At 45.5% G+C, this 72,089-nt stretch overlaps 1 long non-coding RNA gene across 1 annotated transcript; it reads right to left on the bottom strand.

Annotated features, from left to right (window-relative positions):
* Window positions 1-26,032: 26,032 nt before the first annotated feature.
* LOC138249133 (uncharacterized) lies at window positions 26,033-51,432 on the bottom strand. The gene is made up of 3 exons (XR_011194739.1): window positions 51,414-51,432; window positions 44,811-44,900; window positions 26,033-26,088 (listed from the first exon to the last, which is right to left on the bottom strand). It is a non-coding gene; the product is annotated as an uncharacterized lncRNA (long non-coding RNA).
* Window positions 51,433-72,089: the final 20,657 nt, after the last annotated feature.

Below are 72,089 nucleotides of genomic sequence, written 5' to 3'. Positions count from 1 at the left end.
TCTCTCCAACTCCTCCTATGTGAAGGCTGGGGCCCTTTCCCCAGTCACACGCGCCAAGGTAGGTTCTAGACACAGGTCACAGCAGCACATGCAGTGTAGGTCCTCTCCTATGGAAGGTCATGAAACAAGTGAGGAATCAGAGAGAAAATGGCGGTCACGTCCGTGGCAGTGCATACGGTCATCGTCGGAGTAGATCGCCATTGGCCAGTGTACCACATAGGACCCAATATTAGCCAATGAGGAATTGCACTGCGGTTCCGGACTGCCTCCCGCCACAGCGCGTAACATCAGCAGCATTACCACACTTCCACCTGTTCCTCCACACAGGACAGGCGCTTGCCATTTCAGGGGGGGGGCAGGCCTATGGAATAATGCTGCATCACAGGAGAAGTAGGCACATACTGGACAGATCACACTAACCCATTTCATGTAATCAGATTGCAAACTACTGTTGTGGCTCCATTGTTCAGTTTGTGACAGGCGCCTCATCTCTTTTGTCCCCAAGATTCCTACTGCTAAGGATGAAAAGGAGATGGAGACATACCCCCGTGTACAGACCCCTGGTGGACTTGGCTACACTGGAGGACAGGCACATAATACTCACCTATAGACTGGACAGGGCCACAATCACAGAGCTGTGTGCACAATTGTAGCCTGACCTGATATCTGCTATCCGCCACCACACTGGGGCCCCCCCTGTTGTGTAAGTTCTATCAGTGCTCAATTTTCTGGCAACTGTTTCTTTCCGAGTGACAGTAGGCTTGGCAGCAGGAATGTCACAGCCAATGTTCTCAATAGTGCTGACAAGAGTATTGTCTGCCCTGATAAAACACATGTGCAGCTACATTGCATTCCCCCAGGTGGAGGATTTGGCCACTGTGAAGGCCGAGTGTTATGCAATGGGACAAATCCCCAATAAAATTTGGGCGATAGACGGAACACATAATGCATTTGTCCCCCCGCCAGAATGAACAGGTTTTCAGGAATCGTAAGAGTTTCACCTCTGTCAATATGCTGATGGTGTGCTTAGCGGACCAGTACATCTCCCACATCAATGCTAAGTACCCTGGGTCGGTGCATGATGCCTTTGTCCTGAGGAATAGCAGCATCCCAAATGTGATGGCCCAACTACAGAGGCACAGGGTGTGGCTGATAGGTGAGCCCTGGTTCCCACTAAGTATATGTTGGGTTATGGGTATGATGTGAGCCATATAGGATAGTGTGTGGCTAAATGTTGTACCTCAATATTTGAAGGTGACTCTGGTTACCCAAACCTATCATGGCTGCTGACCCCTGTGAGGAATGCCAGGACAAAGGCACAAGAACGTTATAATGAGGCACATGGGCTAACCATAAGGATTATTGAGAGAACCTGTGGCCTCCTGAAGGCCAGGTTCCGGTGCCTCCATCTAACCCGTGGATCCCTGTGCTACTCACCCAAGAAGGTATGCCAGATAGTAGTGGCATGCTGCATGTTGCACAACCTGGCCCTCAGACACCATGTCACTTTTCTGCAGGAGGAGAAGACTGGAGTTGCCCCTGTGGCAGCAGTTGACCCCATGGACAGTGAGGATGAGGAGGCAGAGCATGAGGATAAGGACAACAGAACAACTGTAATCCGTCCGTACTTCCAATGACACACAGATGAGACAGTGTAACTTTACATTTCAATTACTTTGGTTATATTCTGTTTGGCATTGGCATGCTGGTATTTCCCAGTTCTATGCCCACTTACTGTTCCCTTTGGCTATTCATTTTGCAGATGTTGATGATTTGACACATACTCCTGGTGTGATCACAACAGACAGCTACAGGTCATTAATTCTATGCTCATTCTATGTACAGTTCTTTTGCACTGGTTGTACCTGTTTCAATCAATACATATTTGAAATATATGACATACTCGAAATCGATTTTTATCAAAGGGTGTTTATTGAAGTGCTAACATATAGAAGGTGCATTTTCCAAGGGGACATAGGAAGGGGAGCAATGGCAGTTCAAGGTGGACAGGGTGACTGTGTGGGACACAAAGGGAACAATCAGGAGAGTCTCATTTCATGGCGGGTCTTGGAAAGTGTCTCTGGCTTCTGTCTGGATTGCAAGGAACATTTGCGGGGTGGTTCACCTTTTGCAGGGGGAGGGTTGCTGGTGGCCTGTGAGTCCTGTGGCGGGGCCTCCTGGCCACTAGCAGTAGCGGAAGTGGAAGGCTGTTCCGATGACTGGCTAGGGGCAGGGTCCCACTGGTGTGAGACTGCCTCCCTCATAATGTCGGCCATGTCTGCCAGCACCCCTGCTATGGAGAACAGGGTGTTGTTGATGGCCTTCAAGTCCTCCCTGATCCCCAGGTACTGTCCCTCCTGCAGCCGCCTGTTCCCCTGCACCTTGTCCAGGATCTGGCCCATCGTGGCCTGGGAATGTTGATAGGCTCTCAGGATCTCGGAGAGTGCCTCTTGGAGAGTCGATTCCCTGGGCCTGTCCTCCCCCTGGTGCAAGCAGTCCTCCCAGTGTCTCTGGTGGCCTGTGCCTCTGTCCCCTGAACCATGTGCCCACTGACCCCAGGTCCCTGATTGTCTTGGGTCCAAGGTGTAGCCTGGGGTCCCTGTACAGGTGGGCACACTGCTGATTGATGTGTCCTGGGGACAGAGGTTTGGGGACGCTGGGTGGGTGCTGTGGTGTTGTTTCCTGATGGGGGAGGCTGTGTGGTGGTTAGTGACTGAGTTTGGGTAACTGGCTGTCCAGTGGTCCCTGATGGGCCAGGTAGATCGTCCAGATCCAGAGGTCCAGAGTTACTGTCATCACTGTGGGCCTCTTCTGTTGGGGGACTGGATAGTGCTGGCACCTCTTCTCCGGTAACATTAGCTGGGGTACCTGTGGGGATGTAAATGATGTGTTATGGTTAATGTGTATGACATATTGTACATCCTTGGCTTCCTCACTATGGTAGGTGTTGCCATGCTAGCTTTTACTTGTGTATATTGGTTTATGGTAGGATTGTTAGTTCTCTCTGCTATGCATGCTTTAGTGAAGAGTGTACATGCAGGGCTGTGAGGGTTGTCCATGCATTGGTACAGCATGCAAGGCTTGGCATTGGGATTACTGAGATGTGATGGTGGAGTGTGTGGGATGGAGTGGAGAGATGGGAGTGACGGTGGGCTGTGTGATGGCATGAAGGTATGAGTGTGGTAATTGTTGAAAGTTGACTTACCAGATTCCAGTCCTCCTGCGACTCCGGCCAGGCCCTCAGGATGCAGTACTGCCAGAAGACTTGCTCTTACCCATGCTATGAGTTGTGGGGGGGGGTGGGCGTCCACCGCCAATCCTCTGGATAGCGAGCTGGTGTCTTTTTGATGCTATTTAACGTACCGTCCGCTGTAGGTCATTCCACCTCTTCCTGATGTTGTCCCTTGTTCTTGGGTGCTGTCCCACGGCGTTGACCCTGTCCACGATTCCCAGCCATAGCTCCATCTTCCTTGCAATGGATATCTGCTGCACTTGTGCTCCAAATAGTTGTGGCTCTACCCTGACACTTTCCTCCACCATGACCCTTAACTCCTCCTCTTTGAAACGGGGTGCCTTTGTGGTGGCATGGGTGTTATGTGAGGTGCGTTGGTGAGGGTGTGCTGGGTAATGTGTTAGGGTGTGTGATGTGGAGTGCGTGAGGGGTGTATGGGTGTGAGTGGTGTGTGGCTCTAGTTGTCTAAGTGGTCTTGGTGTGAGTCTTGTTCCAATGAATTGTAATCATAAAGGGTTGTGAGTAATGTGGGTGTGTGTTTTATAGTGGTGTGGGTGTGTGGGTGTGGTGTGTATATGGGTGTCAGGTGTGTGTTGTTTGAATTGTCCAATGTGGTGTTGTTTTGTCTGTGGGTGTCCATTGTGAGCACAGCGGTATGTACCGCCAATGGTTTACCGCCGTTGAATGTCCTCTGTGGTGATTCGTGGGTCATAATGTGGTGGACGTTGTTCTGTTGGCGTAACGGTGTGGGTTTTGAGACCTTTGGTCTGGCAGATTTGTGTCTGTGACTGAATTCTGTCGGATTGGTGTGTGTGTGTCATAATATGGTGAATGGATATCCATCGTAGTGATGGTAAGTTGGCGGCCGTCAGCGTGGCGGTAAGTGGGATTTACCGCCTGTGTCATAATGAGGGCCATAATCTGAACAGGAATCATACAAGGTCTAACCAAAAGCTTCTGTTCCTCTAATTTGACAATTTTTTGTTCCGAACACACTTTTTAAATCAATTGAATTAACCCAATGTTCATAACCTTCTATGGCCAATCTGGAAACAAAATAATCAGAATATATGAATTTTGGATCAGTCAATAATACATGCAAATCTTCCATCACTAGCAATTTGAAATAATATGACTCAGCATTCTTGACATTGTGTCCAGAAAAATATGCAAACTTTTCAGTATACGTTTTTGAACTGCCTATTGGCAGAGTCGGACAGTGTTCCCATTGTGCATATTTAAAAACACTTTTTAGGGTCCTAGCTCTGTGAATGAAATTATGTTCATAATGATTATAACAAAACGTATCTCCATAATTTCCTTTAAATGGGTACACATCATAATTTTCAAAAACTATATAATACTGTAGATAAGACATCACGGTATCAACTGTTTTTACATCCCAATCATCAGAAATCACTCCGGGTGTAATTACATCAGTCAATGAAAGTTTGAACACATAAGGAATTTGAATGATCTCTGTAGGACCATATATGTTGAATAAGACTTTAGCCCATGCAATCCCATCAGGAATTGGCAAAGCTGTAATGTTCACTAAGGACAAGTCTCTGTGAAGAAAAGTGTTGTTTTAAGACTTCATCCACCAGTTCAACTGTAGAGCGATCAGGAAGGTAATGACCATGTATAAGAAGAAAGAAAACAATGACAAACCCGATCAAAAGAAGAAAGATAACCACAGTCAGAGATAACCATAGGTAGTTCCATGGACAAGTGAGATATTTAATTTTTAGCCACTGCATTAGCTAACGTGCTCTTGACACAGTTGAGGCAGATGGGTCCAAAGAAAAGTCATCAGGATCGACAAAATAATCATCATCTGTACAAACAAATGCTGTAGGTGTATTTGGAAGTGAAGAAACTGCTGAAGATTCCCTCTGTGGTATGTAGTATGTTACAACATCCGTTGTGGAATTTGAAGAAGGTTGCTCCATATTAGCAGAAATCAATGAAGTAGTAGTCATCAGTGGAACCAATGAAAGCTTATTTTCCACCCTCCCCAAGCTCGGAGAGCTATCAATATTGTTGATGATGACTTTTAGGGAAAGATCCTCGTTGGTAATGGGAGGGATTTGGGTACTACCTTAGAGTCCCCTAGGTCTGCTGTGCAGGATCAGCCACATGGTGTAGTTTGACATTGTCGATTTAAACAAAGCAATTCTCTTTCGAACCAGGCAGCAGTGGTAGAGTGACAGTTCTGGTACTGTGTATTCCCAGTACTGTGAACAGTGCTTGATAAGAAGGAATGAACTCTTTTTTCACAACCATCTTTTCATGTACTAGTTCCCTTAGCTTGGGAATCCAGCCGGTAGATGTTCCTGGTACATCTCTAATTCCAGAGGAGGAAGCACTGGCAGATGTGTTGTCATCGCAGAATTGTTGTAACTCCTGCAAGACAGTGACATGTTCACTTATGTCAAAAGGTGTATCCGCTGCCTCCATGCCAGGACCATCAAGACCTGGAACATACATTCAAGTTCCAAACAGGCACTCTTATGATGTACACCCCCCAGGGACCTTCTAGGCAGATTATTAAGTACTCTTTGAACTCCAAACAGGTGTGTAAGCCAACTATGCTCCGTGCCTAATACTCTAGCTGTTAAGGATTGCTTTAGATCGCGGTTTCATTGCTCTACTGCACCATTACCCTCAGGATGAAATGAAGACGAGTAAGGCAGTTGGACCCCTAACTAAACCATGGTATCCCTTTAAGCCTTTAAGGCAAAAGCAGGGTCCCGGTCAGAATGGAAAGCCTCAACAGCATATGTACTGACGAAGACTTGCAAATCTTTAATAACAGTTCAAGTGTCAGCCGAGCATTGTAGCCAGAGCCATTGAAATCTTGAGCATGAGTGTACAGCGACTAAGATGTATTTGTATGCACTGTCTGGTGTCAGGGGGCCATAGTGGTCCAAGTACACACATTGTAAAGGTTTGTTGGAAATTAAGAGGGGTGTCTGTAGTGGGCGCTTAACATTGGAGCCTTTTGTTTATTGGCAGATGTCACAACAAAGGACATACTGCTTACCCTGTTTGCAAAGACCTGGCCACCAATAACATGATTGTAATATTAAAATCGAAGCGGCCACACCAGCATGTGCAGATGCAACTCCCTAATGCGCTGGTTTTACTAACTCTGGTCTCAGGTCTCTGTTGGGAATCACTTGGACCCCCACGTCTGGAACTTTTACTTCTGCATCAAACATGCCTCCCATCCGGTAGGATTATCTAGTGGGATAGGCTTTGGGCATAGATGTGCCCTCAGCCGTAACTCCTATAGCTGCTAATGTTTCATCATCCACTCTTGTTTTAGAGCGTGTTACTGCTGCGACTGAAGCTATTGCCACCTCTGACTTTGCTGCTTCATCAGCCAAAGTGTTGCCTTCCATGTGTATTCCAACACGTTCGTGTCCTAGTATATGTACAACATGGACATTGGGTAGTTTCTCCTGTAGATCCGCTTCCTTCCCCCTCAGAAGTCTGTGTTTTATGGTGTTACCTTTTGATCTCTGCTCCTATTTTGTCACCGGTAAAGCAGATATTCATCAAAGGACTGGACACAGTAGTATGAATCACAGACAAATAGAGTCATCTGTTCTGTATTTGTATGTTCCAATGCCATCACCAGAGCCCTAAGCTCTGTGAGTTGGTGCTGTGCAGACCCCTAAAGTCTGTGTGTATGTTTTTTCTGGATGGAACTTGCCATCCTTCATGTACCCACTCATGACTACGCAAGCCGCAGAGTATTGGTGTTTAGTGCCTATAGCAGGTTGTGCTGAACCATCGGTGTACATAGTGTTTTGTATTGTTCAATAGGTGGTGTATTTGCTGGAACTGGATATTCAAGTTCATATAGTAGGAATTCCTTGGGTCTGTAATTTGGAATCAATCACATAATCAACATCAGTGGCCGTCAGAGAGGTTGCCCATTAAATCCAACGTAGATGTAATGCTTTAGTGTTTGGGACGCTTGCTTTGGTGACAGCCTCAAGGGCTGGGACTGGGGATACGATAATAATGCGCCTCCCTTGGGCCAGAGGTCTCTCTTTAAAGACTGCCATCTGAACAGCAGTGAGAATTTTCTCAGTGGGAGCAAAGCGTTGTTCGGCTGTACAATATAGGTGTGATTTATATGCAATTGGGACAGTCTCACCCTCATTGAAATTCACATAGGTGAAGGCCATGGCACCAGCAATTGCTCTGAGGATCAAATGCTCCCTTGTGTGTAGTGTAGATGTTTTACTTTAAGCATGTCTTGTTGTAGTGCTTTGAGAAAGCATGTGTGTTCGACTGTTCAGAATTTGCTGGGAAAGTCAGGACGTATTAGGTCATATAACAGCTTAATGCAATGTGCATAGTCTGTAATGTAAGTTTTGCCAAAATTCAGAAAGCCCAACACTGATTGGAGCTTTTTTATTTTATTCGGTGGTTGTAGTTGAGCGCATTTTTCAAAAAATTGGTGTGCCAGGCTCTTGCCTTCATCTGGCAGCTTGTATCGTAGAAACAGGACACTGAGAAAGACTATTTTTGTTTTTTTAAGTTGAATTTGCAGCTGATTTAGGCAAATCCTACAACAACGCAGGCTACCCGTTTTAAATGTTGTATGAGGTTATCATCTGTGAGATAAATATCATCCACATAGGACAACGCCTCAGGGTCTATGTCGTGTAATATTGATGTCAAACAAGCTGAGAACAGTCCAGCACTGTTCCTATAGCCTTGTGGGAGTCAACAACATCTTTTCTTAGAGCCTATAGTGCTGAAAATTGTTAAGTCCCTACTTTCAGGCGCAATGTTTTGGCAGAAGAACACATTGGATATATGAAGGGTTGTTTTGTATTTTCTTCGCACAATGTTGTCATTAGTGCTGTACTATGTGCATTTTGTACAGCAGATGTTTTTGTGTGACTTTTTAAATGCCTATATTCTGAGACCATTCTATGTGACTGGTCAGGTTTAGCAACTGGAAATAATGGCTTATTCATTGATGAGTCTGAGGGTTCGATAACACCGTGAAACTCTAGTTGTGTGAGGATTTCCCTCAATGGGGCTTTTGCCTTGTATTTTATTGGATATTGAGGTTGGGTTGAGGCTGGGATTTTATTGGTATTATGTGGTAGGGAGAATCTTTGTCCCACCCTATGTGATTGTGATATAGTGCAGGTGCCTGCACCACTGCCCAATCAATGGCATATTTTTCGACTAGCTTTTTCGGAACAAGGGGCGAGAATGATTTTTCAATGATGTCTTCTCCATGTGGGAGATCACAGAAAAATACCGGTGGTCAATCTTTCTCGGCCAACAGAATAAAATAAGTAGAGACGACGCTATCCCAAAAGATGTCATATGTTATGCATTCGATGTCCCCCTCTAACTGAATAGTTACTTTATACATTCTATCTGGTGTGGGACACTCATGCCCACAGCCTCTACTTGTAAATGGTCATCAGTTGCTTTCACCTCCAGATGCTCTAGAAGAGCCCAGCGAACTATTGTGACTTCTGCTGCACTATCTAGCATTGCTTATGCCCACTTCTTGTTCTTTAGGAAAGCCCTATTCTTGAGTGGCATGTCGTATTGCACCTGCTGTCACTTTTTTCTTTTTAAATTTTGGTTTCTGTTATGGAAGTTTCTCTTCTTTTTTAATAGAAATCTCTGACGAGTGTTGTGAGTCCTTTCTCAGTTTTACATACTCGGTCTGCTGATCTGACCGCCTACCTTTCTCACTGCCTTTTTCCGGTGAGTCCTGAAAGGAACTAGATTGGCATGTATCAGTATACTGATATCTGTCAGGCATTTTTATATTATCCCTATTTCTAAGGTTATACCTATTTTGTGGGGTCTCCGAATGCAGAGATTCACCCCTTTCTTTTTTAGGTGTTTGTTGTTTTTTATCCCAGCGTTTTTTGGAACCCTCAGATGTCTGCTTGGCAGCATCCTAATTGGATCTACCTTATATTTGTGGCTTAGTTGGTCTGGCTCTCAGACTATCTCGACCTAACCTGGAGTATGTTTCAGCGATAATCTTTGGCAGCTCAGGTTCTTGATCCTGAACGTCACACCGCATGCGCACTGTCAGTGCAATTGCTTCCCCTTTAATGTTACTTAATATGATTGAAGGTACAGTGGCAAAATTACTTATTAAGTGCATCCCCAAATCTAGGGCCAGGGCAGCCCTGTATTCATCTTGAATTTGTTTGAACACCTCCAGGAAATTGGCAAGCGTTGGTGTATCCATGTGCGATTGCAAATAGCAAATACTTTGCCCCATGTATTGCAGTTTTCAATTGTGGGAACCATCCCAAAAGGCAAGCACAGTGTCAAAATTCTAGAAAGACTGCTTGTAGTGCATTTATTTTTTGAGCTAACCAAAATGGAATCTCCTCCCGTTTGGCAGATACTTTACCCATGATCGAATGTACAGTTCCAGGAATTATACCTGGCGTTGCTGCATGTACTTGAGCTGGAGTAGCTCATGCTGGGTTTGTGTTTAATTTTTGCATAACAAATTGTACTTACAATCTATATTTTGTTATGATCTCTGTATGTAAGCGGTGGACTTGAGCTACTGTCAAGCCTGCTGCATCAGGACGTGGTGTATATGTGGCCAATAAAGGCCAGGTTGGGCCAGCATTACTCAACTGACCTAACCTAACAAGTACAATTTATGTGGTAGGGTGCCATCAAGCCAATTATTGTGGTCTTGATAAGATAAAGGTATTTCTAAATATTATTAAGCTCTGTATTGTGCGGGTGGATTTACAGGTGTATAGTTATGAAATGTATTTGTGTTCCGATCTACTGCTGAAAAGGTGACCAAAGAATAACAAATTTCTGTTTTGTAGGCTGCATGGGCTCCTACAACAAATGTAACTGGACCTCCCTGGGCTGTTAGGCCACTTGCCAATAAATGTGCAGTAAGAGGGCCTCTCATATTTACTGCTGTTGCTCCCCGTTGAGAGTTTGCCATATTACTGATGTATGCGTTCAGAGATAAGGATACTAACTGGCGATCAATCCTTTTTTGGTTCAAGCTTGAACAACCTAGAGCTCAGGATAATTCCCACCTACCTAGCTGAGGAGGAAATCCTCAATACAACGGACATCTCCATATATAGTATTGAGGTGTCTCTAGCCTTTAGTGAGACAGAGATACTTAGAAAGATCTGATTTTTCGTGCCTGACCAAATGTTGGGTAGGTTTTCATTAGGGTAATGAGGCTCCTGGATTTGGGTGGTAGGATTGCCTGGGTTGTGGGTACTGAGTACAATTCCACACCAGGTGCCACCTGTTCGCCTAATCTGGGGTTTCCGGCTAACTAGCAGCGCCCCATCTCTGACCGAGATGATTGTGGCAACCGGTCTCTTCTTAAGATGGACTCCCCAGGGAATCATGGTACATCAGATCGCATCCCTTTCTCTCAGTTACCAAGATCTCACGCAGGCAAAAACAACGGAGGCAGAATATATTCAAATAAGCATTTATTAAAATATCTTTATCTTAGATAAAAGCATATGCATAGCAATAACGAGGATGATACAAACCAATAGGAGCAGGTATGTGACTAAGGGCCAGATGTAGCAAAAAAAATAATTGCGACTCGCATTTTGCGAGTTGATGCGACTCGCAAAATGCGAGTCGCAATTCGGAATGCAAGGAAAAAAAACGTGCCGAAATAGCGACTCGCACCCGGACTCGCAACGCAGTGTGGGAGTCCGCAGATTGCGAGGTCGCTTTTTGCGAGTGTGCAAAAAAGGAACTCGCAATTAGCGAGTAGATGTCGCAAATTGCGATTACCTTGAAAATTGATTACAGGTGCAGCAGAACACTCCAGAAACCACTCCAGAACACTCTGGAAACACTTCCTGGCACATGATGATGACATCACAGCCAGGAAGTTTACAAATACACCTGGGAGGAGGCAGGACCACACCCTTTTATAACTGCCGAATTTCACACAGGACAAACAGCAGCTGCCATGGAGGGAACACCAAGAAAGAGGAAGCTGAAATTCTCTGAGAGGGAGCTGGAGGTGCTGACAGAGGACTGCTGTCAGCACTATGATGACTTGTTTGGGAGAGCAGCCCTCAATGTTCCTGAAGCCACCAAGAAACAGCTGTGGCAGGACATACAGGACAAGATTAATTCCCTGGGGGTGAGCCATAGGACCATCGACGACATCAAGAAAAGGTGGTATGACCTCCGCTCCCGGACCAAGGAGAGGGTGGCTGAAAGGCTCCGGGAGATGAGAGGCACAGGAGGGGGCCCATCGTCTGTGCCACCACCCACACCCCTGGAAGAAAGGGTGGAAGAAACCTTGGAGCAGGAGGCAGTGTCTGGATTTGGGGACCTGGACACCTCAGAGCCCAGCACATCAACCGGTGAGTACCATGTGATATGCCTGTACCCCTATCAATGCCATACCCCCACCCACCATGTACACAGGGGCATGCACAACCAAGATAGCTCCATTTCAGGGTATCAAATGCCAGAATGATGCATTATGGGAAATGTAGTCAAGTAGGCAGTTCATAGGCAAATGTTTATTATGAAGTGTGCAATAGATAGTAGACACTGACAGTCTGTTCCCCATGTCCCACAGGTCTCCAGCAAGACACCACCAACACTCAAAGCAGCCAGGCCCATGAGGACACCCCAGGACCCGCCAGCACCCCCACCTGCACGGTCAGCAGCATCCCTGCAGTAGCCACGCCTGCTGCAACAATTCCACAAGAGGCTGCCCCAGCAACAGGCAGGGATGAGACAGGTGGAAGCACAGGGCAGCCACCGCTGCACAGGCGTCGCAGGTCCATACCATCAGGGCTGCAGTCTGCATCCGGGCTACTTCCTCCCAGCACCAGTGAGGCACATCTGCTTCGTGGTCAGCGCCTACAGAATAGAATTTTGGGGAGAATTTGTGGTGTGCTGCACCGCTTTGTGCGCAACAACCATGCCAGCATGCAGCACCTCAACACACGGATGGACATGATCTGCAGTAACACTGGGGACCTTGCCCTTGCCATGAGGGAACTGGCGGGAGGACTACTGGCCCAGGCCGAGGGTGGGCGGTGCAGGGATCGGCAGCTCCTGCACAGACTGGACAGGATGGCCACATCCATCGGCAGGCTCGCCATGAACACCACAGGCCTGTCGAGGAGGACAGTTGGGCTGCAAGTGGAGATGGGCCATTTCGCTGGGGATGTGGCTAGGGGCCTGGGACGTGTGACCCACATTATAGAAATGATGGAGACACGGGAAATGTCGAGGGCCACAGGGGAAACACTCCAGGACAGTGAGGAGGGCTCAACAGTGAGCAGTGTCTCTGTCACTGACAGCAGGGTGCTCAGGAGTGGCAGGCAGAGCACCACGGAAGCACAAGGGACCAGCCAGGCTGGCAGGAGGGGCAGAAGGTCTTAGAGATCACCCTGGACCATAAAATGTGGCACATGACGTTAATGTGCCACATGCCTGGTTAGCATTTTCCTGCCCATGGACAATCTTTACTTGTGAATAGTTTCATTAATGCACTAATAAATCAGTTATTTTTGTTCCACTTAACAAATGGAGTTTTTGGTTAATAGGTGAGTATGGTGGGAGTTGACACGTACCGTCCAAAATATTGTGTTGCAATGTGTTCCCGTCTCAGTCTGCCTTGATTTGCCATACTCCTATCCCCATGATGGCGATGTGGTTGTTCTTGCTCTTCATCATCAGGATCTGGGTCTGCAGGGGTGAGAGGTAGCCCACGTTGGGTGGCTATGTTGTGGAGGATGGCGCATGCGACCACAATTTTGAATGCGGTAATGGGGGTGTATTGGAGGGCACCTCCACTGCGGTGGAGGCATCTGAATCTTGCCTTCAGGAGTCCGAAGGTGCGCTCGATGAGGTTCCTGGTCCTCTTATGTGCACTGTTGTATTGCCTCTCTGAATCAATGCTGGGTGTTAAAAACTGAGTCATGATCCAAGGCCTGAGAGCATATGCACTGTCACCTGTTGGGCACAAAAGTACACTGTTAGGAAGTCCAGATTGTCGTGCACAGTGACCTGTGTGTATGTCTGCAAGTGTCTGTGGCTCTACCTAGGAGGTAACCGTCTCCGAATTCCCCACGTTCCAGGCGTTGATGTATCCCACTATGCCTAAAAATGTATGAGTCATGGGTACTGCCTGGAAACTTAGCTACAATGTCAGTGATGACATAATGGGCGTCACAAACAACCTGAATATTGAGTGAGTGGGTACACTTTCTGTTGCGGAAAAGGTGTTCTAGATTAGCAGGGGGGCATATTTGAATGTGTGTCCCATCTACACACCCTATGACATGGGGAAAGTGGGCAATGCGGTAAAAGTCCAGCTTGGTGCTGTTCATTTCTGCCTCATTCCTTGGTAAGTATATGAAGTGGGACATGTGCGTGACTAAGGCATCTAGGAAGGCCCTGAGGAACCTTGACACTGCACTTTGGGATACCCCACCTGCCACAGGAATGACCCCCTGATAGCTCCCTAAGGCCAAGAGGTGCAGTGAGCATAGCACTTGCACATGCGTAGGGATGGCGCAGCCACGCAGAGTCTGGTGTTCTAGCTGTGGTTTGAGTAAATCAATTAATTCTAGGATGGCTGCGCTGCTAAGGCGGTATTTGTCATAGATCTCATCCTCAGTTTGCTGAAAAAGAGTCTGCCTTGTTCTATATATCTTCTTCTGTCTGTGGCCCCTCCTCCTCCTCTGCTGTGCTGCGTGGACTCTCCTTCTCACTGCTATCAGGTATATCTCCGCCATCTTGTGTAACCCAGATGCCTTCTGGGTCTCCTTTTATACTTTGGTAATGGTTACCACCTGCTCTGTGTTAGTGGTAAATGGGACGTGCAAAATGGGCTTTTTGCGACTAGTCGCAATTTGCGAGTTGCAATTGCATAAGGTTTGCGACTCGCAAATTGCGACTTGGTATTTGCGGGTCGCAAAATGGGGTAGCCAAGTGGTATCCAGCAGGTGCTGGTGATGCTAGACGTGCTGGAGTAGTGCTCAGAGTTTGCATTACGAACTGAACAAGTTGTTTATACAGTGTTAATTGCCATTAAAGCATTTCTGATGTTCTTGATAAGTATTCCGAATTTTAAGATACTGGTATGCTTGGTACCGTTGAGGTACGTTTGCAATTCTGTATGTGTGGAATGTGAATAATCTTTGGTCTTCTTCATGAAAGGTGACCCTAGAATAAAATGTTTTTGTTTGGTAAGCTTCACTAGCTTCTACTATGAATGAGACATCCCCACCTTCATCTGATAAACCATTGTTTATCTTTGTAGGATTCACTACAACCTACTCTTTACTACACTCCTGGACCTATGGATACTACAGAAGGATTGCCCAGCACACCTGGTGCTGCACTGCACTGCACCTGCGACTGGACCTTTCTGAGGCCTACACTGCTGCCTGAGAAGAGAAGGAAAACTGGGCCTACACCCTTCACCCGAGGCTGAAGCTACTCCAGGGGTCAGTTGACTGACCTCCAGTTCCAAGCTACAGGGACACAACAAGCTCCAGAGGCCTCCCTTCAACTACGCAGCTGAACCTGCTGCACTGGACCTGCAACTGGACCTGCATGAGCTTTGCTGGATTCCGCAGGAATTATTTCCTGATCCCCAAGATGTGTATCCCAGGTTCTGCAACCTAGGTGTTTTTTTCAGTTGAGCTCCTCCTTGGAGAAAACCAGAAATCCTGAAATTGTGGGCTTTTTGCGACCGCGAATGAGACTGTTTGTGTCAAGATCTTGCAGTCTGCGCCGACCACTAGGACAAAGATCTCGTGAGCGCAACTGTTCACGCTAAAGCGACTGCAATTGAGATCCACACTTCAACATCAACAGCCTGCGGTGACCACTGAGACACGCTAGCAAGTTCCGTCTATGATGACTGATAGGATCGCGCTACAGCAACAACCAGCCACAAGGATTACCATCTACGGTGCTCTCCTTGCTCCTTGAGGCCTCTTCCATTGTGAACTGAGCTCCTCACGGTGGACTTTAGAAGGTAACTTAGTCTGCACGACTAACCTGGTCCCTGTATCTGGCCCTTGTTCCATCGCAGTCAGCCTGAACTTGTGATTTTCACCGAGTCTCACATGACCAGATGACTGCAAGTGGAGCTTTTTGCTTTTAGGTGCTATCCTCACCTTAAATCTTTGGAATTTCATATCTCCAGTTCTACTGATTAGATTTTTTTCATTTTGGGGTCAAATAATTTATTAAATTTTACTCTATTTTTCTAAATTGGTGTGAGATTTCCTTGTATTGTGTTTACACTCTATTGCTGTTTGTGTGCTATATAAATACTTTACGCATTGCCTCCAAGTTAAGCCAGACTGCTTTTGTGCCAGTCAACCAAAAAGTTAGGCACAGGTTGATTTAGTGACTTTTTGTGAATCCCACTGATGAGGGCTGCGATGGTTGCTGGAGAGGGGTTTCAACCCCCAAAACTAACAACCCAATTTTAATCTATCAATACATTTGTAGAGCACACTCCTACCCATAGGGGTCTCAAGGCGCTGGGGGGGTGCTGGTACTGCTCGAATGGCCGGGTTTTGAGTTGCTTCCTGAAAGTCAGCAGGTATTCGGTCTGTCGTAGGAGCAAAGGAAGGGTGTTCCAGGTCTTGGCGGTGAGGTGGGAGAAGGATCTGCCTCCTGTGGACGCTCTTCGGATGCAGGGGACAGTGGCGAGAGCGAGGTTGGCTGAGCGGAGTTGGTGGGACAGCGTGTAGAAGGTGAGTCGTCTGTTGAGGTAGGCTGGACCGGTGTTGTGGAGCGCCTTGTGTGCGTGGGTGAGGAGCTTGAAGGTTATCCTTTTGTTGACAGGGAGCCAGTGTAGGTCTCTCAGGCAGGAAGTGTTGTGGCTGTGGCGGGGTGTGTTGAGGATCAGGCGTGCGGAGGCGTTTTGTATGTGTTGCAGTGATTTGAGGAGTTTGGCCTGGGCTCCTGCGTAGAGGGCATTTCCGTAGACAGGTTTGCTGCTGACAAGGCCTGGGTGACTGAATTTCTGGTATAAGGCCACATAGAGTCTCTTTCGACTGTTTTTACAGGGCTTCACTTACACCTCGAGTCCATACTTCTCCAAAAACCTTGCCCATTGCACCCCTAATGAATCCTGATTTCCTTGCCTTAACAAACCCACCAGATATTTCATTCTCACACTCTGCCCAGTGAAAATGCTCCCACCCCTCCACCAAAACTATCATCATGCCCCTGCAAGCCTGAGTATTCTGTAATATATCATGTGCATGTACCACCATTATTTTCCTTCTCACTCACCATTCAATATCATTTACCATCTTTCAGATAATCACCTCCAAATATTCCACTCAATATGTTCATTTTCACAAGCACTGATCTGTAATCCTCTTGTCTTCTTTTAGAAATATCTCTGCTCTCTGAATGAAACACAACAAATGCAACTATTGCTTAGAGGAACTCTCATTATTTATTAGCATGCTTTAATTACTTTTATTACAATATTTTTAAACAATGGCTCACTTAGTGTAGAGCCTTTTCCTATTTCTATTTTCATGTTTATTTTTTTTCCTTTGGGTTTTCTTTGTCTGATTAATTTAATATCGAAAAGTGTCCCCCAGGTATCATGATCACCTGAAACATGATTCCTTTCTCTCTTACCTATTTTTCTAGAGCCATGTTTTAATGTTAATACATAAATAATGTGCCAAACTAAACATGCAAATACACAATGTGATAATTAAATCTATCTGGTATTTGCTGATTACCTGTTATTATACTTAGCAATGATAAAAATGGTTACAAAACATCTTTATGATAAAATACTCATTCAAGGTTTTCCTCCCATCACTACACCGAGCAAGAGCCCAACACGAGATAGTGGGATTCATGAAGGCTGGTATGACCATCACCATACCTAAATAAGGAACTACTAATCAGTGCCACATGACAGCAAATCAGTGGCATTTAAGGATTTTTGGGGTCCTGGGCAAGACATATTTTAGGGGAGGCCTTGTTCGGAACAACCTTAATTTACTGCCCATCTCCAGCTAATTCAATCCATCGTGTTGTTGAACAGGTAAACAATATTAAATTAAGTTATAAGCTTTCAGAACTAGGGCACACAAAAAGTGCTGAATGTTCAAGAGCTGAACGTTCAAGCTGCCGGGTGTCCTTCAGCCAAATAGTATTGTTAACGCGCCCCTTTATGACCAATTTACTCACTTTGGGACTCGTTTTAGGCCAATGAATCTTTTGACCTTGATTGAAGACACCTTAGGACGAGATAGCTAATCAGCATGTCAATCAATATGTCAATAATGTCATCGATATTTATTACAACAATGCATTTCATCTTAGTCAATGACATTTAATTAAACTCAAGACACCACCATGACCTTTCAGTCATGAATAACCACACCAGTTTAGTATGAGTTTGTGATATTTATTCCCTATAGATTAAAATTCTAATAGTAAGTTTATTAGTCTCAAAACCAAGAAACTCATTAGCATAGTCACAATATGGCAACTCTGATAAGATTTATTCAAAGCAAGAATCACGAACATCAAAATATAGCAAGGCGTGAACATAGATTGCCCTTCGCAGAGTATCATTAGCACATTATTCAACAAAGCATAGATTCAGTCATTTATCTATTTATGCCAGTTTTAGTGAACCCCTTAACTAACCTCGAATTAGCATTGGCATGTTGGGCTTCATGCAAAACAATTTAGTAACACCAATTTAGAAAAAACATCTACTATGGTCTCTGTCAAAAATAAGCAGTTGGTACCTAGAAAGGAAAAGCAAACAGACAATTACAATTTCATTGTCATATAGTTACCCTCCAAGTTTGGGTCAGCACTTGGGTTCGGTCTTCGTCTTCAGGACATCAGTTGAATCGCCATCAGTCAGGAACTCAGCTCAGGTAAAAGGGGCACTTCCCTCATAAGGAGGTAAAGTGTAAATGGGCAATCTAAGGACAAAGATGGTTCTAATCTAAAATTATCAAATCACTAGTCAAAGTGACAAAGTGTCTGGGTCATAGCAAATCGCATCCGCATCTCCCCTAGTCTCTGGTCTCTGGTCTCTCTCTAGTTCTGATTTACTTCCTGGTGTCAAGGGTTTTTTATCCCCTTTTCGTTGTACATTCCCCTAAAATCTAATTGGCTGAGGGGTTGCACCTGTCAACACCAGAACAGTACGCGCTCTATTGGCGTAAACAAATGCAAAAAAACATCACTTTAAAAATAACATGATTCATGCATTGTGCTGATATGTTGTATTTTACCCTTTTGCATTGCAGAGTTCAATCCTAAACACTTATTGTTAATATGTTTACAAATACTGTTTCTTTGAAAGGTATTGCTACAGGTTTTCAGAGTTGGTTAGGGTGTGGCCTCTTTCCAGGGCCTTCCAGAGACTTTCCCTGCAACATGCCTGGGCGTGGTTCTGGCCTGGGCCAAGACTCTATATAAGGAGAGTCAGCCCAACTCCCAGTGCTCACTATTCAGAGGTTCCAGTGCAGAAGAGCAGCTATTTCCAGAACTTCAGTTCCAGTGGCCTTTTTGATCTCCCAGTTCTGCTTTGAAATCTTCATTGGTGCATCTTGTTCCTGGGTGGTAAGACGGTAGTTGGGTTTATTCCCAATACCGTTTATTTTATCTAGAATTATCTCATTCTAAGATCTGATCGTTTATTTATGTTACAATTTGTTTTAAGGTCATAGTCATAAAAAGTGCACTAGAGTATTTTTGTTAAAGTGTGTACATGGATGTTTATGAATCGGCAAGAAGCGCGATTCGTTTATAGTTTTGAAACTCATGTTACATTGCGCGCCAGTGTTTATTGACATACACGCGGATATTTATGAATCAGCAGGAGGCGCGATTCGTTTGAAAAGCTTTGAAATCTTGAGTTGCATTGCGCGCTGGCATTTATTGACACATACATGATTGATCACGAGTCGGCAAGAGGCGCGGTTCGTTTATGAAGCTTTAAAAGCTTGTGGAACATTGTGTGTTACTATTTATTGACATTTAAAAGAAGGTTTTGAAGTGGCACGATGTATAATTCAATTTAAGATAATTTCAAAACCTGTCGCTATTTATTGTGCAACCATTTCTTGACTTTGCATGGTGGCATTCGAGTCAGCAGGACATGACATTTTTTACTAGAGTTTATTTATGTTGTGAACTGCATATTACCATTCCAGGATAATTGCTTGGTACAATTCGAGTTGACAAGTATGGGAAATATTTCTTGAACTATTGAACCCATTGAAAAATATTTCTTCTCTAGTGTTTTAAGAGTGTAATCTGTGTTGAAAACATTTCAAGGGAAATATATATAGGATCAGAAGTTCTAGATGCAATATTATATGCTCCTATTATGCATATTCTTGTTATTCTAATTCATGCTTGAATGAGAAAAGTTTTATTTCAATTAATCTTGATTCCATTACAGGTATCTGATCATCACAAAATCTGTTCATTTTTTAAAACTGCAATTCAAGATTGCTCATATTTTCAGAAAGACTATGGCCCTCATTCTGACCTTGGCGGGCGGCGGAGGCCGCCCGCCAAAGTCCCGCCGTCAGATTACCGTTCCGCGGTCGAAAGACCGAGGCGGTAATTCTGACTTTCCCGCTGGGCTGGCGGGCGGTCGCCTTCAGACCGCCCGCCAGCCCAGCGGGAAAGAGGCTTCCACGATGAAGCCGGCTCGGAATCGAGCCGGCGGAGTGGAAGCTGTGCGACGGGTGCAGTTGCACCCGTCGCGTATTTCACCGTCTGCGCAGCAGACAGTGAAATACATGTAGGGGCCCTCTTACGGGGGCCCCTGCAATGCCCATGCCAGTGGCATGGGCACTGCAGGGGCCCCCAGGGGCCCCGCGACCCCCCCTACCGCCATCCGGATCCTGGATGGCGGTAGGGGGGGTCGGAATCCCCGCGGCGGTGCAGCAAGCTGCGCCGCCGTGGAGGATTCAATGGGGCGGCGGTACACTGGCGGGAGACCGCCAGTGGTGCCGGTTCGACCGCGGCTTTACCGCCGCGGTCGGAATCCCCATTGGAGCACCGCCGGCCTGTCGGCGGTGCTCCCGCGGTCCTCCGCCCTGGCGGTCTTTGACCGCCAGGGTCAGAATGACCACCTTTGTTTATTAATATTTACTTCAGGTTATATTGTGTGTTCTAACCTTTTTTCCCATTAAAGGTCTCCTTCCCAGCAGTACCCTTCCTAATCCCCTCTTCCCCTCTTGAACGCTCACAGTCTCTGTGAATTGTCTATCAGAGTCTTGGAGTTGTTCATTAGAGGACGTGTTGGGAACGTGCGCAAACTCCGAGGATCTGGTGACTCTGACAGCACCCCACTATCTTTAACCAATTAACTTCAAATTAGGTCATCGAATTTGTCACCCCATAACAGTTCTCACGTATTTTATTGGTCCTTATGACTGATGTCTTTAGAGGTAGAATGTCCGGTATGATTTCATCCTCTTGTAATTCTTTGCACATCTTCAGTCAGTGGCTCCATTGTCTGTACCGGTTTAGGCGACCTTGTACCTAACATTAATCCACACTGTTGCATTCAGCTAATATGTTTCTACAAGCAAGTCAAACTTCATGAGAACGGATCTACTACAGTTACATTCAGCTTCTAGTTTGGAGAAAAACAAGAGTTCATGCTCCTTTAGCAAGTCAGCACACTGCACGTTAGAAAAACACATTTAATATGAGGGTCAGGCAGCTAGGCCTCAACTCATGCTAACTAAGGCCTAATGATTTATTAGCAAAACTTTAGCAACGTAACCATTAATAATTAGTATAAAACCATCTTTAATGTAATAATTCATCAACATTAGTCATTTTTATTAGTCCCAGTATACATTGGCAGCCACTCACATTTCAAGCGCATGTTTTAGTAAAACATATTAATACATTTTCTATGTGGCATTATTCTACATTAGTTCATAAACATTTCATGTTAATATTGATTATATAAGCTACGCTCTCTCAGTATCAAAAGAAAACTTGAACAAGCATTGCTAGAGCCATTTCACTTTGCTTTTGAGTCCAGATTTTCGGACTTTGAAAACAACATTTTACATTCAATAAGTGTTTGCAGGATTGCAAAATAGCACTCAAAAGTCTAGCTTTAATTGATAGATATTCTTAATCAGAAATAAATCTCGCTTCAGCACTGCTGTTTTTGCTGTAACAGTGCAAAGTAGAGCACTGATCTGAGGATTTTCGCCATTCCAGGGGGTGAAATCTAATCATTTTTACTTAGTTTTCTTCCTCCGCATTTGCCCTCTTCTCTTCTATCTAGGTGCACAAATATTTGGCTAGACAGTTCCCACTGATTCTAATCAGTATAAGAAAGGTTTGAGGGGAGACAGGAGAAGGACAGTGAAGTAAAGTACATGGAAATGGAGGTAGAGATGAAGGAGAGATATGTGAGATGGGGACAAAAGTTAAGGTAAAGAGAGAAAGGTGAGGCAGCCAGAAGGAAAACATCAGATAGGTTTAAAGAGGAAGACGTCGGTAGAGGAACAGTTAGGTACACCAAGACAGGAAGAGGCATAGCTAAGGTTTTTTAGAGTGAAGTAGAGAAATAGTTAGAACAAGAGATAACGAGAACGAAATTTTGAGAGAGGGATAAGATGCACCAAAGGGCGATTAGAGAGAGAGGTGAGGTAGAACAGTGAGGTAAAGAGAGGTAAAGGCAGTAACAGAGATGTGTAGAAAGACTTTAGATAGTGAGACAGCAAACAACACAAGATAGTGAAAGTTAAGAGGTAGAGAGCATTGTAAAATGAGTAGAGGTATAGAAAGACAGTCCAGGTAAACATTGTAGTGAGGCAGACAGAAAGTAGAGAGAAAGAGAGAGAGATAGGGAGGAAGTGTAGAAAGAGATAAAGTAGGAACTCAAGAGGTGAGTTCATGCAGAGGTAGAGCGAGATACATGGTGAGGTCGAGGGAGGAATGTGAGTTTGGGTGATAGAGAGAGATGTGGGGCAGAGGGAGGTGAAGAGAGAGGTAGAGAGATTTAGGTGAGGTAGAGGGAATGGGTTGAAATGGAGAAGGAGGTATAAAGACGTATGCAAGAAAGAGCAAGAGGTGACAATAGAGAAAAGCAGTAGAGAAATAAAGGCAGCGAAACAGGAGTAAGATAGTGAGAAAGGTGATGTAGAGGAAAGCTAGATAGCATGGGATGAAAGGTGATGTAGCAAAAGCAGAGGCATAGAGAGTGATGAAGCAGGGAGAGAGATGTAACATTGAGAGAAAAATTAGAGTGAGTAAAGGTAGAGGGTGATGAGGTGGAGAGAGAACTAACAGAGATATAGAAATGTATTGAATATAGATATAAGGAGAGAAAAATAAAGAGGTGAGGTTTAGTTAAAGATGATGTTTAGGCAGAGGTGAGGTAGATGACAAAGAGGTATAGGTGGAGTGGGATAGAAAGAGAGCAGCGAGGTGCAGACCGATAGGTGAGTAGAGTGAGTTGTGGTAGAAAGCAAGAGATATAGAGACAATAGCAGTAGCGGAATATTGAGAGACAGGTGTGGTAGACATAGGTGAGGTAGAAACAGTTGAAATAGAGGCTGTAAGCACACTGAGATTTAGCGATAGAGAGTGAAAGGTACAGAGAGATGGGTGACAAGAGAAGTGAGGTGAAGGATAAAGACATGACACAGAAATCCTATTATTGATTTTAATTGACATCAACCGCCTGAGAGTATGAGGGTTAAGTTGGGCATGCTGGCAATTAACATTTGGACCCTCGTGACATGTGTGGAAGCAGAGATTTTAGTGATGATGTACTTACTTTATAGATGAATGTGTGGTTTGACTTTGATTAATCAATGTAATAATGAAAACAAGTGTTTTATGAAATGGCCACCATCTTATGTAGACCTGTGATAATGTAGCATGAATAGAATTACTTACATTTACGCTAAACATATTTTCTCTAGTATGTTGCTTAACTAATAAATGTGTTAACAGTGACATCTACAGGACTAAAGCATAAGCATATGCAAGGTTTTGTATGATGTAATTAATTAGATGTTTCAATTGTTGTTTGAAGTCTTAATATTCTCATTGTTAGAGAAATGTTGCTAACATGTGTGTTTCCCTCGAGGGTGGAAATGAATGAAACAATGTTAAATCACATATCCTGAGCACGAGTTCTTGATGAGGGGGAAACAAAGGATCCACAGAAGAGATGGAAGAGAAGGAAGACTAGGATACAAATGATTTAGTTTAGGGATTCGACAACCAATGGAAAACTTGAATGCTATTTTGAATTCCTAGATATCTGTTTTAATTCTAATTGGACATACTTTGCTCACCTTATGTTTTGTCCAATCACTTTTATTCGTCATTTTAAATTTACTGTTTGGTCGCCATTTCTTATAGTAGGTCTTCTTTTGGAGGTTTGAGTTTGACTGGGAGAGCTTTAGCAGTTCAACCTCTGAGAGTTCATGGGCCAGATGTAGGTAGGAAACATTTTGCTAATCAAAAATAGCGACTCCATGCGAATTGCTATTTCCGATCGCAGTCGCAGAGGTGTTGCACCGCAATTTGCGACCTTTGCTTTTAGCAAGGTCGCAATTTGCGAGAACGGTGCGCCTGCAGGTGCAGCACAACAGTTGGGAAACCCACTTCCTGGCTCCTGGTGATGACATCAGAACCAGGAAGTCATCAAATAGACCTGGGAGGAGGGAGGACCACACCTATTTCAAACTGCTGAGCCACACCCAGGGGAGAGGAGCTGCAGCCACCATGGAGGAGACAGGCAGTGCTGGCAGAAGGAGGAAAACAACATTTTCTGACAAGGAGTTGGAGGTGCTCACAGAAGAATGCTGCCTGCGCCATGATGAACTTTTTGGAAAGGCAGCAATGAGTGTCCCAGACACTCAGAAGAAAGGATTACGGCAGCAGATACAGGAGAAAATCAATGCCATGGGGGTGAGCCACCGCACCCTCGAGGAAATCCGCAAAAGGTGGTATGACCTGCGCTCCTGGACCAAGGAGAGGGTTGGGGAGCGCATGAGGGAGATGAGGGGCACCGGAGGAGGCCCATCCACCATCTCACCACCCACAGCTCTGAAAAGCATGGTGGAGCAGACACTGGAGCCAGAGGCCGTACTGGGCATGGGAGAACTGGACAGTTCAGTGCCTGGGACATCAAAAAGTGAGTACCGTGAGACATGCTCTGACACCCACAAATGCAGTATACACACTATCCCAGTACACAGTAGCCGGCACCACCAGACTAGCTCCATTCCAGTCTAGCAACCTCTAGAATAGTGCATTATGGGCAATGTAGTACAGTAGTCCAAATATAGGCAAATGTTTATTATGAGGCATAAAACAGATGTGCGAGACTGACAGTGTATCCCCTATGTCCCTCAGGACTCCCACAAGACACCCCCAGCAGCGACATAAGGCAGGGAGAGGAAAATGGGCCAGACACACTGCAGGAGGCTGCCGGTGACATTGCGGGGCCCAGCAGAACATCACCAGGGTCCATTGAAGATCAAACGCACGACTTGGGGGCAGCAGAAATAACACCAGGGCCCAGCCCCACAGAGAGGTGCACAGAGCCAGCAGCTGGACCAGTACACAGACACCGGCACAGAGTTCAGTAGGTGCCCCAGGATGATGTAGGAGAAGCAGAGTTTGCAGGCTTGGAGGCATCGCTCATTCAGGGCCAGCACCTGCAAAACACACAATTAAGGTCCATCACCAGAACCCTCAATAGACTGCAGACCACAATGACACATAAGATGGCAAATGTGGACAGTCAGTTCAACCGCATGAATCAACATCTGGGGGACTTAACACAGGCCATTCAACATTTGGTGACTGAACTTGTGTCAGACAGAGCACATGCAAGGCACAGAGAGCACCACACTGCAGCACGCTTTGACCGACTGGCAGCATCTATTTGGCATCTTGCCACAAATACAACATGCCTGTCAAGGCGTACAGTCAGCCTCCAGGTGGAACTTGGGCACTTCGCAGGGGATGTGGCGCGAGGACTTGGCCGCATCAGCCATGCAGTGGACCTTATGGAGAGCAGGCAGGCTGCAAGGGGCACAGGGGAGACCCCTCAGGACAGTGAGGAGGGGTCGACCATTAGTAGTGTGTCTGCCAGCGAGTCCCGTGTGCTACGGAGTAGCAGTGCATGGCAGGGGTCAGGGGACAGGGGACCCACCAGGGATGAGCATGGTGGCCGCACTAGGAGGAGGGTGTGCGCCACCACACTGTACTGTAAATAAGGTACATGAATTTAATGTGTCTTAAATGCAAATGGAAAATTCCAGACTGTGAAATACATCAATATTCTTTCTTTCACATAGTTTAGAAATAAAAAGGTTTTGTTTGTTTCACCACATAACTGGCCTATGTGTGTCTGACATTAGTGAGTGTGGTGACGGTTGCCACGGACCTGCCAAAGTATTGGGTTGCAATGTGGTTCCGTCTCTTTCTGCCCTCATTTGCGATGCTTCTATCCCCAGGCTGTCGGTGTGGTAGCTCTTGCCCCTCATCCTCTGTGTCTGTGTCTTCAGGGGTGAGATGTAGCCCACGTCTGGTGGCAATGTTGTGTAGGATGGCACAGACGGCAACGATCTTGCATGCTGTTTCTGGGGCATACTGGAGTGCACCTCCAATTTTGAGGAGGCATCTGAATCTTGCCTTTAACAAGCCAAAGGTCCTCTCCACGACAGTTCTGGTCCACCGATGTGCACTGTTATATCGCCTCTCATTCTGATTGCCAGTTGTTAGGTATGGGGTGAGTGTCCATGGTCTCAGGGCATATGCACTGTCACCTGTTTGACAAAAAAGCCAAATTTATCAGGGCATGAATGGTTTACACAGTGACCTGTATGTATGGCTTCAGGGTGTAGTCAGCAATACCTAATAGATATCCGTCTCCAAACTCCCCACGTTCTAGGCTTTGGTGTATCCCACTGTGCCTGAATATGTATGAGTCATGTGTACTCCCTGGATATTTAGCTCCAATGTCAGTAATGACATTATGGGCGTCACATACCACCTGGATGTTTAATGAGTGGGTACATTTCCTGTTGCGGAACACATATTCCAGATTTGCAGGAGGGCAAATTTGTATATGTGCCCCGTCCACACACCCTATTACATGGGGGAAGTTGGCAATTCTGTAGAAGTCTAACTTGGTGGTGAGAATCGTGAGAGTTTACTTTGGGATACCCCACCTGCCACAGCAATAACCCCCTGATAGCTACCTGTGGCCAAGAGGTGCAGTGAGCATAGCATTTGCACATGTGTATGGATAGCTCTGCCGCGCATTGTCTGTCATTCAAGCTGAGGATTAGGTAGTTCAATTAATTCTAAGATTGCAGCAGTGCTCAGTCTATATTTGTCATATATCTCCTCCTCAGTTTGTTGAAATAGTGTCTGCCTGGCTCGGTATATCCTCTCCTGTCTCTGCCTCCTCCTCCTCTGCTGGGCGGCGTGGACTCTCCTCCTCCATACTATCACGTACATTTCAGCCATTTTGAGTCACCCAGATGCCTTCTGGGTCTCCTTTTATACTTTGTTTCTGGTTACCACCTGCTCTGAATCAGTGGTAATCTGGATATGAAAAATTGTCTTTTTGCAACTAGTCGCAATTTGCGACTGACTTTTGCATATGGTTTGCGACTCGCAATTTGTGACTTCCTATTTGCGGTCGCAAAATTAGGTCGCAATTTTTGTGAGTCGTAATGGGTCGAATCGCTATTTGCATTTCGGAAATGGGATTTTTGCATCCCATTTCGAATTTTGCGATGTCGCAAATAGCGAATCGGGCCATTAGCGACTCGCAAAACTTTGCTACATCTGGCCCCATGTTCCTAATGCTTTAATGGTTTAGTGTAGTTTATGATCCAAAATCTAAACCATCACCCTGTACCATCCTGTATCCTGTATGTTACTTAGGGTGTCCCTCTGCTGAAGCAGGTGAACTTGCTGATTTTGTAGTGCAATTGGGTAACGTATGAATTGTACTTGTTTTGTGTTTCTGTTTTCCAGGTACCAGCTGCAACTCACTGACTCAACTGCTGCTAATGTTTTTTGACACAACCCGAGTTAGATATTTTTTTCCTAAATTTGTGTTACTAAAACTTTTACATGAAGCCCAACATGTTTGATGATAATTAGTGGTTATTGAGGGAAATGTTTTCTTCACATGCTCTTGAATTGTTATTGATGTTTTATCAATTGATTTGATGTATTTGATTAGTTTAGCACAGATTTTGGTGCTATGTTCTTGTGTTATAATCATTAAATTGATTTGCTTATTTGCTTTAGTTAAACTCAGATGCATGAGGCGTTTTAATCAGTCTTTGTTGACTCTCTATATGTATCATTTGTGCTTCAGCATTGTTTTCGTGACTTTAGCGTTGTTAATATAGGGAAATAAAATTGTTAACCTTTTTACTAAAACTGGTGTGGTTCTTGAAGTATTATGAGACTGTAGATTGTATTGATTTTATATTGTTGTGATGATTATGACATCATGCAATTGACATCCCATCTATACAATGTCTGTTCGGTCCAATCGGCCTTATGCTTGAAACCTACTATCTGATTTGATGTAATAGCTTAGGTTTCTCCACGCATTCACACATGTGGCTGGGTAATATGTGCAATTGGTAACAACTATAAGTTTGTCAGAATTTATTGCATCTGGTAAGTCTTTGGTCGGTAAAGTTTATTCCTCAAGAATTAAATTTTGACAAGTCAGACTTTCTGAAATTTAACGAGTAAACAATATCTGGAATACTCCAGGACATGCAGACTTTGGTGCAGAAGGTTACAAAATCTGCATGCTATTCCCCATTTGAATGATACCTTGTAGTTGGAGTTTTAATCAGCCTTAAACTCACTGATCCCCTGTGTATGGCCATGTGTTGAGGATAATAAATGACATCCCCTCCACTGGGCCACTTGTAACGTGAATCTGAGTTTCTGTTAAGCATGGCTATCTGTGAAATTAAGAGTCTGGGTTTCATGCACATCATTATTAAGACTGAAACGTTGACTCTTCCAATCACCTTTACATTGGGCCTCTTGAAGGTGGGGGCCCTCAATAATTGCACACTTTCCCATTGTCTTAAAACATCTCTCCGCTAATGACAATGGGCCTGATTCTAACTTTGGAGGACGGTGTTAAACCGTCCCAAAAGTGGCGGATATACCACCTAGCGTATTACGAGTTCCATAGGATATAATGGACTCGTAATACGGTAGGTGGTATATCCGCCACTTTTGGGACGGTTTAACACCGTCCTCCAAAGTTAGAATCAGGCCCAATATCTTTACATGTGAAAGGTTGGACTTTGGAGTCCTGAAGTAAATTCTATCCATTACATAAAGCATACTAGCCATACAAGCTGGACTGGGGCAGCAAAGTAGGAGCTTTCAGACCTGTGGTTTCCAGGACTGTACATTGTACAATAGGACACGTGAAGCATGATGGGACAAAGGAACTCATGACTATGGTCAGTTACAACACAATGGCCTAGAGTCCCTTCCCTTGGATTGCATATTTTAAATGTATTTTCACTGCTCTGACTCTTCTTTGTCTCTGCTAGGAGAAGCCTTGATAGTAGAGTTGTCAGAGCAGTGCATGTAGGCAGGGCTCCGTGTTTCTTGTCCTCTGCTTTTATAAACTATTTTATCAAGTGACTTGAGACCCATGCACTATCCCCAAGTCGCAAATACAGGTGGGTGTGACAGCAAATTCACAGGGCAAGTCAAGGAAAAGCCGAACCAAAGGTCTGGTGTATCTCTAAAAGTCCGTTCATGAGCCAAACCATTAAACAATTTTCTACGTTTATTATGCAAGAAACATAATGTAAAAATATGTTAGTCTTTTCAAAATTCAAAAACGTTTATTTCTTGAACATACAGATGTGTTTTACCTTATTAAGTCTGATTAATTAATTGCATAGGCAGACATTTATTAAAAGTGAGTGTTTTCAAACATAAACTTAGAAACAATAATGGCTATCCCCTCAACCACAATGCCATTAGTCAACTAAAAGACAAGTCAGTAGTCATGTAAACCCTACTGACATTTGTTTTTCAAAAATGGAGCAACATTTCAGCCTATTAAACATAAGAGGTGCTAGTATGGTGCACATTCTGAAGGTAGCTCTTTAAAAGCGCTTGCACGTATGATAATAAAGAAAAAGGAGGCCCTGTTAAATAAAATGTCTGCCTTGGATCTCCCAGTTTGGACAAGCAGGGAAACCAGTATTGATTTCAGGCTATCTGGTTTCACATTTAGAAATTCAGCTACCAGATGTATATCTTTGTCTCTCTCCTGTTTTAAGTCAAAGGTGACTGTTTTATCGTTTATTCTTGGATCACAATGAGACAAACCAACACAGACAAGGGGACCTGAATTAGAGCCCCCGTATCCCATTAACAATTCAAGAATGCATTTATTTGGGGGTGTCACACCCCAAACACTTTGTCCTGAATCTATGCCCCTGATGATACTGAAGTGGCATATCAAATGATTCAGAAGAGCAGTCTGGAATAGTTGAAATGAAAGCAAGCAATATTCAAGGACTGTCTGTATATCACAGTAAACATTACACAGAGCAAACAGGCTGAAGGTCCACTATGTTGGTTATTGTGACATCTGAAATGATGCTAAGAATGAATCTAACCACTATGACTTTTCACAAGTATGGAATGGTGAAGCCATAAATTGTGCTTTTAGGTAAGCTCTAGAATATTCAGAGATCTTGCTGCCGTTAACAAATCCCTCAAATGCCATGAACCTATTCATAAAATCCGAAAGGAATAGCTGCCAGTGAGAGTGAAGACATAGAAACCTTGCATAACGTCTCAAGGCAAAGAGGCCAGATTTCTGTGCAACCTTGATGAAGCAGAAAATGAAGGTTTTGATTTATTAACGCTTAAACGTAGTGCTGAAATAATCATGTGTGACATTAACCGAACTAATAAAGATTGTACGGGGACAAAATGTGCCCTCAGAGTAGTTTGCCAACATTTATACGCGTGCTTTATATAACGTGGTGTATTAGAATTGCACTAAGCCGACATAATCCTAAACGTATGCTACGATTTGCTTGTTTGAAATGCTTTAGCTTAGCATTACTTTAGCGGAGGCTTTGGCCTAGTGGCCTGGTCTCACGGTTTAGATGTTCGTATTTTCCAATGTGCGATTAAACGTGTATTTCTGCTTGAAGCTGTACTTTTCCACAGAAACTGTTCACATGCTTATCTTAAAGTTTCGTGCCAGCTTGGCATATTTTCTCTTTAATTCAAGGTCGACTTGCAGGTGCGGACAATGGAGGCTCTGAAAGTGAGCTAATTGGGAGACAATGTTGCGATTTGCGTACCCATCTCCAAGGATAATGTATGCTTAAGTAAAAGCTTGAGAACTGTCGTTTTTGATTGGACAATTTGAAGCTAACCTATGAACCCTCCAATGGAGACCCTACTGGACTTGAACCATTGTCTATAAAACCCAGGTGCACGAGAGGAAAGCTCTCTCCATTTTGGACAACCCGCCATTTTGCAGACTTCGTAGCTATTATGGCCCACTTTGCTGCGACGCCATTTTGAGAGACTTTGATGCTTTCTCTAGTCGAGATAAAGAGACTTTAATGATTCTTGCCCTAGAGACTTTAACTTTGATTTGCCCCTTTGCATGAAATAGCAGTCTTAACTTGCCGCCGTGAGTCAATTGCCCCGTTCACCCCTGTCCCTTTGTCCCGTCCTATGCTGATCGAGAAACGATACCTGTGAGACGAAGATTTCATTGATTGCTGATCGGAATTGGTAATTATGAAAGGAAATTGTAAAATTGCATTGTGTTTCTTTTAGGTAACCAACTGCTGATTTTGATAAGAGCCCCAGCTAGGAGTTTTCTAAATTTATGTTGCTAAATTGTTTTGCATGAAGACCCACATGCTGATGCTAATTTGAGGTTAGACGAGGATTCCATATGTCGCACGATGCAATTTGAGATCTTGTTATGCTGACTAAATGTACGCAATTAGTTCACTACAGATTATCGTATTAGTGCTTTGCATTGCCATTATCGAATGCCTTGTGATCAAAATGCTACATAGATTGCACTTGTTTCGACGATATGGACAGCTATTAATGTTCATTTATGTTTATCATTTAGTGTTGAGACACATTTATATTGTGCTAGCTTTGTTAATATAGGGAAATAAATTCACTAACTTTGCAATAAACTGGTGTGGTTATTCCTGACTGAAAGGTCAGGGTTCGCCGAAATGTATTCTGGATTAATTGTTAAGTGTTATGTTGTTCAAGGGGTTGCCTATGTTCGTTATTGATTATCGATTTGATGTGATTGATCGATTAAGAGTACAGAGAGTTCCCACTTAGTCAAAAGATTCATCAGCCTAAAGAGCGTCCGAACACAGGTAAATTGTTACCACGTTCCGCTCTATCAGTAGATGGTAGCAGAGGACGGTTACGTCTTTTGGGACCCTGTACTCCTAAAGTACATGGTGTTGAATTAACGGTTACGCATTTTGTGGCCCCATTCGAGAAGTTGAATTAGATTTTTCTTGGATAAAACGGATTGACAAGATGATGATGGGCTAGGTCCACCGCGACTTTCCCGGGATCTCGGAGCTTGCGGAATGGAGAGAACGGAGGTGTGGAATCAGCGCTGGCGGTACTAGTGATGGTATGAGTGAAGTTAGGGTTTTGCGCTTGCACAGCTTATTGCCGCAGGGTGTGTGAAAAGGTTGCGAGGATTTTTTTTTCTTTTAAGGATAGCGGAGGTGCGACTCCGAGTGTAGAAGTAGAGAAGTCGTCGAACTTCATAGAAATAACGGAGGTGCGGCTCCGAGTGTGAGAGTAGGGAAGTCGTCGAACTTCATGTGCGTGTGGCGCTTTGTGCAGAAAAAGGTCCACGTGGTTGTTGTTGTTGAGACGGGCCCTGCGAGGTCAAGAGACTCCGGAGTATGTTGATCCATGTTGTGGTCTGGGCGGTTTAGTAGGTTGATCGGGCGTGGTCAACGAGTCGGGTACGTGTGTTAGGGAGTGAAAGAAACTTCGACTTCGGGCTCTGACAAGATTCTAAGTGCACTAGAACAGATCATTGACAAGTTGAGAGTAGGTCTGCAGGTCAGATTTGCTTGCGAATGTGGGGACTGAGAAAGACGGAATAGCGGCCAGAGGCTAGTGAAAAGTCCCGAGGCTAGTGAAAGGTCCCTAAGGTCCTGAAGCGATTGTGTTACCCTCCCTGTAGTAAACCGACAGATCTGTTTTAGTTTTTGGTAGCTCGCGATACATGCAAAAAGTTGTTACGGGAGGAACTGAGTGAAGGAGGACTAGCCGCGAGGCTTTGTCAGCCGCAGTGTGTGTGAGTGTGACGTCACTAGAAGCCGCGCTGGGATAGGTTGGTTGGAGAGAAGGGTCGCGCACAGATTGGACGCAGTCCGTGGGACTCGATTGGAAGGGGAAAGGCAGGTGAAGAGTATTCCGGGAATTAAAGTCACCTATTGATTACAAACTTTGTGGAATAAAAGTGACCTATTGACTATAAACTTGGTGAAATAAAAGACGAGAAAATGAAATTCCTTAAAGCATTTAGGAGTGCGATGAAGGGGGAGTCTTACATTAAAGCGAGCGTAGGAGAGGAGACGCCACCCGAAGGTACACCAGCTTACATTGTAATGGAGGAAAAAGGGGTAGCTTCGTGTCTTTGGCTAAAGCAATGGCACAAACTGACAGAGAAACATGGAAGCGTAGCGTTCCCGATACATGGGACATTCAATATAAGGATCCGAGAGAATTTGAGATTCGCGATGTATGACATGAAGGTGCCTCCAAGGCCAGCACAGTTTGAGGCTCTAGCAATCTGGGAATTAATGGCTAGACAGCAACAGAAGAACAAGTTTGAAACAAGGATGAGGAAGGTAGAAAAGACACTAGCGGATGCTAGGTGGGATAATGCGCAGAAGGTGTGGAGGTCAGATGTATTGCAGGGAATAAAATTGTTTCCCGCAATTACTAAGGATGAAGAGGAGACAGGTAAGAAAGCTACCTGTAAAACAGACAGGAAGTGTTCGAAGGATAGAGAGGATGAGGAAAAGTTGAGAAGAGAAGAGGAGTTAGAGGATGAGGAGTTAATAATGCAATTGCTGAACGACCGTCCACCACCTTATGCAGAAAATGGACAAGGTCCAAGTACCAGTTCTGCCCCTCCGGCACTAGTACAGAACAGTGAAACCCAGAGTTCAGGAGCACCATCGGGATCTAAGGACCGGAGTCTGCTGTTCACCCCGCAGATACCGCAGGTTAGGAGAATATATCCAGATGTGCCCGTGTTGAAACCAGCAGAAAATTATCAGCCGCAGATGCCAGGGTACTACAGTAGTGATAACAGTGCAGGAATGATTCTAGATCCAACCGTAAGGGGAGCACAGAATGGTTACAACCCAACAATAGCACAAGCTGAATCAACTCAGTTTATGATGCCTCAAAAGCAGATGCAGGGAGGAAACGCATATGCTCAAATGACGGGGAGCCAGATGGGCATGCCGGCAGTGATGACCCATGGTGTGGGAATGAACATGCCACAGAACATGGGGAATGGACAGAACCCAGACGCGATATCCTTACCCATTACCGTAGGTCCAGCGGTACCTCTGTATAGTCAGCCTAATTCGGGTCTGAGCAGTCAGGGATCAATGCTGCAGAATGGGACAGAAAGAAGGTGCATAGAAAACACTCCAGGGATAACTCCGATAGCGGCTCAGCCAACTGGGTCTGGGTCCCTGATGGAGTTTAGTCCCATATGTGCTCAGTCAACACTGGTGAGGTCGAGCCCCCCACTGATAATACCATTAACATCGAGCACTGAAAAGTTGCCGCAACCATCGATGGCAGTCGATGTGAATGCTACACTGATGGGGGTAAATGCGCAACAGCTGACACAGTGGTTCAACAGCTTGAATTCCACACAAAGTTCAGACAGCGGGAAAGGAGAAGAGTACCTGAATAGGATGAGGCTGAACATGGAAGCACAAGAATTGGTGGAAGGGAATATGGGTGTGAACAGGTTAGAGTCCTACACGGAAGAGGAGCTGAGGTATCTATGTCCAAAGATCACGAAAGAAGTAAACAAGGTACATAAAAGTTTGCAGGAAGTAGCGGACAGAAATGGGATTGACATAGGCAAGACGAAACACTTGAGCAGGAGCTATAGGTTGGATTTTGGGACCACAGATTTTGAACATATGAGATCAGCAGGCATGAAGGCACACCTTAGAGAATTGTTGCAGAGTGCACAAGTGTGGAGGTGCTTAGACAAGTGGGAAAGCAGGTGGGTAAAGAGGAAGGATAAGAGGAGGGACAGTGCTACAGAGCACAATGAGAAAAGACCGCAGAGTAGTGATACAGTAACAATGTTACCAATGAGGGAGACAGCAGGGGGAAAATTAGTACATGTACCATGGCACAGAAGCGACATTCAGTCTTTTACGAATGATTTTCCCAAACTGAGAGAGAAGCCGATTGAATGGTATCAACAGACTGATAGGTTTGTGAAGCTTGCGAAATGTCTCTGGGAAGACCTGAACACTCTATTCGAGATTGTGGTTCCGGCAGATTTGTGGGAGGATTGCAAAAAAGCTGTAGGTTGGCCGACAAGTGAACCAGAGAGAGACAGAGAGACGGGTGCACCATCACCTATGGTGATGAGCTTGTACTATAAGGTGATTGAGCATTTGAAGACGAAGGTTGCCGCGAAAAATGTGGATTGGCAGAAAATTGATCGAACTGCCCAAGAGGCTAAAGAATCGATTCATAGTTACTATGAAAGGTTGTTGAAGGCGTTCAAGAATTACAGTGGCACGGAAGCAATAGAGGCGAAAGATATGCTCCATTTTGTGTTCAGATTTGTGGAAGGGCTGAGACCAGAAATAAGTCAAATGATAAAGTCACATTTGATTTGTTGGCAGTCTAAACCGATTGATGAGGTCTTGACTTATGCGAAATACTGTAGCGACGAAATTGAAGTGAAACAGAAAAAGCTGAAAGAGAAGGTGATGATGATGCAGCTTAAGGCGGCCCAGACAGGTTTGCAAGGTCTGCAAGGTTTGCAAGGGATGCAAGGGTTCCAACAGCAGGTATCGCAACCGCAGCCACAGTTGCAGGGAAACATGGCGTTTCAACCACAGGCCAGAGGCAGAGGCAGAGGAGGTTTTGTGAATAATGGTCCGGATTTGAACACTGTTGTGACGGGTGTGCAGGCAATGAAGAAGGTGATGCCGTGTCACGCGTGCGGAATTGTAGGTCATTGGAAGCGCGAGTGCCCGATGGTGGTGCAGGAAGGTGCAGGTACAGGTGTAGGTGTTGGTCAGCAAAACAATGATGTCAATGCATTTCAGACAATGAGAGGACCGAAAATGAGAGGTCCAAACCCAAATTTTCAGACCATAAATCAATTGCAGGGATTACAACCTATGCAGCCGCAGCAGAAGCAGATGCCCTGTATGCAGATGACGCAAATGCAGCCGATGCAACAGCAGTTACCTATGGTACCTAATCAGCAAATGCAAATACCTTTGGCACCAATGAGTCAGCAGCAAGTGATGGTTCCTCCACAGGTAACGGGTCAGGTAATGAGTACAAACGGCACAGTACAACAGTTCCCATTACACAGTGAGAGTGGAATAAACAATGTATGGGAGAGTGAAAGCTCAGAAGAGGAAGGAGATTGTGTGCTTGCGGCATCCCTAGAAGTTGATCAAAGGGGTCCGTACGTAGAAGGAAGAGTAATGGGTCATCGTGTCTCATTCTTGGTTGACACGGGAGCCACACGTTCAACTGTTAAGAGCAGTGAAGTACCAAATTTGCCACTCTCAGGGAGGACAGTTCAAGTGGTGGGAGTAGCAAACAGGCATCTGACGAACCCAATTACAGATCAGGTACAAGTCAACATTGGTAACTATCAAGGGGTACATCAGTTTGTGGTGTGTGACTCAAGCCCGATAGCACTGTTAGGAAGAGACCTATTGTGTAAATTGGGTTGTTCGATAATGTGTTCAAACGAAGGAATAACAATACAGACAAGCAATGATGGGGAAGAAGAGGACAGTGTAGAGTGGGATGAGATGGAAACAGTCGACGAAGAGTATCCTCTGATTTGTCTTTTCCCGATGATAACTGAAGAAGATATCCCAGCAGAATTACGGGAAACAGTCGGAAAGGAAGTGTGGGACATGACAGGGAAAGAGGTGGGATTGATGAAAGGAGTGGAACCAGTAAAAGTGATGGTAAAGCCCAATGCGATCTTTCCCCAGACCCCACAATACCACATGCCACAAGATACTCTCATGAAAGTTGCCCAACTCATTGACGAATTCGTAAAGCAGGGAGTACTGAAAGAAGTGTTAAGCAGCCCATGTTATTCACCGATAATGGGACTAATAAAGCCAAGTGGGAAAGTCCGACTCGTGCAGGATTTGAGGAAAATAAATGACATCATAATAAAGTGCTGCCCTGTCGTGCCGAATCCAGCTGTGATAATGTTTCAAGTCCCTTGCGATGCTGAATGGTTCTCAGTCATCGATTTGTCACAGGCATTCTTTTCTGTGCCTCTTCATGAGGACAGCCAATTCCTCTTTTGTTTCAAATTCCTAGACAGAGTGTACAGTTGGTGTCGGATTCCTCAAGGGTTTTCTGAGTCACCGTCAATATTCAATCAAGTTATAAAGAAAGATTTGGAAGAGTTAGAATTGCCATACGAGTCAATTCTAGTACAGTACATTGATGACTTACTGGTTGCATCCAAAACGGAAAATGGCTGCACAGCCGATACCATTGCTCTGTTGAATCATTTGGGAAGGAATGGACATAAAGTGTCCCCTTCCAAATGACAGTTCTGTCAGAAGAAAGTGAAATACTTGGGTCACCAAATAGAGAAAGGGTCACGGAGAATAATGAAGGAAAGAATTACAAGTATACTCCAAATGAGTCCACCTAAGACAAGGAAGGAGGTGAGGAAGTTTTTGGGAATGGTGGGATATTGTCGCCAGTGGATTCCCAACTTTTCGTCTCTAGCGAAGCCCCTACTGAAATTGACCCAAAAGGATACCTTGGATGAAATTGAGCTGAAAGGAGACGAGATGGATGCTTTTGTTGAACTAAAGGAATGCATGTGCAGGGCTCCAGCTTTAGGTATGCCTGATTACACGAAGCCTTTCACATTGTTTTGTCATGAACGTGATGCATGTTCTTTGTCTGTCTTGACCCAAGCCCATGGTGGCGTAAACAGACCAGTAGCGTATTTTTCAGCTACTTTGGATCCGGTTGCAGCAGCACTCCCAGGGTGTTTGCGCGCCGTAGCAGCAGTTGGTATCAGCCTCACTCGGAGTGAAGGAATAGTGATGGGACACCCAGTAACAGTCATGGTCCCTCACTCAGTTGAGATACTTTTGACCCGCACCCGAACGCAGCACATGACTGGAGCAAGACTCACAAGGTATGAAACGATTATTCTGGGCTCACCGAATGTGCAGCTGAAAAGGTGCACTACGTTGAATCCAGCTACCTTGCTTCCTGGAGAAAATGCTGAAATTGAGAACGCTGAGGACGTCGAGCATGACTGCCTTCAGGTGACTGAATTTTGCACAAAACCCCGAACGGACATCAAGGATACTAAACTTGATGAAAATGACCAAATTCTCTTTGTTGATGGTTCATGTCTAAGAGATGGGATGGGGATTTTGAAAGCAGGATATGCTGTATGTACTGTAACAGGGGTCTTGGAAGCGGGATGGCTTCAAGGAGTCTATTCTGCACAAGTAGCAGAACTTGTAGCCCTTACTAGAGCATGTCAATTGTCTGCATTGATGAAAGTCACCATTTACACTGATAGTCAATACGGGTTTGGGATTGTGCATGACTTTGGACAACTATGGTCACAGAGAGGTTTCCTGACTTCTTCAGGATCCCCAGTGAAGAACGGGGAAAGAATAAGGGAATTGTTACATGCCATTCAAGTGCCAGCTGAAGTTGCAGTGGTAAAGTGCAGTGCTCACACGAAAGGACAGGACTATGGCGGTCATTCTGACCCTGGCGGTCAAAGACCGCCAGGGCGGAGGACCGCGGGAGCACCGCCGACAGGCCGGCGGTGCTCCAATGGGGATTCCGACCGCGGCGGTAAAGCCGCGGTCGGACCGACAACACTGGCGGGCTCCCGCCAGTGTACCGCCCCCCCATTGAATCCTCCAGGGCGGCGCAGCTTGCTGCGCCGCCGAGGGGATTCCGACCCCCCCTACCGCCATCCAGATCCCGGCGGTCCGACCGCCGGGATCCGGATGGCGGTAGGGGGGGTCGCGGGGCCCCTGGGGGCCCCTGCAGTGCCCATGCCACTGGCATGGGCATTGCAGGGGCCCCCGTAAGAGGGCCCCTAAATGTATTTCACTGTCTGCTGCGCAGACAGTGAAATACGCGACGGGTGCAACTGCACCCGTCGCACAGCTTCCACTCCGCCGGCTCGATTCCGAGCCGGCTTCATCGTGGAAGCCTCTTTCCCGCTGGGCTGGCGGGCGGCCTGAAGGCGACCGTCCGCCAGCCCAGCGGGAAAGTCAGAATTACCGCCGCGGTCTTTCGACCGCGGAACGGTAACCTGACGGCGGGACTTTGGCGGGCAGCCTCCGCCGCCCGCCAAGGTCAGAATGAGGGCCTATGTGTCTCTGGGAAATGCATATGCAGATCAAGTCGCAAGATTTTGTGCTTTGAACTGTATATTGCTAAGGGATGATTGGAATACAATAAGTGAACCAGAACTCGAACCAGCTGAAGCATTTGCCTTGAAGGTCGTAGATACAATAGAGGAACTAAAAGCACTACAGAATAATGTCAGGGAGGATGAAAGAGATTCCTGGATTAAATCACAATGTATAAAGAGACAAGACGAGCTATGGGTTTCACATGAGGGAAAAATTGTTTTGCCAAATGGTCTCTTATCGCAGCTTGCGCGGTTCTACCATGGGCAGGCTCACCTAGGGAGAGATGCCATGATAAGATTGTTCAAAACTGATTGGTTTAACCCCAGATTTCGTCAAGCTGCAGAAGCAGTTTGCCATCGATGTGTCACTTGCCAGCAGATGAACCCAGGAAAGGGAACAGTTGTGAACGCGAGTCACATTGGTAGGGCAAGCGGACCTTTTAGCCGTATGCAGATGGACTTCATTGAGATGCCTGTGCATGGAGGTTTAAGATATGTGTTGGTGATTGTGTGCATTTTTAGTCACTGGATTGAGGCATACCCCACACGTAGAAACGACAGCCTTACAGTTGCCAAGCTATTATTGAGGGAGTTAATACCACGTTTCGGATTCCCGATCTCTTTAGAATCAGATAGGGGAAGTCACTTCAATAATGAGGTGATAAAGTTACTTTGCGAAGCACTGAACATTGAGCAAAAGCTGCACTGTAGCTATCGCCCTGAAGCATCAGGACTGGTGGAGCAGATGAATGGTACGCTGAAATCGAGAATGGCAAAAATATGTGCATCGACAAATTTGAAATGGCCTGACGCATTGCCCTTAGTGCTAATGTCAACGAGAAACACTCCTGATAGAAAAACTGGATTGTCTCCGCACGAAATTCTCATGGGCAGGGCTATGAGACTTCCTGCAGTTCCCGCAAACATGCTTTTGAATATTACAGATGATATGGTGTTAGACTACTGCAAAGGACTGGCTGACGTGGTTCGCTCTTTCTCTCACCAGGTGGAAGCGACCACCTTGCCACCGATCCAAGGTCCAGGACACGCACTGAAAGCAGGTGACTGGGTCGTGATAAAGAAGCACGTGAGAAAATCGTGTCTGGAACCCCGTTGGAAAGTCCCTTTTCAAGTGATCCTGACGACAACTACCGCTGTGAAGTGCGCGGGGGTTCCCAACTGGATTCACGCCAGTCACACAAAGAAAGTGTTGTGTCCCACAGATGAGGAAGTTGAAGCGCTGAAACTACCAGTGCCTGATAAAACAGTGCTGAGTGCTGAGAAAGAACAGAAGCGAACTGAAAGCGCACAAGCAGAAGCAGGAGAGAAGGAAATATTATTGGAGGGCGAAGAGTCTGACTCACTTGGGGAAGGCCAAGGAGAAAGTTCAGATAGCGATGAAGAAGCTGCAGGTGACAAAGAACCTGAAGCAGCTGAGGGTAGCAAAAAGCCTGAAGCAGCTGAAGGTGACAAAGAACCTGAAGCAGCTGAAAGTGATACAGAGCCTGAAGAAAGTAACGGTGACGAAGGGCTCGAAAAAGGTGAAAAGGCAGGGGAGCCTGATCAGAAGGGGGCTTTCCCAGAAACAGACGATACAGAAAAAGAAAAAGAAAACGTGACCGATTCCCCTGAAGGTCGGGACAAGGAAGAGCAGAACGAAAGAGTTCAAACCTCTACAGAAAAGATCGCAGGTCCATCAAACGGACACGGTGCAAAAAGAAGACTAAGTATCTCACCGATAAAAGAAAAGGGTAAAGAAGGTTTGAACGAGGGAGGGAGACCAAAAGTGAAAGAGAAAAGAAAGGAAGTGACTGTTGTGGAACAATCGTCAAGTGAAGAAAAAGACTTGACAAAAGAGGAGAGTACCAGCGAAGCAGAATCGAAAAGAGAAGCAAAATTGAAAAGGAAAAGGATACCAAACAGGAGGTATTCCGGTCCTGAATGGGCATATGCAGTAAATGATGATTGGACTGATGAGTTTGTACCTCTAAGTATCGAGAACGAAGAAGAAGAAGAAGAGATACCAATAGAAAAGAAAAGTTTCATAGACTCTGTCGATTGAAACGGTAGTAAATGGTATTGCTTGCTGCAATCTAACGTGAGACAAACAACCAGTTGAGACATCGCTAAACCGAATTGAGACAAATGCTGCTAACCGATAAGTGACTGGCCTTTTGAAGAAGACGGTGTGAACATTGTGCTCGTTCAACTTTGTAACTGAATTGCTAATTAGTTTCATTTATAAGTGCTTCTAGCTCTCTGATTCTATACAGATCATGACGCAAAACAATAGAAAGAAATGTTGTAAATACGTGTGTATAGGCTTGGTAGTAACATGTGTACTAATAATAATGGCAATTGTGTTTGGAATGCATGGAAAGGGTGAGAATGAGACTATTGCTGCTTCTACTATTGCTCCTGTTACTGTCACTGAATTAACACCATTGAAAAGACTAGCACTGGATGAGAGGCTCTTGCACGATAAGAAAGAGCTTTCGTATAACGTTTTCTATCGCTTATTAACAGAGTATGTTGAGACTATGGATGCGAAAGATTGTTATGTGTGTACCCAGATACCGACATCAGTAAAGGAAGGGGTAACTTATCACCACATGCCTCTTACATATGGGATTACATGTAGTATAGTAATGTCTAGGTTTTATGGTCAATCTAACATACAGTATTTTTACTCGAATTATGATGTTACCTTTGCTTATGTTCCTTTAATAGTGCAGCTAAGCCAGACTGCAAAAGATTGGGATTTTAAAATTATGAGGGAATTTTTCGAGCCAATGCTACCTTTTGAGACGGCTCACGCTCATAGGGAGAACCTTACGTGCTCCGTCTCTGCTGTAGAAATAAGCTTTTTAGATCGTACAGATGATAGAAGGGCACAAATGAAGGCGAAATTAGAAAAGGAGCTACATAAGAGGACTTCAGTAGATAATTATGATTTTGCTGCTATAAAGACGCAAGGGAAAATTGCTTTAGATGCTTGGCATGTAGGGAAGTTTTGTATATATCGAGGAGAATCTTATTATGACAATATTTTTGTAGGAGCGAGTGAATGCAAACATACGTTTATCTTTAAGGCCAAATGGACATTCATGATGAACGGACTTGACCCTGTCATTCCAGGGGTGTATTACATTTGTGGGAATAATGCCTATTATCGTCTTCCAAAGGGATGGTGGGGAAGATGTTATTTGGGTATAGTGTTTCCAAAGGTTTATCAGCTGGATGACGTATCGATGATTCAAAAGACATCTGGATCCCATCGTATCCAGAAAAGAGAGACCGCAGCTGCTGTGGTAGGTGATATATTTGGAGCCATGATTCCTTCATTGGGAGTTGTGCTGAATTCCATCAAAATAAGAAAGTTGTCTACTATAGTGGATAACATGTTGACAAAGTTTTCAGGTGCTATAATCCTGATAGATGCTGAGCTTGTAGCGGAAAGAGCTATGACTCTTCAAAATAGGCTTGCTTTAGACATTCTTTTAGCAAAGGATGGAGGCGTTTGCAAAATGATTGGTGCACGTCACTGTTGTACCTATATACCGGATAATAGTGTGAAGATTAAAACTATGCTTGCTAATCTAACAAAAGAAAGTGCAGATTTGAAGGAACTGAAAGAACCAGGAGTGTGGGAGAAGGTTGGAAAGGGACTTGCTTCAGTGGGACATTGGATTGGGGGAATTTGGAATGGGATATTATTGAAAATAATAGAAGGAATATTAATAGTAATAATTTGTGTATTTGGAATTTGGGGAATAAAAAGGGGAATAATAATGATTATGGAAAGAATTAAAAGAAGAAAAGAAGAGAAAATTATGAAAAGAATGGCAGAAGAATACAAAGCGCAAACTAGGGGTACTAAAAGGAAAAGGGAACTGACAGAATTTTAATGGAATAAAATTTGTGGGCATAATTTGTGTGATGACAAGTAGTCATCAGAGGAGGGATTGATGAAGCAGAAAATGAAGGTTTTGATTTATTAACGCTTAAACGTAGTGCTGAAATAATCATGTGTGACATTAACCGAACTAATAAAGATTGTACGGGGACAAAATGTGCCCTCAGAGTAGTTTGCCAACATTTATACGCGTGCTTTATATAACGTGGTGTATTAGAATTGCACTAAGCCGACATAATCATAAACGTATGCTACGATTTGCTTGTTTGAAATGCTTTAGCTTAGCATTACTTTAGCGGAGGCTTTGGCCTAGTGGCCTGGTCTCACGGTTTAGATGTTCGTATTTTCCAATGTGCGATTAAACGTGTATTTCTGCTTGAAGCTGTACTTTTCCACAGAAACTGTTCACATGCTTATCTTAAAGTTTCGTGCCAGCTTGGCATATTTTCTCTTTAATTCAAGGTCGACTTGCAGGTGCGGACAATGGAGGCTCTGAAAGTGAGCTAATTGGGAGACAATGTTGCGATTTGCGAACCCATCTCCAAGGATAATGTATGCTTAAGTAAAAGCTTGAGAACTGTCGTTTTTGATTGGACAATTTGAAGCTAACCTATGAACCCTCCAATGGAGACCCTACTGGACTTGAACCATTGTCTATAAAACCCAGGTGCACGAGAGGAAAGCTCTCTCCATTTTGGACAACCCGCCATTTTGCAGACTTCGTAGCTATTATGGCCCACTTTGCTGCGACGCCATTTTGAGAGACTTTGATGCTTTCTCTAGTCGAGAGAAAGAGACTTTAATGATTCTTGCCCTAGAGACTTTAACTTTGATTTGCCCCTTTGCATGAAATAGCAGTCTTAACCTGCCGCCGTGAGGCAATTGCCCTGTTCACCCCTGTCCCTTTGTCCCGTCCTATGCTGATCGAGAAACGATACCTGTGAGACGAAGATTTCATTGATTGCTGATCGGAATTGGTAATTATGAAAGGAAATTGTAAAATTGCATTGTGTTTCTTTTAGGTAACCAACTGCTGATTTTGATAAGAGCCCCAGCTAGGAGTTTTCTAAATTTATGTTGCTAAATTGTTTTGCATGAAGACCCACATGCTGATGCTAATTTGAGGTTAGACGAGGATTCCATATGTCGCACGATGCAATTTGAGATCTTGTTATGCTGACTAAATGTACGCAATTAGTTCACTACAGATTATCGTATTAGTGCTTTGCATTGCCATTATCGAATGCCTTGTGATCCAAATGCTACATAGATTGCACTTGTTTCGACGATATGGACAGCTATTAATGTTCATTTATGTTTATCATTTAGTGTTGAGACACATTTATATTGTGCTAGCTTTGTTAATATAGGGAAATAAATTCACTAACTTTGCAATAAACTGGTGTGGTTATTCCTGACTGAAAGGTCAGGGTTCGCCGAAATGTATTCTGGATTAATTGTTAAGTGTTATGTTGTTCAAGGGGTTGCCTATGTTCGTTATTGATTATCGATTTGATGTGATTGATCGATTAAGAGTACAGAGAGTTCCCACTTAGTCAAAAGATTCATCGGCCTAAAGAGCGTCCGAACACAGGTAAATTGTTACCACGTTCCGCTCTATCAACCTTAAAATGTAATGAGGGTCGATGAAATACCCCTTTCCAGAAACCTGCCTCCTGCAGAACTAAATGTGGATCCCACTATGACAAACACTATACATGAAGGTGAGAGAGAGAACATCATCAGCCACTGCAAGCACTCAGAGAAAGATGTCAGACGTCACTGCAGGTAAATAACTGATACAAAAATGGCAAGTTAAACAGGTGTCCTGTGTTGAAATGCCTTACCTAGGATCAGAGTCTTGATCAATTTTCGAAGCGGTCCAGCTTGGATTGCATCAACATATGTTGTTGTTCCATAGAAACTGCCAACACCACCTGAGAAGACATGTGAACTGTATTTACAGCTATCTCAGCAATTCCCACCTGCCCGGTAATCTGGAGCATGTCTTTAAATAGTTGGATTTTGAACCCCCTGGCCTTCGGTATCACCATAGCTCCAATACAGCAACTCACTAGGGGGCAGGTTCCTTGGAGGAAGGGAAGTCATGGCCAAGTTTGCAGATAGAAAATCCATCTCAACTTCTACTGAGCAAAATTCTTACTTTCATGCAGCCACAGGAGGCCTCATGTTGATCGCAATGGGGCCCCTTCAGATCTAGCCTAAGCGGAAGACAGCCCAAGCCAAGTTAGAGGAAGATGTATTAAAGTTGGCTGGGCTGAAGACATACTACCTTGAATGAGTCCCATCAGACCATGCGTTCCAGTGCATTAGGTAGTATTTCTTCTGATTTCGATGACTTTTACCGATCCATCTTCCTTTCCTAACCCAAACTCCTTACTCATTCTCCCTGCTCTTTTTATTAAAACATGTGTTTACCCCAGTGGTCGCTTGGTTCCTCAGACCACCTCAGCATTTTAACCACTGATGTATAAGCAGTTATCCAGCTCTAAATGGCTTTAGACCATTCCAAGATGGCCATCCATTCATCTATGTGCAAAATGCACTTTTTGCGTAACACCCATCTTCGAATGGTTGTTCTTATGCTGAAAGAAAAATTGTTGCAAGATGTTCACCTTGCATCTATGCCTGTGGGAAAATAACGTGTTTTACTTTCATATTTGTATTTAACGTTATTTATTATTTTACATTCCTGTCAAGTTTGGCTTAGTGATGTACCTTATTGCGACAGCATTTCTCTGACTAGTGCTGTTCTTAATATTAATCTGCACCTGTGAGTTTTGACCATCAATTCGATGCAGATGCTCAAATTTTCTGAACTTACAAAAAATTCAAACATTACTTTTAAATTTCTAGTAGGTAATGGCAATTTTACATGTGCAGTTGAACATAGTGTAGATTTGTGTATAGAAGAAACCTCTGCATTATTGCAAATACCATGCTATTTATTTATTTTTCTCCTGATGGGAAATATTTTTTCCTGTGGTTTAATCGCTCCCCCTAACCCACACTAACTTTGAGGGGTTATACTTTTGATTCTCAGGCCTTTAACCGATTTAAATGTCCAAACTGTTTCAAAGGGTGAATTCCACTGTAGAGAAACCCTTGACTACTCATGGAGTGTGTTGGTGTTCCGAGACTTTCCTGGAAATATCTTTATCAATGAATAGGGAAACTAAAGCATCTTGTTGCCTCCTTTCACACACTGCTCATCAGCGCCACCCCAGGCTATGGCCCTAAGGCCAGTTCCTCAGGCTAAGCAATGGCGAACGGGCCATTAAATTCTAATATGTGCATTAATTAAACCCTATTACCGTACATAGGCCCTCATTATGAACACGGCCGTAACAACCGCCGTGTTCATGCTGGCGGTCAAAACACTGACCGCCAGCATCCCCGGATCCCCACCGGCCATATAATGAACCATCCTGCGGGCCGGTGGGCGGAAACCATCCTCTGTCCCGGCCAGGCCACAGGAAGGCCTGGCCGGGACATTGACGGCGGCTCCACATGGTGCCGCCGCCAATGCCTCTGTGCGGCGGGTGCAGCTGCACCCGTCACGCAGATCACTGCCTGAAAATCGGGCAGTGACCTGCGCAATCGGGCACTGCACTGGGGCCCCTGCACTGCCCTTGCAAAGTGCATGGGCAGTGCAGGGGCCCCCAGGGGTGCCCCAATGCACCCCTTCCGCCAGCATTTCCCTTGTGGGAAAACCTGCCAGGGAAAGGCTGGAGGATTAGGAAACATTATCCGAGGGGTAGCACCGCTGTCCTGTCGGATAATGTTTCCGCCCGCCGCCAGGCTGTCTGATGGAGGAAGCTTGGCAGTGAGTGAGGGCTGCCAATGGCGGCCCTCACCTGGTTCATTATGTGGCGGTTTTGCCCCCCATGCCGGCTGGTGGTTTCACCGCCAACGCCAGCATGGCGGGCCAAACTGCCATGTTCATAATGACCGCCATAATGTTCTATTACTTACCGGTAATATTCATTGCTCCTGGTCCTGTTGTCCTCGTCCCATTCATCACAATGTGGAGATAACAATCTCCATGACAGATAAAAGAATAATGAGGAATGCTGGAACATCCCCTTCCCATCCCCTCCCTCACGTAGTACATAAGCTGTACTCACCGAACATTCCGCCTGCACTGCCAAGCCCCTAACAGAAGGCCGGCCGTACAGGAGGGAGGGGTGTAATGAATGGGACGAGGACAACAGGCCCAGGAGTAATGAAGATTACTGGTAAGTAATAGAACATTACCCCCAAGGTCCCTCTAGTCCTCGTCTCATTCATCACTATGTGGAGAATCCCAAAGCAGGCAAAACTAGCCTTCTGAGAACCTGGATATGGGAAACCATACAAGCAATACAGTGACCCAAAACAAGGAGTAAGTAAGCAAAAACAAACAAAGAACTCACTCAGGAACCCCCAGCCAAGGCAGTTGCAGAGCGAAAAACCAGGAAGGAAGCGACAATGCCAGAGAAAAGGAGAAAAGAAAGCCCAGCCAGCAGTGTGGCAGAGCACAAGAACGGCAACACACCCAGCCGCATCCTAGTTGACTACAACCACCTGCAGAGACCTGCCCCAGACTCCCACCAGAGGAGGAACACCAGACCCACATAAGAAGGCCAGGACAAGAAAACAGCCCGAGAGACAGCCACAAAGAGGAACCCAGACTACTGAAAAAACCCTATGGGCATGAGCCAACCACAACCGCAAAGCCCAGGTCAAGCCAGGAAGGAAGTGGCCGACCCAGAGACATCCGTGCCTGAGAACCCAAGGCCAAGAAAGAATGTGTTGCAAGCAACAAAACCGGGAAGCCACAGAAAGAAAGTAAGAGGCACAACACAAACATACTCCAACCCCTGAAAAATACAAGAAGGGCCCCCTGGCCCTACGAACACACAGGCCCCATCTACAAGAGGGCCCACAAAAAATACCAACTACAAGAAAATAGTGGAACAACAGCCCTCTCCAGAGGCACCAAGGAGCCGAACCCAAAGGCCCACAGAAGCACCGCCAGTCCCAGAAAAGGGGAAAAAAAGAAAAACAGGCCGGGACACATGAGGAAACAGAGACAACTCTGGAGAAACAACTCCTCCAGGAAAGACCCCCAAAAGGACAGGAAAGGTGAACTCGCAGCCCCCATGCAAGCAAAGCAGACAAATCCGCCACAAAAAAATGTCCCCCAAAACGGAAGGACGTTGCAAAGAGAACAACCCAACAGAAGACCCCCAACAGGCACCGACCAGGACCCACATCAATAGACCTGTGGCAAATGGAAGGGAGAAACACAGCCGGTGACTAAAGCAGCTGACAGTGACTGCCAGAAACCTGGAAAACCCCAGCTGAACCGCGAATAAACCAAAGGCATCCACAGCACCAGAGCAGAAGGAAATGGACATGAACTGGAAAAAAACAAGGACCACCAACAGGCAACCCCTAGGGAATGCTAACCACAACTGCCGGAGCCAAAAGGACCACTAAGAACAACCCATGGCTCTCACCAGAAGTAAGGCAGAAACTAGGCAACAATGCCACCACAGTAAAGAAGAACAACAGACACCAGGGTTGAGGGACTAACTGGATCCCCACTCCTCACTGACCCCCAGAGGACAGCAGGCACCAAGAGGGGAAGCAGACTCCAGAGAGAGAAAGCAAGCAGAGTGAGTAAGGGAATACCCCAGCAGCCGAACACCCGCCAGGGCATTGCCGCCATAAAAAAAAGACAGTGCCCGGAGAAGGAAATATCCATCAGAGGGCAGTCTTCTGACAACTCCTAGTCACTGCACCACCAAGAGAGAGAGAGAGACAACACCCCCTCCTCAATGAGCAGAGGAAAACCACCGGAGAGATGGAGTAAGAAATGAACATCCTCTGTACGCCAGAGGGAAATCACCATAGAGGTAAAAAAAAGCCTCCCAAATTCACAATAAACCCTCCTAGACAGCATTCAAGAGATGGCCCAGCTGAAACAATGAGCGGGCCTAACAGAAGAAAGCCCCATCGGAGGCCTCCCAAGCAAAAGAACAGACCACCGAAGCAAGAAGCAAGGGCGGGTCCGGAAGCAAGGGAACCCCAGCAACAGAAAATGCCAAACATCCACCATAAGACAGTTCAGGGTCTTGGAGACACCAGGAACAGCAAGACGAAAAGTCCAGAGCAAGGACACTACGAAAGACAGAAGAACCCACAAGGGATGAAGAGGGGTGTGCCAACATCTGAAAAAACTGCTGCAACAACAGGACCCTGGCAAAAAAAGCCCCGAGCCCAGCCGGAAACGGAGGCACCAACTCCGAGAGGACAGCCATGCCAAAATCTCCCCCCAACAAAAGGCAGAACCGGAAAAAAAAGGCACCAACAGGCACCATGCCCAAACGTCACCTATAAACTGAATGGGCCACCAAAGGACCACATGAGACAAGCCATAAAGGAGCCAACTGGCCAAAGAAAGCAATGAGAGACTCTCCTGAAAAAGGAGAACCACCATGAGAGCCACTACCCCCTGAAACATGCATGGCAGAGACGGCAACAGGGACACCCAAAAATATGCACCCTGCCACCAGACCCACATGGAAGAGCCCCACAGCAGCAAGCAATGAAAAATGGGGAAGACACCCATCCGAAAAAGGACACGCCAAACTAGCCAAGAACGGGCAAAACCGCACCCCATGCAAAAAATAAACCCAAGCCAACCAGGATCACAGAAAGAATAGAGCAGACCCCGGACTCCAAAGCAAAGCGGGCAACACCTGAACAGTAGAGAACCACAGAAGAACACCCTGCAGAAGGGCTATGAAGGGAGCAGGAAGCAACACAGATGAGGAGGAAGCCAGCAGAACCCACACACCTGAAAGACCACAATCAGGCTGGGCAACAACCGAAGACAACCCCCCCAGCCTACATGCACCCCAATAGACATGCAGGAACTCTGTACCTCGGGCAGGCATGTGGGCGACCATACACTACCCCTGTGAATGGACCAAGAGAACACACCAAGCACTGCCTTGAACAAGACAGGGAGTAAAACCACCACAGACAAAAGTCTGTCTCCCCCAGAGGGAAGACCCAGAAGGACTTCCCACCAGACTGGCCACACCAGAGCTGGCCAGAAAGCAAAAACCAAAATGGGAGCACACCAGTCCCACAGACCACACCCAGCAGGAGAAAGGGCGGGCATAAAAAAAGGAGAGGAAAAATGCTGCAAAAGAGACAAATGTCAAAAAACACACGGGGAAGAATCGCAACAACAGCAGAAGAGACTGGGACAAAGACCAACAGACCACAGGTGAATCCCAAAGAGACAGAGGGAAATCAACAGCTCCAGTCACACCAGTCAGGCACAGGTGGTACCCCATTACCGCACCAACCAGGGCAGACCTTCTGACACTGTCAAGAGCACAACATAGCTGGTGCCGTCCGGGAGACACAGGTGAAGGTTCCAAAGGAACCAAAAGGCCCGGAAGAGCCCCAGGCCACCAACACAAAAACAGGGGAACAAGAAAGATAGAACCAAAACAGAACAATTCTAACTGATAGGTCAAGTCTGGGGTGGAGCTCACTGTGGCCCAGAGTAGGGAACAAGAAAAAGGTAGGAAAGAACCCACACCTCACTGTGCGAAAAACAGTGGCATGTCCAGCACACCACGGGAAAACACCAAAACAGGAGGAAAGAAGAGCAGACCCATGCTGAAGGGAACCCCTACCCTACAGAGGAAGGGTTCAAGAGTCCAAACAGACAGGTGCCAGAGCAGCAGCACAGGAAAGACTGCAACCAAGAAAACCAAAACATTAAATGTGAGTGCTACACTCGGCTGAGAGTGAGAGACCGTGGCCTGCAAGGAACTAGATGGGGATGCTACAAACAGACGAGGAACAGAGCTCCCACCCTGCCATGCGAGGGCCTGAGAACCGGACTACCAGGCCTTTGAATAACTAAAAGACAAGGAAAGCGGAACCCTGTCACGCCACCAGCCGCCAACAGGGTAGCAGGAAGAGAAGCCGGTGTCCCCAGAACCAGCAAGCGTGATGCCAAAACACTTATACGCTGGATAGAAAAAGTGGGGCACCACAACAGACTCGCCAGAAACAGAAAAGTGTGAGGGTCTGCGACCGTAACTGTCCCACCACAGTTGGCCACCCGAAGAAATGTGCCAAAAAAGTTCAAGCCCTCGAGTCGCCAGGCACAGCAAACCATGCAGACACCATTTCCCAGCACGGGTGCCCCTGTAGGACGAGGGGAATTGCGCGCCCGTCATGTACCGACCTTGCACCCCATAGAGGGGAAGCCAGCATCAGGGAACTCCCTGCCTGGGGCGTGCAGGGGAAGACGGGGGTGGCCACCCAGGCACCGGCGGTCGTCAGCCATCGCCGCGAGAGGGAGACAGCCGGACCAGGGCCCCACAGATCATACACCACTATGTGGTACTCACCCCGTGGCCACCATACCGGAGGAACAGCTAAACGCCATTAGCCGAGGCAAAACACGCATCTCCTGTGTGTGCCAGGCAACAGATGTGCCCACAGAGGAAGTGCGGCAAGCAGCTGGCTTCCAGCTTCCCCCGCACGGCTCCCTGCTGTCCCGCTGCTCAGAAGACTTGCAAACGCCAAACAGCCTCGGCACACCGGCAACCAGGGCCCCCAAACGCTCACAGCAAGGCAAACTGCAGCGCTACCCCATCAAACCCGGCAGACTGGAGGTAGCGCGCCTGGAAAAGCCAGTTGTCCAAGCACAGCAGGGACGAAACCCTCATGTCCTCGTCCCATCGGAAGACAGAAAAAAGAACAGGTGGAATGCTGGGTGAGTACAGCTTATACTGTATAATACCTGAGGGAGGGGGTGAGGAGGGAATGTCCCAGCATTCCTCGTATTCTTTTTTCTGTCATGGAGATAGTTATCTCCACATAGTGATGAATGGGACGAGGACTAGAGGGACCTGGGGTAATGAATTTATACATTTTGCTATAAAATCACATCCCCCTGCAACAAATTTCAACATGCCAAACCTGCTGATATTTATCTGGGTGAAAAACGTTTGGTGAATGTTGGGAAATGTTGGTTTTGGTGTGGTAAGCACCAAAACGCGAAACCCATAATTAGATGGTGTTCATCTCATCCCATAAATTCTGACTCGGAGGAATCAGTTTTTTTCCTCTGCGATAAATCACACCAATTACTGGCCCACTCACAATGCGCGTTTAAGAGTCTGGACAGGGCCATGGATTGGAGGGCAGGGACCTTGAACACAGGAGCCAGTGTGCTCAGACGTCTTCCTGGAAATTATGTTGCTGTCTTTGTCACATGGATTCAGAATGCAAGATCCTAATTCACAAAGGTTTGTGAGTCTTTAGCGAGAATCACCTGCCTCCAGTCATTACTGCAATTACATTCTTCTCACTGTTTCATGCACAGCAAAGAAGCGGAAACCTTTTCTAGGCTTCTAAATGCATTATCCACTTAGTGCTGCTTAGTGGTGCCGCTGGGAAAGCATATGGACATTATTAGCTCTGACGTTTGTCTTTTCCTAATGCATGATTTATGCACTTCTTCCCTTTGAGGCATTTTAGAATTTACTTTTTTACCAGCGACCACTTCGACTCTTTCTAAGAAGGATGTTTTACTCCATTAGTTCAATATATGATTCTTTAGCCAACACGACAGCGTTCCTGGATACATATTATGATTTTTTGGCAAGAATTATGTTAATACGGAAATGATTTTTGGAAGATCAAGGTGGTGTTTTGAGACACACCGTCTAAGTGTCTGTCTTAATGCATTCTAATGCACATTTTTTCCTTCCTTTCATTTTTGATGAATTTAGCGTTTTCGGGAAATGGGAAGCACTATAAATCAAGAAGGATGATAGAACTGTAAGCTGAAGGGAACGTTTATTTGACATATTTGCTTAAAAAGGGCGCTCGATGACTCTCATTACTTCCGATAATTATGGTAGCCGAGAAAAACGGATACTGAGTTGTTTTGTTCTTAACGTGTTTAATTATAATCGCCAATCACGTCTTTGGGGAAAACCTGTGTATTTTGGTGTTTACAACAGCAAAACCTTCATGCCATGTCTCAAATGGCTAGGTATTATCATGGTCAAGCACATGTTGGGAGGGATGCAATGATTCGCTTTTTTAAACATAATTGGTTCAATTCAAGGTTTAGACAAGTTGCTGAAGCAGTTTGCCATTATTGCATCATTTGTTAACAAATGAACGCGGGAAAAGGGACAGTGGTTAATTTGAGCCACATTGGAAGAGCAGGAGGTCCATTGAGCAGAATGCAAATGGATTTTATTGAGATATGTATGTGAAGGTTTGTGATATGTGTGGATGATTGTCTGTATCTTTAGTCACTGGATTGAAGCGTACCCGACACGGAAATATGACAGCCTCAGAGGAGCCAAGTTACTGCTTAGGGAACTAATACCACTTTTTAGATTTCCGATCTTTTTAGAATCAGATTGGGGAAGTCACTTCAACAGAGAAGTATTGAAATTACTATGTGCAGCATTAAACATTGAGTAGATGTTGCATTGTAGTTACCGCCCTGAAGCATCAGGACTAGTGAAACAGATGAATGGTACCTTGAAATCAAGCATGGCGAAAATGTGTGTGTCCACGATTCTAAAATGGCCGCCGCAGTGCCGTTAGTTCTGATGACAATGAGAAACACACCCGAAAGGAAGATAGGAGTGTCACCACATGGAGTTGAGGCAGATCAAAGCCAATGTGATCTGGCTCCTCCTGAACCAGTTGCATGTCCTTCAAGAGAAAATCCTGCAGAGTAAGAAGAAGTTTCTAGGTCAACACTAAAAAGAGCATTCAGAGTCCACTGATGTGGCCGGAATCACAAGCAAAGAGAAAGGAAGCAGCTGTGACAACAATCAATGAAGAAGTAGATATGACAAGGAGAGACGATCTTAGTGAAGGAGAATTGAATGGAGATCAAAAGTTGAAAAGAAGGAGAATAGCTAGTCGAAGGTACGCAGGTCCTGAATGACCGTATGCAACTACAAGTGAATGGCAAAGAGAATTTTTGTAATTTGTTTTGATCGAGACATTCCAGGTCAATATTTTGGCACTTGAAGGGAAGTAACAAACTGAACTGTTGAAACAAACTTGAGAAAAAGTACAAAGAAAAAGAGATTGTTGAAAGTACCCGGATAAAACTTTTAAAACCTGATTTGACAAGATAACCTGATTTGACAAGCTGCTAAACCGATTTTGACAAGCTTACTGATTTTTGACAAAGGATCCTGGAAAGAAAATGTTTGTTTTTGATTTTTGCTGCATAGTTTCTACATTTTCTCTTCTACTTTCTGATTCTGTACAGATCATGAGCAACATTAGTGAGCAGGGTACGAAGAACAGGTGCTGTGAATACATGAGTGTTAGTTTGACAATTGTATGTGTGATATTGTGAGTGATATTGATTGTGGGAATGACTGTTCTTGACAAGAGTAAAGCCAACCATGCTTCAGCTTTAGAGACAACTGCTGCATTAACAGCCATGGAAAAGTTTAGGTTGGATGAGAAGTACCTGCACGTACACAATGCTCAAGGGAATTTTCTTCTAATATCTTCTATCGCTTATTGAGTGAGTATGTTGAGACGATGGATGCGAAAAATTGTCATGAGTGTACGCAGATTCCTTCATCAGTTGAAGAAGGAGTTACCTATCATAGTTTGCCTCTTACTTATGGGATAAGTTATAGCTTGTTACTAACAAGATTCTATAAGCAAGAGTACATTAAATATTTCTACTCCGACCACGATGTCGTGTTTTTGTTTGTCCCCATAATTAGGTATATGAGTGGAGTAGCTAGGGATAATCACATAGTAATCGTGAGGGGTTTCTTCAAGCCTAAATTAACTTTTGGCACAGCTTATGCTCACAGGAATAATCTGACATGCTTGCTTACATCTTTAGAAAATAGCTTTTTAGATCACACACATGACAGAAGAAAGGCATTGAAGGAAAAGTTAGAAAGGGGTTTAGAGAAAAGGACTTTTAGAAATGATGATGCTTATAGTGCGATAAAAACACAAGGGAAATTAGCTTTAGATGCACAATAAGTAGGAAGCTTTGTGTATATAGGCCTAAATCTAGTACTGACGCTTTGTTTGTGGGAATGAGTGAATGTAGACTTGTGTTTTTGTTTCAGAGTAAATAGACATTTATGTTGAATGGACAGGATCCAGCAATTCCTTGCATATATTACATTTGTGGACTTATTACCATCTTCCAAGAGGATGGTATGGCACATGTTATTTGGGGATAGTTTTCCCAAAGATTTTCCAACTGGATGACTGAAAAAGATCATCGAAATTGACTGAGTTACATCACATTAGAGAAAGGAGAGACTCTCCTTCTGGTAGAGATATATTTGGAGCAATGATTCCTTCAGTAGGAGTTGTTCTGAACTCGATAAATATTTGAAAGTTGTCTACTATTGTAGATAACATGTTGACAAATTTTTCAGGAGCCATGATCCTGACAGATAAAGTGTTGGCTGCGGAAAGAGCTATGATTCTTCAAAACTGCTCTGCGTTAGACATTCTTTTAGCAAAAGATGGCAGAGTTTGCAAAATACTTAATTTGAAGCATTGCTGTTGGTTTACTCATGGTAATAGTAAAAAATGAGAAGCTTACTTACTAATCTGACTAATGAAAGTGCTGTTCTGAAAGAGTTGAAAGAACCAGGTGTTTGGGAGAGAGTTAGCAAAGGATTTGCTTCAGTGGGAAATTATTAAATTAGAGAAAAATAATGCAAGCATTTGAAGGTGAGCCCACCAGAGTGGCCGACAATATTCACGAAGTGTACTTATTAATGGCTTATTAATATGAAATGTTGAAGCTTATGTTTAATAAATGTAGCAATATGTCATATAAAGGGTTATGCATTATGTATTAGTTTTATTAATCGTAGGCCTTAAATTAGCGAGGTCATGGCCTAGTTGCACGTCCTCATGTCAAGCTGCATTGCTAGCGAAACAATGTTTGATGGAATGTGTGTAAGACTGACCTTCCCAGGAGAAGACAATGGATGCACTGACTGGAGTATAAGCTTTAACAATATTGATACCTGACGAGCCGAATTAAAAGATTGGGAGAAGAGGAGCCAATCATCAACATGTGAACCATGTCCTAGTAGAAATATAGATTTGAGATTTTAGTTTGATCGGACTAGATGTGAACATGTGATTTTCTGTCTCATTAGGATGTGGGAAGTAATTTTAGGAAATCTAACTTAGCTGGACTGCACTGAGAGGTCATCAATTGCCCATTTTCCATTTGCCACTTCGCTATTATTTTCTTGACCGTCCCGAGAAGAGATGTGCTTAACTTTACTGCTTTTTCTGAACTTTGATGCTGATTCCTGATGTCTTGCTGACTGAACTGATGTCCTATTGACAAAGATTGTCACAGCTTGTTGAACCATATTGAGGACAGGTATTAAACAATTATATCGATTGTTATGTCTATTTGCTTTTGTTTCTAGGTATCAATCACTAATTTTGATGAATCCATAGCTAGATGTTTTCCAAATTTGTGTGACTAAATTGTTTTGCATAAAGGTCAAACACGCTAATTCTAATCTGGTGTAAGTTAGGATTCTCACTGATGAAGCTCGCTACATGTCATAACAGTTGACGTCTTTTCCTTGCTAAATCTAAATGTACGTGATATCATTTGCGCAGTTATTCTTGCTATTAATTTTTACTGTAACCTTAGAATGTGCAGTAGCTCAAGCTTTAATTAGATTGCTATTTTTTTGCTGCTTCGGTCAGCCAGTGTGGTTTCTGTATGTTTATCATTTGATTTTGAGACTAAGGTCCTCAATATGACATTGGTGGTTGTTAATCCCACTTACCGCCACGCTGAATGAGCCAACATACCGCTACAGTGGCGGATATCTGTTCACCATATTATGACCTACACACAGCAATCCGTCACTATTCAGCCACAGACCCGCCACACCAAAGGTCAGTGATAAACTGACGGTATCAAAACCCACACTGTTACACCAACAGAACAACGCCAATCACATTATGACTCACGAATCACCACGGCCGACATTCAATGGTAGTAAACCCTTGGCGGTACATACCGCCGTGCTCAAAATACACACACTCAAACAAAACACCACCACATTGGACAATTCAAACAAAACACACCTGACACCCATACACACACCACACCCACACCACTATAAAACACACACCCACATTACCCACAACCCTTTACGACTACAAACCATTGGCACAAGACAGACACCACGACCACAGACAAAACCAGAGCCACAGACTTCCCACACCTATACACCACCCACGCATCCCACATCACACACCGCAACACATCACCATACACACCCTCACCTACACAACTCACACAACACCCATGGCACCACAAAGACACCCCACATTCTTAGAGGAGAAGCTAAGGGTCATGGAGGAGGAAATCATCTGGGTAGAGCCACAGCTATTTGGAGCACAGGTGCAGGAGATATCTATAGCTAGGAAGATAGAGCTATGGCGGTGAATCATGGACAGGGTCAACGCCATGGGACAGCACCCAAGAACCAGGGATGACATCAGGAAGAGGTGGAACGACCTATGGGGGAAGGTACGTTCCACTGCAGTAAGATACCAACTCGCTGTAATGAGGACTGGCGGTGGACCCCTACCTCCTCCCCCACAACTAACAACATGGGAGGAGCAAGTCTTGGCAATCATGCATCCTGAGGGCCTGGCCGGAGTAGGAGGAGGATTGGACTCTGGTAAGTCAAGTTTATACTACTACTACCCCCCTACCTGCATGCCATCATATACCCCTACCCTCACTCCCATCACTCCACCACTTCCCACACACCCCACCATCACATCTCACTCATCCTAATGCCAAGCCCTGCATGCCATATAAATGCATGGACACCACAAACAGACCTGCATGGACACCTATCCTATCACTAAAGCATGCGCACTAGAGAGAATCAACTAGCCCACCACATACCAACTTACACAAGCGAAAGCTGCCAGGACAAATCCAACCAAAGAGGGCAAGCCACTGATGCACAATATATCAGACACAGAAACAATAATGCAGCATTTACATCCCCACAGGTATCCCAGCTAATCTGAGCGGAGAGGAGGTGCCAGCAATATCCAGTTCCCCAACTGAAGAGGCCAACAGTGATGACAGTAACTCTGGTTGCGTGGATCTGGACGACCATCCTCGCCCATCAGGGACCTCAGTTACTGTGGCCAAATCATCCACCTGGGGAAATACAATGTAGCTGCACATGTGTTTAATCAGGGCAGACAACACTCCGGTCAGCACAATTGGGAACATTGGCTGTGACATTCCACTGTCACCTGGAAAGAACCAGTTGCCAAGAAATGGAGCACTGATAGAACTTGCACAAAAGGGGGGATCTGAGGGGGGGGTTACGGATATCAGATATCAAGTAAGGCTCCAATTGGGCACACAGCTCTGTGATTGTGGTCCTGTCAAGTCTATAGGTGAGGATGATGTTCTTTTCCTCCATTGTTGCCAAGTCCACCAAGGGTCTGTACACGGGGGTATGTCTCCATGTCCTATTCATCCGCAGCGGTAGCAATCTAAGGGACAAAAGAGTGAGGAGCTGGTCACAACCTGAACAATGGGGCTACAACAGAACGATGCATGCTGTCAAATTGTAATGGGTCTGTGAGAATTGTCCTGCATGTCCAAAATTAAAGAGTGACTCAGTAATTATCCAGGGCCTGCCCCCCGGAAATGGCATCTGCCTGTCCTGTGTGGAGGGACAAGTGGAACTGAGGTAATTCCGCTGACGTGCGCCGTTGCGGGAGGCGGTCGGGTACCGCTGTGCAACTCCTCATTGGTTACAATTGGGCCCTATGGGTTACATCGGCCAATGGTGATGTACGCCGGCGGTGACATTATGCACTGCTGCGGACGTGACCGACATTTTCTATCATATTCCTCACTTGCTACCTGACCTTCAACAGGAGAGGACCTACACTGCATGTGCTGCTGTGACCTGTGTCTGGAACCTACCATGGCCCATGTGACTGGAGAAAGGGCCCCTGTCTTCACTTCGGCTGAGTTGGAGAGACTGGTGGATGGAGTCCTACCCCAGAACAGACTGCTGTATGGGAGTCCAGACCAACAGGTGAGTACACTGTTGGGACGCTGCATGTGGCATGAATGCATGGAGTAGGGTGTGAAGGCATCGTGTAAGGGGGGTGGGTGGATGTCTCCTGGGTGGCGTGCAGGTTGTGTGCTGGGCTGTGTGTGTATAAATGGTGATGTGAAGGGGTATGGTGGGCCATAAGTGTAACAGGCAGGACTGTTCCTGTGTGTATTCTCTCTCAAGGTCAGAGCCCATCAAAAAAAGAGTACATGGCGTGCCATCGCCAAGGACGTGCGGACCCTGGGGGTCTATGGCAGGTGGAACACCCACTCTGGGAAACAGTGGGAGGACCTGAGATGCTGGGCACAGATGATGGCGGAGACCCAGCTGGGGATGGCCTCCCAATCAGAAAGGGTTGCCCATCGAACCCTGACCCCGCCTGATGGCCCGCATACTGGTGATAGCCTATTCTGAGCTGGACGGGCGCTTGAGGGCATCAAAGCAGCCACAAGCGGGTGACTACAGTGCCCATCATTACAACTTATGCATGATAGGGTGGTATTCGGGTGGGGGATGTGTGTCAGTTGGTGTAGCATCATCTGGCGGAGGAGCAGAGGCACCGGCAACGGTGGGAGCTGCATCCCACAGGACCCAGGAGGCGGACTCCACCGATGCTGAGTGCACCAGTGGGACGGAGAGCGAGGGGACCACCACAGCGGAGACTGGAGGGGACAGTTCAGACACAGATACCTCCTACGATGGAAGCTCCCTGGTAGTGGCGGACACCTCTGTGACCACCCCAGCTACAGGTATAGCCACTACCCCCTACCAGCACCGCCGTCCCAGCAGCCCCTCATCGAGTTGCTGGTGCCCGCTCACCCAGGAGGGTGGGCATTCCCTTCGCCCCAGGCACCTCAGGCCCTGCCCCAGTTAGCCCTGCTGCCCTGAGTGAGGAGGATATTGACCTCCTGAGATCCATCTCTGTAGGGCAGTCAACCATTGTGAATGCCATCCAAGGGCTGGCAGCCCAGATGAAACAGACTAATGCATTCCTGAAGATCATTCACACTTGATTGGCGGCCCAACAGAGATCAATCCAGGCTCTGGCCTCCTGTCCGATGGCAGCCATTGTCCTTGTTTACCCCTTCCAACTTCCTCTTCCCAATCCCATTCCCCTCAACCCCAACCTATCCCAAGCACACAGGCAGACGAGCATGCACATAAGACAACACACAAGAGTGTCACAGGCAAACACAAGCACCACACATCATCCCACAGGCACTCAAACAAACACAATCCAGATGCAGACATACCAACAACCACTATTTCCACTGTTTCCCCCTACTCCACCATCTCCCTCCCAGTTCCATCTACACTGGCACCGGCATGCACTACATCCTCATCCACTACCAGCATCACCACTACTAGCTGAACACACACCTCACTGGCAGACACCTCCACAACAGCCATGCACACATCCCCTGTGTCCTCTCCCACTATGTCTGCCCCCCCAAAGTACACAAACACAAGCAATCAGACACCACCAGCCATCTACCTCACAATAGCATGCAGCCCATGCACCTGCACCCAAAATCAGCAGACAGACACCTCTTGCAACCACTCCCTCTTCCTCCACTCCCATACCTTCTCCCTCTTCCCGCCCCAGTGTCCCTAAAAAGCTTTTCCTATCCACCATTGACCTCTTCCCTACCCCTCCCCCATCCTCCACGTTTGGCCACGTGACAAAAACCCAGCCAAGCACCACAGCCACCCAGTCCACGGGCCCAGTAGTCACCACACCCACTCGTGGTGGGAAAGGATCCAGGGCACATGTCCTGAGTGTGAAGGAGCCTGCACAGGCAGCCTCAAGGGTAAGGAACCTGCTCCAGCTGCTGCCAGGAAGAGCAAGGAGCCTGCCCCAGCTGCTGCCAGGAAGACCCAGGAGCCAGCAACAGCAGGCAGGAAGGGCAAGGGGCATGGTGCAGGGACTCTGACGAAGCCCCCACCACCAACCATGGTTGTGCAGCCATCCGAGGCTGCAGTAGATGGGCTGGAGCCTCCCCCCATGAGCGGCTGCAGCAGCACCACCTCCACCACTGAGCAGCCATCACCGCAGGAAGACGGTATGTAGTCCTGCCTCCATGGGCTGCAGTGAATCTTGCCCCCTGCAAATCATGTGGGTATGACACCCACCTGAGAGACTGTGACTTTGCACTCCCCAGGATTAAGAGCACAGGGCACGATGACACATCCAGAACCAGTGGGTAAGACACCCACCAGCCCCAGTCGCCCAAGGATCAAGAGCACAGGGCACAATGCCCCCTCCAGAACCAGTGGGTAAGACACCCACCATCCCCAGCATCCCCAGGATCAAGAGCACAGGGCACAATGCCCCCTCCGGAACCAGTGGGTAAGACACCCACCATCCCCAGCCTCCCCAGGATCAAGAGCACGGGGCATGTTGCCACCTGTAGAGCATGTGGGCAAGTCACCCACTTGAGAGACTGTGGCCTTGCACTCCCCAGGACCAAGCACAGGGCATGTTGCCCACCTCCAGAGCATGTGGGCAAGTCACCCACTTGTAAGACTGTGGCCTTGCACTCCCCAGGACCAAGCACAGGGCATGTTGCCCCTTCCAGAGCATGTGGGCAAGTCACCCACTTGAGAGACTGTGGCCTTGCACTCCCCAGGACCAAGCACAGGGCATGTTGCCCCCTCCAGAGCATGTGGGCAAGTCACCCACTTGAGAGACTGTGGGCTTGCACTCCCCAGGATCAAGAGCACTGGGCATGTTGCCCCCCTCCAGAGTATGTGGGCAAGTCACCCACTTGTAAGACTGTGGCATTGCACTCCCCAGGACCAAGCACAGGGCATGTTGCCCCTTCCAGAGCATGTGGGCAAGTCACCCACTTGAGAGACTGTGGCCTTGCACTCTCCAGGATCAAGCACAGGGCATGTTGCCCCCTCCAGAGCATGTGGGCAAGTCACCTACTTGAGAGACTTGGCCTTTCACTCCCCAGGACCAAGCACAGGGCATGTTGTCCCCTCCTGACCCAGTGGTCTTGTTCCATCTCCTGGCTGGGGAACCCCCTCATCCCCCATCCCCCTGAGGTGCTTGCCTATTTACCAACTGATGCCCCTGCAGTGTTCTCTCTGTGCGGATGCAGGTGACAAGTGGGGCCTTGGACTTTGCCCTGTGGCCCACGCAAACTGAGGACTTGGCAGTGTCCCTTGAACTGTACAATTGTAAATATCTGTAACATTTGCTAAGTTATTTTTATACTGTGTTGATATTGTTACACTCACTTTAGTAAATAAAATTTTTCCTTGCATTATTCAGCCGATTTATGGGGATTTACTTGTTTTCTTGTGCATCTGGTTGTGTGTATGGTGTTGGGGGGACTGTGTGTTGTGCGTGTGCATGTCACTCTCTTTTTCCTCCTACCCTCCCTTGTGTGCTAGGCGGCTGTACTCACCATCGGTCTTCGTCGTTGTTGGTGTTCGTGGTGGAGCAGGACATAGAAGAGCATGGGGAAGACACGCAGCTCGGGCTCCATGACGGCGTGGTTGTTCCCTGTGTCTCCAATGGTGAGTCCTTTCACTTCTGAGGTCTGTTTCCGCCAGGCTTTTGATGTCGTTGGTATCACCCCAGAAAAGGTGGCAGTTTCCAGGGTCCTAATATGGTGGGCGGATCATTGACTTTCGCCTGGCTGTAGGCGGCTACCGCAGTGCTGGCTGTGGTTTCCGCCCTGGCGGTCGGTGTGGTAAAGTGGCTATCCATCTGAGATCTATCCGCCATGGTCATAATTTGGCGGTAATTACCACCAGCCTGTTAGCGGTATTACCGTCACTTTTACATCAACTGTCAGGGTTGTAATGAGGGCCTAAGTTATGTGACATTAGCATTGTTAATATAGGGAAATAAACATTCTAACTTTTACATAAAGGTGTGATTATTCGTGGCCGAGAGGTCATGGTGAGTGGAAATTACTGACTCTTATTGATGATTGATGTTACTGATTGTTGTGATTATTGATTTGTACTGGTACGGGATATATGGTTGGAAAAACTCTAAGCGCAGTCAAAAGGTCCATCGGCCTATCCGCGTCTCCCTTGTAAGTTTACTTAGCAAGGTCTGACACGCTAACAGAAAAGCAGGAGGCACAGAGGAAAGGTAATAGAGGTGGTGGTAGGTGGGCAAAGAAATAGTGTGTGATTTAATGAAAGAGGGCGTGGGGAACCAGCATGAGTGGTTACAAGAGGAGAAAAAGAGATGGGTTAGCAACAGCATTTAGAAGCTGAAAATGAGGCCTATAATGTAAATTAGTCCCTCACTCAGTTCAATTTAAACACTTCATTAGAGGTGAAACTATTTACCCTAATAGCCAATAGCAACAGGTGAGAGAGAAATACTCCTGTGGGGTGAACCAAGATGTGACTGACAGGTTTTCATGCTACTGGTGAAAAGAGGCTAGTTTTTGAGAGAATAGGTCTTTTTGACAACAGCACTGTCAAAACCCAGACCTACAAATTAGAGTGAACAACTTTTAATATCAAGTGATGACCAACCAGGCCCTCCTTTATGTCAGATGCTCCTCTTGCAAAGTTTTGAGGAAGTCCAAAATCCATTTTGCAATGCTTCAAGGAAGACCGGGGAAATCAATGGAAGTAGACAGTGGAACAACATACTATTTTAGACACTGTCGGTAGAGAAGATTCATTAAGTAATTCACATACAGACAAAACAAAAAGGTCTGGTGTTGGAACAAACCATTTAAGTTTGCCAATACTTCTTTTCTTTCAAAATGGTTTATGTAAAAATGTGTTACAGAAATCATTACAAAATGGCTGCCCATGTGTCCACATGCATGTGCTCACATGCACACACATAGACAGCCATCTTGAAACACCTTTGTAATAAACTTACCTGAATCAGGGATGGTATTCAGAATTGTAAGCCAGGGATTTGAAGGAGTTGAAGGGTTTGCATAGATAAGGAAATTATTATAGGCACTCCAAGCGGACAGACCACCAAGGCTTGAGTGTAGTATAGTATTGAAACAAAGTATACAGGCCATTTCAGAATCCTTGGCATATTTAATGGTATATAGCAATGGTAATAGCTCATTTGTGGTGTAGAGCATTGCAAGTCCTGCTTAGGTCCTGGATGGAGTGGGGATAGACCAGTACATATAAACAACATTTTAATAAAGGTACAGTGCACTTGTCGTAGTCGAACACAACACTGAAGACTCACACCACTGCAGAAGAGGGATTGAACTTGAAGAGGAAAGCAGCCAGCGGAAGCGAATGAAATCCTGAGCTACTGCTCTCATTAGATAGCCAGCTTAACTGATCAGTACCTGAACACACAGCAGAACACTACTTACACTGTTAGATATGGGGAGAATAATACTCATCATTCTCAAACAGAAGTTAAAAGCTTCATTTAACTTAGTGAGATAATATAACTGTGAAGTGTATACCAAAAACTCACTGTGCCATTGGACTTAAACTGCACATCGCAGATGAGGCCGAACAGTTCTAAAACTGTCTGGGTTTGCATGTGTTTCCATTTAGAGTGGACGTTGCCTATCAGTTCGGCCATCACTGTTTCTGTTAGGCAGGTTTCCCCATGGTTGGTCTCTGTAGTGGAACAGTCAGAAAAACTAATGCAGTGCAATGTGGCTTACAATAATTACCAATGGATGAGATTACTGCAGACATTCCACCCACTACCTTTTGGTGTTACTCGGTGACACTCCTTAAGCTTGATGGATATGTGCTGTAATGGTACGCACCTTAACAGGAATGGTCTCACATGCACCCGCATCTGACTGTTCCATTTAAATCAAGCTGCACCTTTGTGGTCCTGTGCCTCACTATGCCATTGGACTCAAGCTGCACCTCACTGTAAGGATTAGCAAGGATGAAAGTGAACTGTGGTTATTTGGGGGGACAGGATGTGACAGTTTTGACGGGCATGTTCCTCTTGCAGAATGACCAATGAAGATGTGCATTTTGGCGTGCCTCTGTGAACAGAAATATAATAGACTGCAATGTGTCTTTGAGTAATTACCAGTGACCGAAATTAACTCAAGGATTACACGATCAAATGTTTTTCTTTTGTTTTCCACAGAGACAACCTTGTTCATTCCACCGGTTCTCTCATCGAGAGCACAATGATTTTACTTTACCTAAGATAGAACATTTTTTAATGAGGAAGAAACTCAAGTTTGGTCCCAGAGGATCCAATTTTTAGGTTTCAATTTTTTAAATCAACTCACAATAAAAAAAAATACCAAAAAGTATATTCACAATTGTCCTCTGGCAGGGTCGGCAAGATCTTTTATTCCACTGGGCATTCCCTCGGAGGGTAGGAGCCCCTGCAGGCTGTTTTTTAGTTAAGGGGTTCATTCCTGGTGCCCATGCCATTTCCCAGAGGTAAATTGCAGTAGGCACAGGGAGGATTAAAGAGTGAGATAAAGAGAAAGATGGCAAATGAAGAATGCTATCAGAGAGAGAGAGAAGAGGGAGAGAGAAGAGGAGAGAGAATGGGTGGATGGAAAGAGAAAGATTGAGTGAGGAAATGAAGGGAGCAGGCTGGTTTGAGCATTTTTGCCAGTGCTGCTTTGGTTACCTAGTCCGGCACTGTCCCCAGGGCATGCAGTGAAGGAGAACACTGACAAGTGATCACCAAAGATTAGTCTTGAGTAAACAGAAGAACACATGTGTCAAGGAATTGCTTATCACTCTGAGATTAGTAGGTGAACAATATATGTTTCTTCGTACTCTACAGATTATTCCCGAACCATCAAATGATGCAGAAAACACTACAATGTTCTATTTAGGCTCTGAGTAGTGGTGACAACACATAGGACCAAGTAGAGGAGCTTAGGTGTGAGGCAGAGTAGGCACTGTTCTTGCAAGTCTGGATAAAATTACTGCATTTGACTATGACAGATGCAAAAGATCATCAAACCAGTAAAATTTAAGCTGCCTGAGGAACAGAACCCAAGAAAAAAGGAAGCAGTCCTGCATCAAAGCATTTAATGTAGCAGTGGAGATGATTTCTAAAACAGACAAAACTTGCCATCTCTCAGTGGAGCTGGATATCCTGGGTGGCCCAATAATCATCAAAGTCAGGTTGCATGGGACAAACAGCACCATAGACTGATGGAAGGAATTACTGTGGAGGTGGGCATGTAATCCTAGTGTGGGGTAGATCTTAAGTGTGAAAGTTGTACCCAATGACCCCGTTGGTTTTAGAACAATTAGAGGGGATGTTTACCAAGTTTTTTCAGTTCCCAAAAAGGAGGCTACCATATCAAGTGCTCTGAGAGTATAAACTATATTAAAAAGCATAATCGAAAGCCATGAGGATGACTGACAATGGTGAAATGCTATTTATTCCATTGTGGCTTCTGTGAAAAAGCCAATCATGTAAAGTGTCAAAGTGCATGAAGCAAGAAGTTCTTACTATTTAATTAATGCTTCCAGAAAGTTGCTCCAAGCTGTGTTCCTGATTGCCCTAGAGCAGTGATACACAAAGTACAGGTACGGGGCTGCTTGCAGCCCCCCTGACCTTCGCTTTCGGCACCCTGGTGAACAGCAGCACTACAATGCCCTTTACTTGAGAGAGCACTAATATTAACTAAAATGTTGAATAAATGGCCAGGCAATAATTTAAATGCTAACTAGAGTAAAATAAAAGAAGGAAATAAGGTGTGTTAGTGCGTCCGACCTTAATAAGTAAACTTACAAGGGGACGCAAATAGGTCGATTAACCTTTTGACTCGCAATTAAGATGTTCCCACCATAACTCCAGTACATGCAGATCAAAAATCAATAATTAATCAATAAGATCAATAATCAACGACATCAGTGATCAATAGGAGTCAGTAATCTTCACACACCATGAGTTTTCAGACATGAGTAAAAGTTAGAATATTGATCTCTCTATATTAACAATGCTAAGGTCACATAAAATAATCTCAATTCAAATGATGAACATACAGAAACATCACTGGCTGTCCAAAGCAGTAAAAGAAGCGTAATCTAATCAAAGCTTCAGCCACTTCACATTCTAAAGTTGCAGTGCAATTTGATTAACAAGAACTTTTGCACAAATGATATCTCATACATTTATACTCAGCAAAGAAAAGACATCAACGGTTCTCCATATGATGAACTTCATTCATGAGGAATCCTTATCTAACACCAGATTAGCATCAGCATGTTGGGCTTCATACAAAATCATTTAGTAAACACAAATTTGGAAAACACCTATCTATGGCTCTATCAAAATAGTGCGGTTGATGCCTAGAAAGAAAAGGCAAATAGTCTTAAGAAACATGAGTAGTAATATACTTCTCCTCAAGTGGATCGGCAATCTAAGATAGTCTTCGTCATCAGGACATCAGATTGGTCAGCAAGAGATCAGGATTCAGCATCAAAGTTCAGAAAACGCAAAGTCTTTAAGCAGTTCAAAAGAATACCCTCAAGAAGAATAGAGAGAATGGCACGCCTCCTCTTGTGCAGGCCTGTTAAGTTAGATTTCCTAAAACTAATTCCCAAGTCCATATTGGTCAAGGGATCGCATGTTCACACTTTGTCCAATAAAATTAAAACTTCAAATCTATAATTTCTACTAATACTCGGTTCACATGTTGGTGATTGGCTCCTCTTGTAATGTCCTCATCATCCGACTCGTCAGGTAACAATATTGTTGCAGCTTGTACTCCAGTCAGTGTCTTCATTGTTCTCCTCCTGAGAAAGTCAGTCTTACACATTTTACACTTATAATGTTACACTTTACAAGAACAGCATCTTCTAGCAAGCGGTTCTCATGAGAAAGACTTTTAGCTAGGAGCACATATGGTCAGCACAGTGGAAACTCACAATTACATTCTCTAAGCAAACATTTTATTAATCCATTTAGAAATGCAGCTTGACATGAGGCCGTGCAACTAGGCAAGAACCTCGGCTAAGTTAAGGCCTACAATTAATAAAGCTAATACATAATGCATAACCCTCAATGTGATGTATTACTACATCAATCAAACAAAAGCTCCATGTTTCAGATTAATAAGCCATTAATAAGTATACTTTGTGAGCACTGGCGGCCACTCACATAGACACATTTTCAAATGGATGCATTATTTTTCTCTATATATTACATTTCCTATGTAAATCCATTACTCATAATACATGAATATATATTAATTGAGCAGCTCAATCTCAGGAAGGCAGTACAAAGCATTTCAGAGATGGGTGTTACACCCTCTCCCATTGGAAATAGTTGTTACAGGCTTGGGAGGGGTAGCCTTCCAGAGCCTCTGGAAATGCTTTGAAGGGCACAAACAGTGCTCTCCTTGCATAATCCAGTTTACACCGGTTCAGGGACTGCCAGTCCCTGCTCTGGTACACAACTGGACACAGGAAAGGGGAGTGACCACTCACCTGTCCATCACCACCCCAGGGGTGGTGCTCAGAGCTCCTCCAGAGTGTCCTTGGCGTTAGCCATCTTGGATTCCAATGTGTGGGAACCCTCTGGAGACCGCTGAGTGACCAGTGCCAGCAGGTAACATCAGAGACCACTCCTGATAGATGCATACCTGTGTAGGTATCCAATCCCCTTCTCAAGGCTATTTAGGGTCTCTCCTCTGGGTGTTTCCTCAGATTCAGTTTGTAAGATTCCTCCAGGACTCCTCTGCATCCTCTGCTTCAGCTTCTGACCGTGGGATCAACCGCAAACTGCTCCGGGAACTGCTGTAACTGCAACAAAGTATCCAGGACGACTCCTGTGACCTGCAACTTCAGTTTTAGCCAGCATTTGCAACAGTTTCCAAGGTGTGCACACACTGAGGACTGCCTGTCTTCACCCTGCACCAGAAGAACCAAAGGAATCTCCCGTGGAGTGATGGAGTCACTTCCTTGCTTCAGCAGGCACCATTCTGCGACGACAAATAGTACTTTGGGACTCCTCTCCTGGCAGCGAGCATGCTCCCAGGAACACAGGTGGTGGACCGAAGCGACCCTGACTGTCCAAAGGTCCAGATGTCCAAATTTGGTGGAATTAAGAGCTTGCCTCCCTGTGCTGCGACAGTACCCCTGTGCACCACGTTTTCTGCAGCTCCTTGGGCTTCTGTGCAATTCTTCCAAAAGTTCTTCATACACAGTGTAGCCCAGGTCCCCAGCACTCCATCCTGCAATGCACAGCTTCCTGAATTGTTCTCCGGCAGTGTGGGACCCTCCAGTGTAGTGCTGCGCCAACCGCACTTTGCCCCCGTGTTCTGGGACTCCCGTGGGGTCTGCCTGGTCTTCTGAGGGTTCTCTGAAGTGCTGAGAGCTCCCTCTGTCTCCTCAGTCTGAATTGAGACCCCCAGGTCCCTTCTGGGTCCAGGCAGCTCCTCTTTGACGTAAATCACCATACTTGCTCCAACGAAGGCTTGTTGGTGGAATCCAGCGACACAAACAGCCTGCATCCAACAACTCTATGTGGGATATCTCCTGCACCAAGTACGAACCTGCAGCCATCTTCTTTGGTGCACTTCTGTACTTTTCTTCTGACCGAAGAATCCACTTTTGCACCTTCTTCTAGGTTGGGAGGGGCTCCTGTCCTTCTTGGACTCTTCTTTGATTTGTTTTTGGTTAGTGCTTGCAATAATTTTGTATTAGTTTTGTGTGAATTGAAGATTAGCAGGACAAGCCGCAAGACTTTGTCAGCTGCAGTGTGTGAGTGTTACATTAGAGTGTGCCGCGCTGGGATAGGTTGGTTAGTGAGAAGAGTCATGAGCAGATTGGCAGCCGTTCGTAAGAGGCAATTGGTTGAGTAAGCGCGTGAAAGGAATCTTGGGAGTAAAATTTATTTCCTTATTGAATCGAAATAAATACAACAGAGAACATGAAGTTTTTAAAAGCGTTCAGAAGTGCCATGAAGGGTGATTTCCAGTGGGATAAGGCAACAGTTGGGGAGCCTACCCCACTGGAAAATTCTCCAGCATTTATTGTGATGGAGGAGCGAGGTGTCACGCCATGTCTTTGGTTAAAGCAGTGGTGTAAATTTACAGAGAAACAGGGAGTTTCCAGAGCATGGAACGTTTAATTTTAGAATTTTGGGTCAGTTGCGAATGACATTATATGAAACAAAGCCACTTCCGAGACCAGCACAGTTTGAGGCTTTAGCGGTTTGGGAGCAGCAAGAAATGGAATTCCAGAGGAGAGTAAGGAATGTAGAGAAGTCCTCAACAGAGGCAAGATGGGATTGGGTACAGAAGAAGTGGAGAATGACAATGTTACAGGGTGTCAGATTGTTTCCTGCTATTGCAGAGGAAAATAAGTCAGAAGAAAAAGAGGATGATGACAAGAGAGATAAGGGTTCAAGAGATTAGAAGAAGGAAAGGACTTATGTAGATGAAGAAGATTCAGATGTTGAGGATCTTATTACACAGATATTGAGGGATCGACCTCCGCCATATGTAGCACACGAAGGGGGTCCAAGTACTAATTCCGTACCAACTGCTCCAGCCCAAGTGACGGAAACAGTGGGACCAGTGCAGACAGATAATGGGCAGAGTACTCCTAATGCAGTGACTACTTGGGTGGTCCAAGCGCAGATGCACCCACCATTGTTACAGAGAATTTATCCAGATGTACCAATTCTTGAGACAACTTCGAACTAAGTGGTGCTGTCGGAGCAAGTGCTCCAGATGCCAATGCTAGTTCAGACTGAGCCGACTCCAATGTTGTTTCCTCAGACACAGCCACAGGGTTTACCGAAGTTCACGCCAATGACAGGGACATAGTCAGATGTGACACCAGTAATGAATCAGAGTATGGGAGTAGCCCTTCCACAAAATGCGAGTGTCAGAGAAGCACTAGATGCAATATCACTGCCAATTATAGTTGTCCAGCGGTACCATTGTTTGCGCAAAAGAAATCAAATGCAGGAGAACAGGGTGAAATGTCACAGAGCCTCTTGAGGAGGGGAGTGAGTGATCATGTGCAAGTGATATCGTCCATTCATCAGACCTGTGATGGATTTCTACCATTAATGGATCTTAGTCCACTTGTTGCGCTTCCAGATGCGGTAAATGGTCCAAGTGAAAGTCAGAGCCTGAAGCTTTTGACACCGCAAACTCCAGGTGCTGTGGTACAGCAGGTGCCATTGCCGAATGCAAGTAACATCTCATTACAGGGATTAACAGCACAGCAGTTAAGCGAGTGGTTGGACAGTTTGAATACTCCTCAAAATGCATCCAAGGGTGAAGAGCAGATAAATTGTGTAAGGTTAGCTACAGAAATAACTGAGCTAGTTGAGGGAACAATGAGAGTGAATAAGTTGGAATCCTATACAGAAGAAGAGCTGAGGTACTTGTTTCCGAGGATTACAAGGGAAGTGGGCAAGATACATCAGAAATTGGCAGATCTGGCAGGCATACATGACATAGGGATTGAGCAAACAAAGCACATGAAACAAAGTTACTGGTTGGATTTCGAGGCAAAGGATTTTGAATACATGAGGTCAGCCGGGATCTAAAGGAGTTATTGCAGAGTGCTCAGATTTGGGGAGCATTAGAGAAGTGGGAAGGCAGATGGTCAAAGAAGAAAGATAAATGGAAATGAGTTTCAAAAGAAGGATCTGAAGGTGCTCAGAAAGAAAAGGATCCAGTAAAAATGTTACCGATGAGGGAAGTTTCAGGAGGGCAGTTTGTTCATGTCCCATGGCACAGGAGTGATATTCTGTCATTCACAAATGATTACCCAAACTGAGAGAGAAACTGGTTGAGTGGTACCAGCAGACAGATAGATAGATTTGTGAAGCTTTCTAAATGTCTGTGGGAAGACTTGAATACTTTGTTGGAAATAGTGGTTCCAGCTGACTTATGGGTTGAATGCAAGGGAGCAGTGGATTGGCCGACAAGTGAACCGGAATGGAATAGAGTTACAGGTGCACCATCACCT

The sequence above is a fragment of the Pleurodeles waltl genome, chromosome 8 (genome assembly GCF_031143425.1).
Source record: "Pleurodeles waltl isolate 20211129_DDA chromosome 8, aPleWal1.hap1.20221129, whole genome shotgun sequence".
In the NCBI taxonomy this organism is placed as follows: domain Eukaryota; kingdom Metazoa; phylum Chordata; class Amphibia; order Caudata; family Salamandridae; genus Pleurodeles; species Pleurodeles waltl.
Note: the sequence above shows the minus strand (reverse complement) of the source record. Positions and strands in the feature narration are given on the sequence as shown.